The following is a 53830-nucleotide window of genomic DNA, read 5'->3' on the forward strand; positions in this document are numbered from 1 at the left end:
AAAAAGAAACACTTTGTGGAAGCACCAGAAGCCGCCCTGTGATTGCATCACTGCTGTGATGGGCCCATTGACCATGGCTGTGCTGAGAGGGAAAGGGTTGGTCAATTTAATGGTGATTTAAAACTGGATGGAGCATCTGTGGGCTTCCTGAGCTCTCCCCTGCCCTTCCCCAGCCCTACATGGTGACAGAGCAAGAGTGGTGTCACTGTGGGGTGGGCATGTGCTGTCATGAGGATGAGGGGGGCTGATGGGGTGAGAGGGCCAATTGTGTCTAAACACACAGAGTCAGGTTTAGAAAGGAGATATTGTTTATTCTGCACAGAGTGGAAGGTGGATGTTTCCACAAATCCAGCATCCCGACTGTCAAAATCTTTTGATGTTTATATACTTCAGCAAACAAAGGGCTAATGTCCATGGGCTACAAGTTACATAGTTCTCTTATTAATTACAGAATTAATTAGAGACTCAATTAGTTTGGAAAAGACCTCTGAGATCACCGAGTCCAACCTATGACCCAACACCACATTGTCAACAGACCATGGCACTGAGTGCCACATCCAGTCTCTTCTTAAACGCCTCCAGGGATGGTGACCCCACCACCTCTCTGGGCAGCCCATTCCAATGCCAAATCACTCTTTCCTTATAGTTATATTTTATATTCTGTTGGTTAGTGACTCTATCACTTCTCATGCTAATTGATCCCATGCTCAGTCACTCTCTTCCTTTGGGTTGGGCAGTTTCTGGGTTCAGCGGTCACACCCTGCCCCTACTGTAATCACCCTGTATCCAGTGGCAGCTGATTCAGTCCAGGTCCTGAGCTGCCTTTGTTACTTCCTTCTTCATCTTGGGAGTTCTGTCCTTGTGGACCATAAATACTGCATTCCCTGTGCCCACTCTTAGTGGAAATCCTTCCCCCAAGCCCAGGGCTCAGATCACTGAGACACATCCAGTCCTAAACCTTAACAAGGGCAAGAAGGGCCTCTCTTGCTTCTTGGGCTTGAAAGTTATATAGATCAACCACAGAACATCCTTTCTCAGCAAAACTTTGACACATTCCACGTTTTGCAGCAATCAGGCAGGATCCTGACCCAGCAACCCCCTCTCATTCCCCCTAACTCTCTGGACAAACTGTTAATCGTTTCTGACTCTCTGACGCATCCACGTCACCACGGCTTGGGGGGTGTGTGACATCACGAGAGCCGGCAAGGAGCTGACGGAGCGGGAGTGCCGTCACCGCGAGGTGAGGGGGTGTGAACGCCACGATGACCGGCGGGGTGCTCACGGACAGCAGAGCTGTCCCCGCACGGAGCTGCCGTGTGACGGCCAGCGACGGCGGGGCCGGGAGCGCGCGCAGGGGTGACTGCCCCGTCAATCACACTGCCGGCCCCGCCCCCTCCCCAGCCTCCATCCCCCGTGCTGTCAGTCACACCGCCGGTCACGCCCCCTCGCGTCGGCTCCGCCCCAGTGGCTGTGGCGGGAAGTGGCGCCGCTGCGCACGCGCAGGGTGGGCACAGCTGGTCACGGTGACATCACGCCTTTCGTACCCGCGCATGCGCAGCGCTCACGGAGCAGGGCCGGAGCCGCCGGCCGGGCCGGGGCGGCCCTGAGGAGACACGGCCCTGAGGAGACACGGCCCTGAGCCGTCACGGCCCTGAGCCGACACGGCCCTGAGCCGCCGGTGAGGAGGGACACGGCGCAGTGCCATCTGAAGCTGCTTCAGTGGGTTAACTGCCCCCGGAGGTTTGAGCGTATCGGTGGTGTTTTTGCTTACTGCTCTTCCGCTTATTTATATATAAGGTATATGGAGTATATATAGGATATGTAGAGTATAATATATAGAGAGAGTGTTATGTAGGCTATGTAGTGAATAATATGGAGGCTGTTATATACGGTGTATAGAGTATGATATATATACAGACAGTATTATGTAGGATATATATAGGGTAGATAGAATATAATATATATATATATAGAGAGAGAGAGTATCATATAGGTTATATAGAGTATATATAGGGTAGATTTATACAGTATATAGAGTATAATAGAAAGAGATGATTATATAGGGTATATAAAGCGTAATGGACAATCTTACCCCTACACTTCCAGGCATTAAAAGGTTGCCAGACATTCTGTATTTCCATGGAGCAGGGTCTGGGTCCAGCAGAGCACCCCACTCAGTGCCAGGGCTGTCTCACGAGCATCTGCTCATTAACAGTGTAAATCACAGGAGATGGGAATGCTGAAGGAATGTGCCAGGCCTGGTGCAATCCCATTCTCATGGCTCATTTTCTAAGGCTGAGTAATAAGTGCTCACAATAACTATGAGATAATAACTGGCAGGTGGTGGGGGTGGTGCCCTGGGCAGTGTGTGGGGGCTGTGTCTGCGCAGCTGAGCCCGTGGATTCCTCACTGGTGGATTGGCTACTGCTGGTGGCACTGAAGGACTACTGACAGTCCATAACTGCTTTCTGAACCTGCTGCATTGTGTCCAGATCTGGGCTCCTCAGGATAAGAAAGACAAGGACCTGCCAGAGAGGGTTCAACAGAGGCCACGGAGGTGATGAGGGATCTGGAGCATCTCCCTGGTGAGCAGAGACTGTGTGAGCTGGGCCTGGTTAGTCTGGAGAGGAGACAACTGAGAGGGGGTCCTATCAATCCACACAAATATCTCCAAGGGATGTCAGGATGGTCCCAGACTCTGTTTAGTGGTGCCCAGCGACAGGACAAGGAGCAATTGCCATAAAATAAACACAAGAAGTTCTCCGTCAACATGAGGCAGAACTTCTTTCCGTGGAGGTGACAGAGCCTGGAACAGCTGCCTGGGGAAGTGTGGAGTCTCCCTGTCTGGAGACATCCCAGACCCACCTGGACATATTCCTGTGTCACCTGCTCTGGATAACCCTGCCTGGGCGGGGGTTGGACTGGGTGATCTCCAGAGGTCCCTTCCAAACCTGGCTGTTCTGGAATCTGTGATTCTCTCTGTGGTGTGAGTGATGCTGTTTTGAGTTCGGGGGGCAAATTTCTTTGGGTGTATGAATGAAAGAGAATCCCCAGGAGCTGAAGGTGATGTTGGGATAGAGCTGTCACAGTGGTGCTGAAGGAGTTCTGTCCTTCTAAGAAGTCTGTGTTGAACTAACAGAATGTTGCTCTTCGAGCACGACAGTTTTTTGTAGTGTGCCACGTATTTTTTTCCTTATATGTCTGAAAACTTCTGCAACTTTTGTCTTCACCCCCTGATAAAGCTGAGGCAACAGCAGCTGGAGCTTTTGGGATGGATAGTAAATTGTCTTGCTCAGCAAGAATAATTTTAGTTTTTATTTGTGTTTTCTACACAACGTTTGTTCAGTTGTGCTGAACTTCTCCATCAGGTTGGTTGTTGGTGAGCTCCATGGGCAGTTGTAAGCTTAGATGTTTTGTCTGTAGGGCCTCAAGCCTGTGGGTGGGTTGAGGTGTTGGGGTGTGGGAAGGGGCTGAGAAGAGGCTGAGAAGAATAAAGCTGGTGATTAAGTCTTTAAATACCCTGAAGGTGGGAGAAGAGGCACCCTGTGCTCCATGAGCTCCTCCCTCCTGGAGCACTGTGAACTTGGTGGTTGCATTTATATCAGAGGCTTTGTTCTAGTTGTGGTAGTTGCTGGAAAAATCCACTTCAATCCTGAGGATAACAGTATTAATACAGCTTTCTGCTCAGGCTAAGTGTCATGATTAAACACAGTGATGGAGCTGAAGTAATGTGACTTAGCAGTGAGTGGAAAGACTTCCCTGGTGACCAGAATTGAGGTGGCTCCTGTGGTGAGCTCTCTGCAGACCTGTGTGCCCCTGTGTGTGAGTTTCTCTGTCTCTAAATCTGTGTTGTTTTAGAAGTTCCATGCATAAGCAGGCCTGGCCTCTGCAGGGGAGATCAGCTTTGGCAAACTGGAGATCTGGTAATGCCCATGTGTGCTGACACTACAGAGAGTGGTTCTCAGGAATTCCTAATTTCCAAAAGGCAGCTTATCTTCAGACCTTGAACTGGTTAGTTGGTAATAATTAACTTACTTGTTCTGGTTTACAAGTTATCAGCATTGAAAACAGCTAACTACCTCCATTTAGAGAGTTTATCTGTAAAAACAAACCCCTGACATCCATCCTGTTACCTGGCCACTCGGTATCCCAGCAGCTTTGTGCTATCTTCTCCTTTAAATGAGAGTGTGTTGAGAAATCCCCAGTGGAATGTTGGTTCTGAGCTCTGGAGATCGTTACAGTTTTAATGTGGCAGAGTTATTGCCTCTGTTCCGTGGGGTAGTTCTGTGTGCAGTTTGAAGTGCTGTGTTAGGAGTGTTCCAGACCATGTGTCAGAGACCTGAGAGGAATCAGTTCAGACACACACGAAACATTTACGTGCATAAGTGACAAGTCCAGGGTGCTTTTTTTTTTTAGTACATTTTATGCTTTTATTATTATTTTCCCTTTTTGTGATGGACTGATGTTTAGGCTTCAAGTCTCCTTGCACATAAATATTTAATTTATCTTAATCTCAAAGCATGTAGTCTTTAACAGAAAGTTATTTAAATATTGATTAAAAGTTACTTCTACTTTGAAAAAAAAAGTCTATAAAACGGAGCTGGTGAGAGCCTGAACTTGTATGTTTCCCTACACTGTTGCCTTAGATAATGTTATAAGCTTATCTGAGGCTTAATGCCTCAGATAAAGTTATAAGCATTAAGTTTTAATAGCTTATTTCTAAAAAATGCTAATCTGTGAACCAGTTTGGAGATTGTCTAGTGAGTGGATTCAGAGCTGTAGAAAACATGTTTGGAAGACAATAGTTCTGTCTACTTAAAACCATATATAGTGGTGGTGCTCCTGATTTCTGATAATTAGAAGTATAATTCTGTTGTTAGGAGTATGATTCTTAAAAGAATACTTTATGGTGATCTAGTCTGCCCTTTTTTGAAAGGTTTTGATTTTATTGTACAATTTGGGTTTTTTTTATTGTAGATCTGTTGTAGAAAAGCTGAAAACCTATCAAAAACTTCAAGAAAGAGTAGTGAAATTACAGGAATAATATGCTAGTTATTCAAAGTCAGGTTAATTACTCAAAATGCTATATTAAGTCAAATGGAACTATTCTATTTCAAAACCAGATTTAATAAAATGTAACTACATTATTGGGTCAGTAGACTGAGATGTGATAATTTCCTGAGCTGGGTGTAGAAGTGATTTACTCTGTATTAAGTAGATGAAAATATTTGCATATGATTTCAGTTCTACAGTTCTTTGAGTTCTTTCCTTTTTCAGAGGTCGGTGGGCCAATGCTGGACAACACAAATGCATCCTAATCTACCTATTTAGCATTGTAATCTGATAATGCACTTGTGCTTAATTCAGAATTTGTGCCACTCAAGAGTGCAAAACAATGAATTTAAGTCTTTTAAAGTGTAAGATAAAGATAGATGCAATAATTACTTACCTCTCCTCTGTATTTTTTTTGAATTATGAAAGGGTTTTTTTATAAATTCTGGTGTCATTAAGGTATCTGTTATCTGTACTTCGATGTCTCTCAGTGGACCATCAAAAGCTGTTAATCTTGTAAGTCTCTTAATTGAAATTACTTCCAGGTCAAGTTGTAAGGCATCCAGTTACCAGGAGGTTGCGAAATGGGGTGATTGTTCAGGCAAGGGCTGCATTCAGATGAGTGAGGAGAAGTGGCATTAAGTATATATCTCTTCTGCTTGATGCCCTCTAGACAGCTGTGAGAGACCTGGGTTATGGTGTAGTGTGAAGACCTTTGCTGTGACAAATGAATGCAAGTGGATATCAAAAGAATAGCATATTCAGATTGTTCACTTCTGGTTTATGCACAGGCACAAAATGCTGCCCTGCTGCATACTATTTATTTCACCTTCCTTATGCCTTGCAAATCTGTTTGAACTGCACATTGCCTTAAAGTATTCTTGTCACATGCACATTAATGTGGTGAATAATTCCATATTGATGTAAGTGAACGCACCTGATCTGAAGGATTCACTGAAGGGAAACCTTACACCTCAACAAAGGAAGTTAAGGTATAGAGTGTGAATCTGTAGCTGCAGTGTGGCATAAGTGATGTGAGTGAATTTGAGTATTTGTTTGGTCTCTAAGCTTTTAGAAGCAGCATTACTAGATGGTCAAAATAAATTGAATTGGGGTGGGAAGTGAAGTCAGCCAGTGCAGAGATTGAATGCACTGATAAAAGTAGAAGGAAAACTAGAGAGACCTCCACAGGTGTAGTTTACAGACATTAGACTGAATGGATCTGAGTCCCTTCAGTTTGCTCAAAGGAAGTGTAAATATTGATTTTATTTATACAGAGTTGAACCATGTGAGCGTTTAGCCATGAAAATAGATGTGGACTTAGGAAGCAATTCAGAGTGACCAAAAAGGCATAAAATTGAGTGGCTGGAAAGGTTCATTAAGCAAATGAACCAGGGTGTTTTGCAGTGTGGAATGTGATTGATTAACAAGTAGCTTTCTGATGAACTGGTAAGTCTAAAAAAAGTGTTTTATGTTCTTGGGGTCTCAGAATTTCATTTGTTTTTGTTTTTTGAGTAGAATAGAAATGATAAGCTGAATTACCATGCTGGATTTTTAATTTTTATTATTATTTATTTAGTTCAGTCATCTTGAAGGGTAATAATGGTCTATTTTGTTTTTTGCCTGGGAACTGTGGTATAAAATGTATATGGAGACAAACTAGAAGATCCTAATACGCCTTCTGGTTTTAAACTTGCTGACGTTGTAATGCCATAGTACATGCTTTCAGATGCACTTGTTTTTTATAAGGGAGCCTCAATTTTGTGATTTAAAGTGGATTTTTGGGTGTATTGTTCATAGTGTGCTGGGTACACTATCTGTAGAGCATATTCAAAGTACACAGGGGCTGCCACCCTGTTTGTACTTAGGTTTTGTTTACCTGGAGGAAAGAAGATGATATTAATAAAAAAAAAGTACCTTCCAGAAGTTGTCTTCTGATACTAACACTTGGGCTTTGTAGACATCAAATTACTGTGAATGAGATGCTGTTGTTGTTCTTTGTAGGTTTAAGAAGGGTAAAGCTTCACTCGAACTGAGACTAGAATGGACAGTTACTTCAAAGCTGCAGTGTGTGACTTGGACAAGTTGCTCGATGAATTCGAGCAGAACACAGGTTGGTTCCTGCACTGGCTTGTTCTCCAAGTGGTCAAATGGCTGTTACCATGGAATTTGAAAATAGCATATACTAAGTATGGACGGATGAATAGATGGGATCTAGAGGGAATACAATGTGGAAGGAGAAGAGTCTTACAAACTTTGCTTTGATCTTTCTTAACACAGATGAATATGACTGCTTCAGAACACCTCAAAACCCATGTGACTCAAAGCACTGTTCCCTCCTCTCAGTCCTGGGGTGCTTACAACATGCATTCCCAGCACCAGAGCTGCCAGAGGATGCTGACAGCTGCCCTTCCCCAGAGAAGACCCCTCTCGTTAGCCACGCTGGGACAAGGGGCGTGCTGCTCAGTGAGTCACCACCGCAGGAGCAGAGTGTTGCTGGACCTGATCTTCTGTCCACTGTGGACAGTGGTTCCTTAAATGAAATGGAGGCTTCCAGCCTGGGAAGGTGTGGCATACCTGTGTGTGATCTTGTTAATGACACGGCTGATTTAATCCATGCTCACCAAGGTTCTCACAAGTCGCAGCCAGCTGACTTCCAGTGCAGCCAAGGGTCAATTGGCTTTGGCCTGTCTTGCATACCTGTTCCTATTTGTGTGTCATCATCTGGTTGCAGGGATGCTTCCAGCACAGAGCAGAGTGATGGGGACTCAATGCTTCAAGATTCAGGGTGTCTTACAACAGAGGAAATGAATCATTTAGCTTTAAAATCAGACAGTTACACTACAGGAGAGATCTTGGATTCATGTGATGATCAACACAGGACAGAACCTGTAAAGTGCAGTGAAGTACTTGATCAGCCTGAACAAGCTGCTCACCTTGATATTGAATGTGTCCCTGTAATAACACAGAATTCAAATGCAAATGGTCCCAAAGATGAGAAAGCTTGTGAAAAACTGCTTTGTGAATCACAAGATGATAGTGCATGTTCTGCAGTAAGCAAAGAGATGCATGGAAGAAATGTCATAGGAAAGGGAGACCCAAAAGATGGGAGTAATGCTGTATCCATACTTTCAGATCTGCTCAAGAGGCATCAGGTGCACAAAACCCATGCAACATTACCTGGAATTTGTGTTGCACCAGGCTCCTCATGTCAAACAGGAGCTGAAGTACAACTGGAAGAGAAAATCACAGAAGAGAATGTATGTAGTGAAGAACTTAACAGCAGTGAGACACTAAGGAGTGTTTCCAGTTTGCGTATTTCAGCTGAGGATGTCCAGACCTCTCTGTCATGTCTCCCTGTGTCCATGTGCAGCTCATTAGTTGTAAGAGAAGAAAAGGTTAATCCTCTACCTCAGAATGCAGTGGCAGAGGTTATTAGTGGTACTGTAGCTGTTCATTCTGGAGCATCTAAAACTGATCCCTCTGGCAGGGAATCCTGTGAAAATACTGACTGGCATGAGCAGGAAGAATATTTAGCTGAAATCAGCAAAAGCATTGTGGAAAACAGTGAGGATGGAGTGCAGTGCAATGCTCAGAGTGTAATTGATGGTGGTGACTCTCAGGAAATTGAAGCTTTTGCTTCTGCTTTTCTAGACCTTGAGGTTGAGCCATATGATGTAGGTGTGGACAGCTTCTATGATGAAAGTATGAGCCCAGTTGTGGCTGACCTTACTGTGGAGGAGAGTGCTATTAAAAGTGATATTCTAGTCAGCGACAGTGAGCTTGATGATTTCTTGTATGGACAAAGTCTGCAGTCCAAGGTGTTTAAGTCTTCAGACAATGATAGTAACTTAATAGAAAATAATGCAGATGAAGGGAATGTAACAGATGTGAACAACCTGGATTTCACAGAGGTCACTGAAGAACTTATGCAAGCAAAGCTGGAGGAGACAATGAGCATTAATAGTAATGTTAAAGTATCTCTTTCTGCCAGCTATTTGGAAGCTGCAGCAGAAGATAATGTATCTCATGGTCAGGACGTAACTGAGAGTGGTAGTGAAGCTTTGGCTTCTGATGTTCCTACTGAAGGTGCAAGACCAAAGCAGTTGCTTGGCCTTTCCCAAGCTGCTGCTGGTCAGAAACAACTGAACAAAACAAATGTACTTGAGAGAGAAAACCAGGAACATGGTTCTGTTACCCCAGAAGTTCCCCTCTCAGGCAGCAGTGTAAGTGTTAGTAAGAACTCTGACCCTGGGGAAGGCATCTCTGAAACTGGAGGAAACCAAACATCTGAAAACACAGAGTCACTTAAAACACCTGCAGCTCTGCTGTGGAAACAGCCACTGTGGGTCCCTGATTCAGAGGCCCCCAATTGCATGAACTGCCAAGTGAAGTTCACGTTCACAAAGAGACGACACCACTGCCGAGCTTGTGGGAAGGTGAGTTATGGGAGAGGGGTCCTGTGCTGCTGAAAGGAAATGGATTCTGATTTAGGGATAACCAAAGCACAGGAGGGAAAGAAGATTGACACAGTTTTTCTATGCTCAAAGTATTTATTTAACAAAAGATAATTTTCATTTTCCCGTCATAGAAACTTAAAGACTGTTGAACAAGACTGGTATCTTGTCATATTTTTTGTGAAAATTCTAATTAAAGGGAAGGACAAAGAATATTCTTTATCTTTCAATGCTGGCTTGTCTAGTGTTTTGCATAGGGAGATGAGATGATGGACTACTTCATAGTAGTCATAGTGAATCAGCTTTTTGCTCAGCTTTTAAGTAAAGTTTCTAAGTTTTAAAAAATTGAGGTGATGCTGAGAATTCAGGTAAGTGATTATACTATCTGTAAAGCACTGTCCGTGAACTTGAAAGGATTGCAGTCTTTCAGGAACTGTAACAGTAGTACAAGTGTAAAGGATTTATAGCCTAAATCTGTCCTCCTGCATGTTTAGATGTATAATTTTCCAGGAAAGTCGTCTCAGGGGAAGATATGTGACTCACCAAGAAAGCAAGTAGTTGTAGAACTTTTTTCAACCTATGGTCTTCTGCAGTGAGTAAATGATGCCACACCTTATCCTTAATTCAGAATTCCTTTGTGAGCTGTTGTGGCTTACACTTGTAGTGATGCATAAATGGAAATACTGCCAATACTAATGAACTTATCGTTCAGTGTTGCTCTGTAAGATTTAGGGATGAGGAGATAGAGCAAAGACTAGTATCAGTATTAACTTTTTGCATCCCTGGTGCTAAGAAGCATCTGGAGAGGCTTGGTAGGTTTTTTCCCACCTCTCTCCTAGCACTGTGTGTTCAAAGCTTGGTACTCATTTATTTCAATTGCAGTAGGTGTGAAGTAAAATGTAGGTCTGAATCTTGAGTGCCAAGATAAGGAAGAACTCATTATGCCAACCTAGAACTCATTGAACTTACTGCCAGAATATGCTGTTGATGTTCTGTGATGGTTTAAAATGCAGTTCTTTGGAGTGGGTTTTGTTTTGTCATGAGACTGACCGATTTTAGGTTCCTGTTTTACATTTTACTGTGAAGTTCCTTGCACCTTGTTTGGAGATGGGGATGGAAGACCCTTCACTGCACACCCTGTTTACAGCTGTAGGTGCGTTAGCTGAGGGGCTTTTGGCAGAACAACAATGTAGTTAGAGGGAGCATCGCAATCTGTGTTCATTAGGAGAGCAAGTGAAGGCAGTATAGGTTATCTATACCTTGCAGATACTGCAGTGCTATGCAGTTGTAACTCTGGCATAGCTTTTCTGAATGTGCAATAGTTTAACTTTTAGGCAGACTTTTTGTCTTTTTAATAGTAACTGTTTGTCTTAGAAAAAAACAAACATTCCTTGTGAAGCTGTTGTGTGGTATTGTGTTATCAGCCACTTGGGATATAAGGAAAAAACTGGTAGGAATTCACAGTTGTCCTGTGTGGCCTATTCTAGAAGACAGTTTTATACATTCCTATTATCCTGCATCCTTTTTTACCAATGAACGTGGCAACACTCACGGATTCTGGCCTCTGTGCTGGAGGGAAGTGAGAGGTTAGTGGGCCACACTTTCTCTCTCAACAGCAGCACTTGTGAGGCCAAACAGTTTTGCAGTTCCTTTACTGAGGTGTTTGTCTCTTGTTGTGGTATCCTTCCTAGCTCAACCAGGATCAATTCCTTCACTCAGCAGCCCCATCTTTACCTCCTTTCCCCTGTCCCTAGTTTGTCTTCACCTTTTAGATGCATTAGGATTAATCTTCCTGCAATCCTCTGTGGGTCCCAGTGTCACCAAGGGTATGAGGAGAATCCCCATTGCAGAGGATTGTGCTGCCTTAGCATTTGAAGCCCTAAAATGGATTGTGACTGATTAGCGATTAATCAGTTACTCTATTAGTATCTGTACTGAGCATGTGTGTTTTCAGTTGAGGTAAATTACCTGGGGCACTAATGCAGAAGCACTTGAAATAGTTTCTTTTTTCAGCTCAGATTGCATCTATCAATTATTACTGATTTTATAGTGACCTTTCCTACTTAAACGAGTTCACTTGTAATAACTTGATTTTTTTTCTCTGTCACCACTGCTTTTGGTTTGTTTGTTTGTTTTCCAATTGATCCACTTTGTTTTCCCGGAAGTAATCAGGAGTAGAGAAGACTTTGAATGTTCTTTCCACGTACTGAACTCTGGTCAGTGGTAGAAGGGTTCTGTCAGATCAAGGTTTCAGAGGACTTTTTGTAAGGTTGATACTCTAGAGTCTGCTTATGGCTAAAAATGGTGTGACCTTCAGAAAACTTGCAGATCACCCTTGAAAGAACATAAGCTCTAGTTATTTATGTCAACTCTTGCAAAGACCCAGCTTTAGTAAAGACGTAATTTTTTGAAGGGGATTGTGCAGGTGTTGTCCAAGCTAATGAGACACACTTTTTTCCCCATCTCTGCTTAAAAATAGACAAGACAAGACGTATAAGTTTTTGGAGTAGAAGAGCACATTCTGTTCTTTCAAAGCAGCTTTCTTTTCAAATACCCTGCTGAAGGGAGCTTGTGACATGAAGGGAAGGATGCTTATTCTTCCTGAGAGAGTAGGAGAGCCTACTTAGCTGACATGGCACCTGAGCCAGGCTGGGTGAGTAGCTCAGAAAGCTCTGGCTTACGTTGTTATCCGTGAGGTGGAAGACGCAGCTTGTAATTTTATAGCAAACTGGTAACACGTGTTATGGAGAGATTTGGTGCAGCTGCAGAGATGATTCTAAAGCAGTAAAGCAAATCTGACCCCAGTTCTGGGGCTCAGTCCTTGTTGCTGTTGTTTAATGTAAAATAGTTACGGAACTAGGAGTGAATTTAGGAATTGCAACCTGAAATTCTTTTCATCACTCCAGATAAGAATTTTTATATAATGCCACTTGGGTCCTCCATGTTGTTGCTTTTTGTTGTGAACATATTGCGGGTTTTGTTCTTGTTGTGTTTGTTTTTTTTTTTTTCCCTTGGCTTGAATATAAGTTTGCAGATGGTTTAGAATGAAACAAGTGTATTTCTCAGAAGAGTTTTCTAATTCCTGTGTAATTGTAGACCACACAATATGTCTATAATATTTAATCCAGTCCTTTTCTGATTCAGGTTTTTTGTGGTAGCTGTTGCAAACGAAAATGCAAACTACAGTACATGGAGAAGGAGGCAAGAGTCTGTACTGGCTGTTACAATGACATTAATAAAGGTAAAAAGTTTTCTTTGAGTAATTACAGTAACTAGTAAAGTATCCTTTTAACCTTTGCCCTTTTGGGGGAGCTTGATTACTTTAATTGGTGTATGCTTTCCTGTTGCTGAGATGGAGGGATGAAGAGAATAATTGTACCTCCTTGTTGGATTTCAGTTCTTATTTTAAACTTCAAGTAGCAAATTGGTGATTTTTATTAAAGAAAAAAAGTAGTTTTTAACTCTGTAGGACTAAATATGAAGCTATACTGTTGGGTCATCTGTGACAGGGATTCTAGCAAAAGTGATCCTCCCCCCACAGTAGCCTTCTGTGTGTTTAAAGGCCATGTCCCTGCTTGTTCTCACATGTTATTTGCCCATTTTATGTAGCTTCCTGTCCTAATGTTTTTACAAGTCACGTAACAGCACTGCAGTAATTGAACCATCAGGTAACCTTTCCTTAGCTGGAAGCTAAGCATGGATTCTTATGGAAACATCAGGAGAAAACACTGATGTTCTGTTGTTTCATATTTAAATAGCAACATGTCAGATTTTTAATATGCCACCTGAATGGAATTTGACCTGATAAATGTGATCAGTGTGTTTGCACCAAGATATGGTCACTGCAGCAGTACCAGGAGGTACAGGGAGTTTCTGTCATGAGAACTAATCTGGCAAATATGCAGGCAGAAAACAAATGTAAATTTTCTTCCCTGCAATATTCTGAGTGTGCAGATCACAAATTGTGCACTGCTTTTGCCAAAAACCCCCACCCAAAGTACCACACTGCAAATAAAATCTAATCAATTGAGAGATCTGAAAAACTAACCACATTTTTTTAGCACAGGCATTTGAAAGGATGATGAGTCCAACTGGTCTTGTTCCCAGTTCCAGTGTCTCCTCTGAACATTCTGCTGTTCCACCAGTAGAAGAAGCCCAGATGCCTGGTAGTGCCAGCTCCCCTTCACTTTCTGCATTGTTGCCTATCTCAGCCCTTAAACAACCTGGTATTGAAGGTACAGATGCTATAAACAGTATAGATCAAACACTTCCAGGGTCTCTTTGGAAAGAGTCACTTATTGCATGTTGGATTTGTACTTGGTATATTTTTTATACATTTTTGGTGGTGTTTTTTGTGGGAAATGTAAACTCTGTGAATGGGACACTGGACAGTTACTTTCACTTCCTAGTTTTGGTGCCAGGTCCAAGTTGGTCCTAAATCTCTGTTTATGAAATGTGGATGTTGCTTTTTTCATTGCCTTCTCTTTTTTATTATAAATCTTTTGTGTAACTTTTATAATTTTTACGTATCTTGGGAGATTTCTGGCTTGTGTTGTGACAGCCAGTCTTACAGTAAAGTAAAAACAAGAAGTAGCTGTTTAGAGACAAGTTGAAAGGGAACAGTAGAGGTTCATTGTCTGTGTAAATAAAAATTATTAGTGACTCAGTAGTGTCTTCGTTCCACTTTTATTAAACATCTGACCTTCTTCAATGGAAATAAATTTTTAAACAAAGTGTATTTCATCTTTTAGCTGTAATATGCACTTCATTCTTACCTTAGTACAGTGGGATGATTGAGGAAGTAGCCTTCCTTAGATATGGATTAATAGATTTAATTGTAACACGGTAGCTCCCAAGTAGGAGATTTTTCTGCATGTATTTGCCTGACTGGAGGCTGGCTGGTGTCAAACTCTACTTCTACTTAATTCCACTAAACAGATTCTCCATGTATTTGGTGGGAGAAGGGACTTACTTTTTATCCCTTTCAGGCATTGGAACAGTGCAATAACATGCAGTTTTTGTTTTCTTACCCTCTCCCAGGGCTGTGCCCCAGAGAGCAGAGGAGGGTCTGGTTTGCAGATGGTATTTTGCCCAATGGTGAAGTGGCAGACACGACAAAACTGTCCTCTGGAGCCAAGAGGTTGTCGCAGGACTTAAGTCCAGTGAACCCTGACTTGCCAGAGACTCATACGGTATGAGTGTGGAAGTGTGTGAATGTGCATAAATTACCTATTAAATACCTCTGCCTGCTATTGATGGGGCCTCTTACATCCATAACAGTTCTGCTTTTGGAATCTGGGATAGTATTTGAGTATTTTTTTGGAGGTGGCTGTGAAGTCCTTGGATTGAAAAACTCTGTAGTAATTTTCATTTCTAGGAAAACTGAAGGAAGGCTTTCAAAGGAAAACCTTGTTTGGTTTGGGATATCTGTGAAGTTCAAAAATGGTATGGCAGAAAGTTTTCCAAAACTGGTCTTTTTTGTACACAACCTTTGATTAATTACTTCTACGACAGTTCTTAAACCTGTCACTAACAACAGGCTTCTAGCAGAAGTTTGTGTTTGGTTTTGTTTTTTATTTTTTCCCCAGTGGTTTGCTGTAGTTTTCCAGTTGGATTAGACTAGCCAGAATTTGTGTAATGCCCTGGAATACTCCATTATAGGGTGCAGCAAAATCTGTGTATTGTTTCTAACGTGAACTAATACTAAACTGAGAGGGGGATTGGCTTTTTTTATCATGGATCACATTCATGGTGTTGAACTAGCTGCACTTTACAAAAAAAGTCCAAAGAAGAGGTCTAAGTTTACTGTGGAAAGATTTGGAGAGGTTCCGCAGCTGAAGCCTTTTTAAGATAAGCATAGCTCCAACACGCTGTCTCAAGTGATAATATAAATTCTGTAATTCTCGCAGGACTCAAGAGTTTTTAAAATACATTGGTAAAAACCCAGACCAGATCATTATTATTTTTATATGGAGGATCTGGACACTTACCAGGTACATAGCATGTAAATCAGCTTTTATTCATGAAGAACAAATAATAGTAGATGTGAATTCATTTGAACAAGTAAGGACTCCAAGAAGTTGCAGTAATTAGATTAGTGCAATTAGATTAGACAGGTATAACCTGTCTCACATTTTGGGGAAAGAGTAGGATATTTTCACTTGCAAAATATGAGCAATGTCTAAAACTAAAAGCATCATGGACAAAGTGAGTGAGATACAATTGGTTGATGGTTGGTGTAAGCAGCCTCAGAAGCTCAAACAAAACCACCACAGTGCAGCTGTGAAGCAAAGGTATCACAAAATCCTGACCATGAAGGCAAAAAATGCAAGTGATATGAAACACCAGCAAGCAAATGCTTGGGGAAGAAGTCTATTATTGGCCTGTGTAGTCATGTTTCTGTCTGCATGTTTGTGGGGTGGTACTTTGGGGGTTGGTATCCTTTTATTTTTTATTCTCTGGTAGTGTATTCAATAAACTGAGGATTTGCTGGAAGTTGATGGGACATCAGGAGAGCTCCTACAGGCAAGCATAGAATTGTCAGATGTTTTCCTTGTTGCAATATAAAGTTCTTCCCTATGGAGATAGAATGCAGGTCTAATGTACTTGATAGTACACCTCTCAGGGTTTCTTTTGCTTGTTTTATTTTTTAATGACAGCTGATATCCTGATGTGCCCATGTTCACAGCTTGTGTCTCAGTTTGAAGAGACTGGAATGTTTGCTAAAGAGGATGAGTTATGAGACAGACCAAACTCTTCTCTCTCAGCAATTGTAAATTCAAAAATTAAGGGGCTTTAATCAAGGAAGTGTGGAAAAAACAGAAGAAATAACAACTCTTTATTAAAAGATGTATGTATATTGGCAAGAACAGTAACAGAACATAAAACCAGCTACCCAACAGTCCTGTACCCAGCAGTCCCCTTCAAACAAAAGAAAGCCTGAACACTTCTCTGTCCTTCAGCGCATCCTCACCGTGGCCTGCAGGGGGCGCTGTTGGGTCACTGGAGGAGCAGAGCCTGCAGTGCTCGGTGTTGGCCTGCAGGGGGCGCTGTCGGGCTCTGCGGTCACCATGAGGGAAGGGGTCTGGGGGGGTCTCGGATCGTGGGAGAAGCTGAGGAGAAAATGGGGACCCTTCCCTCAATGGAAGAAAAGGGGGAAAGGAAAGCAGTCCACCCCCAGCGGAACTCACTGTTGTTCCCAGATGACGGTGTCTCAAGGCTCCTCTTCTCTCTCCCTCAGTGGGCACAGAGCTCTCCGATGAAAACACAGTAGGCTCCGGCTGGAGTCACGAGGCAGTGTGCAAAGCCAGCCGAGACCAGTGATCCGACTTCACCAGGGCGAGAAGCCAGAAAAACAGACCTCTAGGCCTTTTCTCCAAATGCACCCACGCAGACCCCCATCTCCGTCCCAGAGAGAGAGCTCAGCAGTCTGACCTGTCCTGTGTGAGGGCAGCCAGCAACCCCCCGTGAGCCGGGCCAGCCCAAACTCCTTCCCCCTCCCTCACTCCAGCCTTCGATGGGCCATTAGCTAGGAATGCGGCCGTGCTGGCTACACTTTTTGTAAAGCTAATCGACTCCCTTCCCCCTTCCCTATTCTAACTCCATTCTTCCCACAGCAGAGCAGGGGAAGAAAAATTCCACTCCTGGGATTTATAGCCTATAACAGCTTGTCACACCCATCTCACTGGGAAGCAGCATAGATTTGACTCCAAGCTCGAAATTAATCAGATGTAAAATCAGCTATTGGTATAGAGGGTAGAAGTATGTTTGCAGTACTAAACTGCTGATCCAAGGGATGCTCAGTAGCTGTGAGTGGCAACACCAATAGCAGACAGATTCCTGAAGGGGCACCTAGTGTGTTGATTGTGTCAAATCTGACTGTCTATGCTAGAACAACTGTTTGTGTTGCCAAACAAGTAAATTAATGATGCAGCTTCACCTATGTAATGCCTAAACATTAAAAAAAAAGAAGATCCAGGAGAGATTTGGTGGCTTTCTTCTTGTTAGGAGGAAATGCATTCTCAGCATTTGTGATAGCTTTCTTTCTCTTTTTGCATCTAGAATGCAGATAATGAAAGTTTAGCTGGTTGTGGGACAGTGTAGAATTTTTGTTATTTCTTCTTCATAGGCTGCAAACCCAGAGGAAGATGACATGTTAACTGATGTAAATCAAAAATGGAAGGAAAAAATTGATATTATGACAAGAACAGAGGAATCACATCCTTCTGTTCCTTCAGACAACGCACAGCAGCGTGTCTCGGGCCAGAGTGAGTTGGTACCTAGTTATGAATCTGTAACTCTAGGAACTGAAGAGTGTTCTCCTGCTGCAGAGGCCAAGACCAGTTGCAGTGCAGTGGATCAGGCTGCACATGATGTGTCTGTTAGTCCTTCAAGTTACAGAGCACTGTGTGGGGTCGAAAAGTGTGTGCGAAGAGACATCAGCCTTGTTCCTGATGGGGATAACCTGCCACCACTTCTGCTGGCTGTGGGTGAAAAAGGAAAAGGTAAAATCTGAGAAAACTGTTAATATTTAGTCATGGAATCATAGAATAGTTTGGGTTGGAAGGGACATTAAAGCCCATCTGTTTCAACCCTCTGCCATGGGCAGGGACACCTTCCACTATCCTGGGTTCCTCCAGGCCCCATCCAACCTGGCCTTGGACACTTCCAGAAATGGGGCAGCTACAGCTTCTGTTGGCAACCTGTGCCAGGGCCTCACCACCCTCCCTCCTCACAGGGAAGAGTTTAAATCACCTAGTGCAAGTTTTCTAAATATGAACTCACGAGCATATAATTTGTATTCTAATACAATTCTACTGTCATTTATTTGTTGCGTACTGGATTCTTGGATAATTGAACACGCATTATTAACAGGATCAATGTGTTATGAGAAGGATGCTTTGTCATTTGAATACATTATAGTGGTGTCTATGCTCACCAGTGGTACCTGACGGTATCAGTGCATGGATGAGGAGCCAGAACACACACTTAGTTAGTGGTTTCCAAAGCAATGGTAGCCCCAGTTTGCACTTTTGTTAGAAGCTGCTACTTCAGTGTTATATGTTCCTCGAATCTTAGAGCTGTTCATGGTTGATCTGCAGCTATTCTAAATTTGGGAATAACTACCACCCTCTTAAGGGAGGAGGGTGGGACAATGTGTAATATGCTATGAACTAATGGTTGGTTTGGGTCCCTGGCTGATGTGTTGAACTAAATTGTTAATTTATTTAGATCCCGTGGTGGAGGAACATCCATCTCACCAAAAGATCACCTCGCTGCTTGGGGAAGGAGGTCCTACTCCATTAACTTTTATCCTAAATGCAAACTTGCTTGTCAATGTCAAGCTAATAACATGTAAGTATTGCACATTTTCTTTTCCATTAAATCCAGCTTTGTTTTTCAAACAGCATTACTGTGGTGTCTTATCTTCTTAAAGGTTCCTCAGAAAGGTGCTGGTGCTTCTCAACCAATGGACTGCATGGTTTGGGTCAGGCAGAAATTGTCATTCTGTTACAGCGTTTGCCAGAAGAAGATGTTTTCCCCAGTGAAATGTTCAAATTATTTCTTGAGATCTATAAGGATGCAATGAAAGGTGTGTAATTTTTAATGTCCAACTTTTTATTTTATAGCATATTCTTGCAGATCTTTCAAGTTAAATGTTGATATGTAATTTTTCTTGAAGTATTTGTAAGTGTCTAATGATTCTGATGAAAGACCTTGCAGTGTTAGGCTTGGGTTCTAAATAACAGAAATAAAAGAATTTAAGTTTATTTGTTTCCTATACTTCTGTACATATCCTGTTTGCAGGCTCTCTTCTTGTTGTTTAGTTACATTGTGTTGGAGATCCTGCCTATAAGCCCTTGGGTCTGTGGTTTAGAGCATCTGGCATGCTCTTTGTAGAATTGCAGTATTCATTTATGTAAATATTTTAGGTCTGTTGATGGAAGTTCACCAACTGTCGTGTGCCAGAACATTGAACACTTCAGGATTTCTGTAATTTGTTTGAAGTAAAACTAGTTTTGTATTCAAATTCATTTAGTTACAAAATACAGAGCACTTATTCTGTGGATTTAGATGTCTGACAGACTTCAGGAAGGGTCTGAAATCCACCACAGACCTGCAAGTCTGTCAGAGGTCACTGGTTAGAACAGTTCTCTTGGCACTAATGTTTGGCTGACCCAGATGTGCAAGCTCTCTGTCCTTCTTTCTACAGGAAGGTTTGTAAGAAACATGGAAAACATTACTTTTACTGAAAACTTTCTCAGCAACAAAGAGCATGGAGGATTCCTGTTTGTTTCACCAACTTTTCAGAAACTTGATGATCAGATTCTACCGGATAACCCTTTTCTTTGTGGCATTCTCATCCATAAGCTGGAAATACCCTGGGCTAAAGTGTTTCCAATCCGTTTAATGTTGAGACTGGGAGCAGAATACGGAGGTAAGTTTTAACACTTTCAGTAGCTATATAAATGTCAAGTTCCTTTTGGAAAATACAAGGGATTTTTAGACAAGTAAAATATTTAAAATCATCTTTGCAGTATTTTATGGTACACCTGGGTAAGACTGATATGGGAAGCCACCTACTGAGACACTTGGGAATGTTCACTGTCCTGCTGGACTGACTCCCTTAATTTAATTAGTTTTTTTCTTAGCTGATGAGAATGCTAAGAAGCCAAAACTGATGTTAAAAAAACTCTGATATAAAAATATCTGACTTTTTTTGTTGTAGGAAGAACGTTTGAAGGGACATTCAAAAGCCCAGTTTACAACTCTGACAGAATGTTTTTTTTAATTAAATTACTGAAATTAAATATATTGGCAAAATATTACTGCTTCATAAACTGAGTACAGCTTTGATTACCTACAAGGGTATTTATTAATACATCGGAAACATCTAGGCCTGTGAAAAGGCAGGACCCCACCATTCTACTAGCCACAAGTCCATCAGTATGTACCACTGGCTTGTTCAAGGATTTCTGGAGTCCACAATGGATCACTTCTGGCCAGGCCCATGTCTCTGTGGTGATGAGGATGGTAGCTGCTTTGTTCTTCTTTCTCCTACCAAACTACTCGTTGTGGTTTGGTTTTTTGGTCAGTTTTGTAGGATTTAACCATGGATGAGGAAATCACCAGGTGGCTGAAGGACAGCCCATGACAGAGAATGAGAGAGGGGCTCTCCTGGCTTTGGCTGGTCAGATAATGAGATTAAGAAACACAGGTTATAGCTGAAAATATACTATATAAATACTTGGATTAGGAAGTTTTATAGTTGTTGATAGGTAAACATGCCCTTTTTCCTTCCTTGTTCCCAGCCTATCCAACTCCTGTGGTGAGTTACAGGCACCGGAAGCCACTTTTTGGAGAGATCGGGCACACAATTATGAATCTGCTTGTTGTGAGTCAATGTTTTATTATCTTCCTCTTGTAATTTAAATTATGTAAAATATTTTCAAAATTCTGAACCTTGAAAGCAGTGGATTTTGGTAAATTTAAAAAGCAAATGTTTTTGTTCTTCATACTTGACTTGAAACTTTCTTACCCAGAGAGTGAGTGAGTTAGGAAAGCTGTTTGTTTCACCTGGTATTGTTATACATCAGTTCTGGTAGTGAGGAATGGCTTTAAATGATTGAGAGAAATGTTGACATTTGCATTGAAGCTGGTAGTAATCATTGTTGAGGTACATTTTTCTCTTCCAAGCATCAGTGTGGTGCAGGAATTCTGGTCTTAAGTCTGGCAATATTAAATGTAAAGAAAGACTTGACAGGCAGATGCTGTGGACTAACTGTAGGAGGACTTACTTACCACAATTAACCAGCCTGACTGTCTTTTGTGAAGGAGTTTTTGGTAAAATCATAAGACTAAGTCAAGCCTGGAATTCATGGCATTCCCTGTGGAAGTTTTTCCTCTGTTTGATTTAAACTTCCAGTAAGCCTGTGTTCCTGGCTGGGAATGTTCTGGTCTGTGTTCCTCTTCTAATACTTACAATAGAGGTCACAGCACTTTTCATCCCAGCATTAAGGGTAAGGCCATGGAAAGAGCTGCACATCTTATTTAGGCAATCCCTGCATCTTCTCCTGAGAGTCCCCTGGCCATCAGAGCTGAGATGGAACTGAAGCCTTTTCTCTGACATTGGTGTCCAGGTCACTGCTTAAGGAACCAGTCAGAGGACATGCACCATCTGAAAACCAGCATGTTCCTTGTTAGTGTAGGAATCTTACACTGTAATTCCATGAGCCAGCTCCCAGCATGATTGGTGACATGACAGTACCAATGTCTAACTGCATTCTCAGACTCTGAGGAATCTTAATGTTGTGCTGCTGATGATGGGGGGTTCTGTGGAATTCTACTGGCCTTCCCCTTCACAGCTGTGTCAGCTTGAAGCAGGCAATGGGAATATGTTCTCCTTGGCACAAGTTTTTATCACTAAATGACTGCAAAATAATCTCTTGGTGGTGCCTTGGCACCTGTGATGCAGATCCTCAGTTGAAGATCGTACAAAACCTCTCACCATACAAGTGACTGAGGCCATGGTAACTAATGGAGGCAAAGGGCACCTGTGATGTACATCCTTACTGTTGCTCAAACTATGCCTGTTCCATGGCAACCTGGAGTGCACTGAGATGTGTTTGTAAATGCCCTACTTGTGCTGAATGAGGAAGGTACTGATTGCCTGGCTCAGCTGGTGAAAAGAGCCTTTTTATACCTTTTTTTCAGCTGAGCTAGTGAAGGCAAATGAGACCACTTCATACCTAATGTTGTTGTTCGGGGAAAAAAACAGAATTTTGCAGAAGTGGATGAGATGATGGGCGATGTCAGAGAAAGGTGTTAGAAATGGTGCAGTGTATTCAATTTATAGGTCAGCCAGTTAGAGCTGTAGGGGACAGGGTGTGAGCCTGGAAACAAACTCCTCTAGATGATGGCTTCCATGCTTCACTTTTCTGTCAGAGAGGGAGGGTGTTGAAGGTTTTCCTTCCCTAAAAGAGTAAAATCGTAATGTGTATGAAGTAGCCATAATCTAAATAACCCACTGGTAGATAGACTGACCTTGTCATCCTATGAGTTTGTTAATACATTCACTAAGGTACCTGTCACATACATCCCAGTAGGAAAAAAGGGATTACTAAGTTTTTAGCCACTCTTGATGTCATTGCTTTTTAGAAGTCCTAGAGATGTATGTAAAGAACTTTTATCTAGGTGATTTTTTGGTAAAAGATAAGAAAACAATAATTAATTGTCTCCTAATGTAAATACTTTGTCTGTTATAGGACCTTAGAAATTATCAGTATACTTTGCATACCATAGACAACCTTTTTGTTCATGTGGAAATGGGTAGAAGCTGTATTAAAATACCCCTAAAGAAGTATAATGAGGTGAGTAAACCCATCTCGATTAGCTTTCTAATCCAAGCTGCTTTAATCATTATTTTTCATATAATACCAGTCACACCTTTACCATCAGTTCTTCTTTACAAAAACCTCGCTGAACTTTATACTGACCTAAATATGTAAGGGAGAGAGCATAAAATTACCTGAGCACACATCCTTCCTTCCTGGATATGCTGGAAGGTGAATAATGATGAATTGAGATTTAGGATAACTGGTAAGTGCTTAAAAATCAGCAGTTTCTTCCAAATCTTTTAGTATTTTCAGGGATTCTCTCATACAGATTTCCTGGTCATGGTGTGTTGCTTAAGACTTTAAAAAAAAAAACCCAAACCAAAATAAAAAACCTACTTGAATAGTGAGTGCAATTTGTCAGTGTAATGACAAATTTTGTATTGACAGATAATGAAGGTCATAAATTCTTCTAATGAACATGTAATTAGCATTGGAGCAAGTTTTAATACCGAAGCAGATTCTCACCTGGTGTGTGTGCAGAACAAGCATGGCCTCTATCACACACAGGCAGTCAGTGCCACGGGACATCCCAGGAAAGGTAAGTGGTCTAGTAGAGAAAAATCACATTTCTAGAGCAGAAATGTAAGTTCACTGTTAGGCTGCAAGGAGAATGCAACTCTGGTGGCACACTGAAATGTGTTTAAAAAGGAGTGTTAGTGGAATGTTAGTAGTGACTGACTTGAGTGACACGAAGTGGTGCTCACTTTGTTCCTACTTTTTCTAGTTACAGGTGCAAGTTTTGTGGTGTTTAATGGAGCCTTAAAAACATCTTCAGGATTTTTAGCTAAATCCAGTATAGTTGAAGGTAAGAATTTTGTCCTGTGTATTTTCCTCTTAAGAGAACTTACACAAAAAATAAAAGCAGCAGTCTTGCGTAAGGTTTTATGCCTCAGTAAGCTAAACTCTTCAAGGTTTCTTAACTTTATAGAAAACCTGTTGCAAACAAAATGCTGGGTAAAAAAATACATGTTAGTTTTAACTCTCTTTAGTCAGTTCAAGTCTTTCCTGTTTTCATTGCCATATTGCTCAAATACATATATTGGCACATAAATGAAAAAAAATTCTAAGATTAGTCCAAGAATGATGTTTTAGCTTTAGTTCTGTTGACAAAAAGGTTTTCTTCCTCTTTCATGTAACATTTAACACTGTAGTTGGGGGATGGAGTCCTTTTGTGCTTTTATTAATTAGCTGTCGGGGAGGGTTGATCCCACTAGAATTTAAGCCATGATTCTACTAAAAAGCTGTGCTGCTCTTCCTGTAGTTAATTTGGGATTTTAACTGGATTTGTTCTAGATGGACTAATGGTACAAATAACACGAGAAACAATGGAAAGCCTACGTCAGGCATTGAGAGACAAGAAAGACTTCAGAATTACCTGTGGAAAAATGGATACAGAGGATGTAAAAGAATACGTGGATATTTGCTGGGTAGAAAATGAAGAGAAAACAAACAAAGGGTAAATGTACTGCCAAAGCAGAACATCTTAGAGAATTCATCTTTCCAATGTTCAGATTTTTGCCTTTGGTTTCCTGAAATTAATGTAAAGTATTTTTATTGAAAAACAGTGGTCCATACCTTAAATGGTTTATAGCTTCTTAAACCTGCAAGATTGGCTTTATATTAAGTGCTTTTAGTTTATTCCTTTTTGTAGCAGCTGTATTTTCATGATGCAAGCCCTGTATTGTATTTTGTTGTAAGGATGGATAAACAGTATTTCATAAAAATGACTCAATCTAAACCATAAAATGTTGTTTTAATTATTAATTATACTATTGTCTTCCGTAGAATTTTAAGCCCAGTAGATGGAAAATCAATTGGAGGAACTCAGAGTGAAAAAACACCACAAGGCAGAGACTTCGAAAGAGAGGGAAAAGTTATGAAGTGCACTGAAGTTAGTGAATTACATTGTTCTTGAGCCTTTTTTGGTACTTTTTGAATAGTTAAGGGGTAAAGTGGATCATACGAAGTGATACTATAAAAAAATGTGGCTGCTTTGATGTGTAGCCACGCTGATAGGCAGAATGTTCTCTGTGGCTCTTGGGTGAGTTTACATACTTTTCATTTTTCTCCCCTGAAAAAGACTAGAAGTCTGTTAGCATTGACAGCTCTGTAAATGCATAGCCCAGGCATTCCCATGGGCACTGAGGTGTTGTGATTGAATAGCTGAAACACTTGGGTAGTTTCCCAGCCAATAAGGCACTAGAGCTTGCTCTGTGCTGTGTTATGTGCACACTGAATTACTCTTTTTCCTTACTTTGGGATGTAACCAGGCGGCTCACTGTTCTTACCCTTTCTCTGGTTTCAGGTTTGCTATTTTGTGAAGGACAATGAACTCTCCAGTGCTGTTCCTCACCAGTTTGCTAAAGAGATTGCCACTGCCTGCAGCACTGCTCTCTGCCCTCACCTCAAAACCTTGAAAAGTAATGGAATGAATAAGATAGGCCTGAGAGTTTCCATTGACTCAGATATGGTAATCTTTCAACTTTCATTGCAGACTCCCCATTTCCACTGAAGTATCTTCCCTTGCACAGACCGTGGATCTCTCCCTGTATGTTTTAAATGTTTTGCCATACCCCAGGTGAAGAAGCTGCTTTAGTGACTAGTTTCTCACTTCATGCCAGTTGAGATATTCTTTTAGTGAGATACTACACTTGTAGTGTTGTCTTGTTAATATAAAAAGTGTTAATTAATATCAATATTAATGTGTTTCTCTCCTAGGTTGAATACTTAGCTGGATCTGGAGGTCATCTTCTTCCACAGAACTATCTGAATGACTTGGACAGTGCGCTGATTCCTGTGATTCATGGTGGAATGTCAGATCCTACCACACTACCAGTGAAAATGGAATTAATATTTTTCATTACAGAACACTTGTTTTGATAAGGCTGATGGCAGGCAATATACTGATTTGCTAGATCTGAACACCAAAGTTATAATGCCACAAACACTAACAATGTTAAAGTTTCTAAACCTGTTGCATTTAATAGCTTTTCAAACTGTTTTTTTAACCCTCTCAGATCCTCTCTGGTTACTCTACCACAAAGGAATTGTAGTTTGTAATGTTCCTAAAGTCCTGAAAGTTTACACTTAATACAGGTGCAGAAGAGGGCAGGTTTTGTTAATCTTTACACAGCTGTAGCATTTACTATACCTAGTGTAACTCCAAGCCATACTGCCTTGCCTCAACCTCAGATAAGTGTGTTACTACGAGTTGCTATGGTTAAATGTAATCTCTGCAGCAAGTGCTTCCCACCTGCAAAGGAGCTGAACACTGAAGCAAAGCTGGCCCAGAACTGTTCCCCTGCCCTCTGAGGTGCAGACACGAGACCCTCTGTAGCTGACTGTGAGCCCCACGTGTCAGGGCAGGGCGAACTCTGCAGGTGTGTTGAAGACTTTGTGGGTGAGCTCCTTAACATGGGGATTGATGCTGGTGCTTCAGAAACATATGCTCTGCATTAATGTTTTATAGAATAACTGATATCTTTCTTGTATTTTTAACGTTTTAGCTAACTTAAATTGATGCTATTTTTATAAAAAGTGCTTTCTTTTTTTTCCTTTACTGTGGTTTAGAAGTCCTGATACAATTTGACCTTTCAAGGATTATAAAAAAAAGATTAGCCTTGATATAATCTACATGTAGCAGTAAGTCAGACAAGAATTCTGCAGTATTTTTTCTGCTCCTGTCTGCTGCTTTTGCCACCTTTACTTTCAGGGAGAATAGATGTATTAAGTGTGAATTTTCATGAACAGATTGATTCTAGTGGAAGGTGTCCCTGCCCATGGCAGGGGTGTTGGAAGTCCTTAAGGTTCCTTCCAACCCCAACCATTTGGGGATTTTTAGTATACTTGAGGTTCTTGCATAGTATGTATTTTTGATACTGGGTCACTTAGATCTATTTATGTATTTGTGATGCATGTGATTTGTACTGAGGTTCGTGGAACCACAATGCAGGTTTGGTAACTGCCACAGGACTGTTTATCAGGAGCAGAACCAAAACTAAATATATACAACATCTATATTGTTTTCAGTAGAAATGCTGGTACAATTTTATAATGAAAGTATTAAAATTTTGATGCCATCTTGATGCTAATAGGGGATATTTTATGTTTTTGTATCAAAAACGATCTGTAAATTAACCTTTAACCTAATCTGCTCTTCTGTTACCTGTGCTTTAACACACTGGTGCTAGAAGGGTTCAGGCTTCAAGATCTTACCCTGGAGGAAATTGAGCTGCATTTCAGCTTCTTTGTGCTGACTTCTTCAGAGATACTGCCCTTCTGGAGAAGGGCTGGACTCACACCATGCACAGCAGGAACAAAACATGCCTTTGTTGAAAACAAGCTGCCCCTGGGCCCTCGAGGCCAAGCAGCATTTCCAGGCTGTGGTGGGGCTGGGGTGGCTGTGAGCAGCACCCTGCACCCCACGGGTGTCTGCAGAGGTACCCAAACCAACAGCTGTCTCTTGGCACTTACCCTCTACTAACCCCTTTTCAGTAATGATCAATAAAGTTAACTACAGTGCTTGCACTCTCTGTCTCTTATTTATAATAAAGCAGGAAAAAAGACATGATTTGGGTGGATGTGTCCTGTCTTTGCAGCTTTCTGGAAACTCCTGATATTGTCCACAAAATCTGATTTGTCATCCGGTGTGCAACAAGCCAATACACACCTGAGAGACACTGAATATTTATTTCAGAACTTCACAGGCCACGGGTTTGCAGTGTGTTCCACAAATCCAGCACACCAACTGGACTTTCTGTGCCATCATTTATACACAGAAATCCAGAATTAGTAACTTCCCAAACACAGCCCCTCTATCAGGATTAATCGGTCATTTCCATACAGGTTACATAACGCCAGCCAACTTCTACATGTGCTCAGGGGAAGGGTCTGCACCTGGGCTGGGTCTTTTTTGGCCTGTAAGTGTGGGTTTTAGTATTATAATGAACACAGTTCAGCCACAGGATACACAGACCTTGAGCATTTTGCCAATTAGCAACGTGTACATAGGCACACATTAACATCTTCATTTCACACAGCATCAAATTAAGTTGGAAAAGGCCTCCCAGACCATCGAGTCCACCCTGTGTCTGATCTCCACCTTGTCACCCAGCCCAGAACCCTGAGGGCCACGTTCAGTCGTTCCTTGGACACCTCCAGGGATGGGAACTCCACCACCTCCCTGGACATCCCGTTCCAATGCCTGACCACCCTTTCCAGAGGGAAGTTCCTGCTGATGTACAGCCTTCCCTGGCACACCTTGCGACTGTGTTCTCTTGCCCTGAGGACACCCTTTACTGCGCCCTTACGGCTGGTGAGTTCCAGGATGTCCTCCTGTAAGGGATGCAGCTGCTGCCTGTCCCACTAACCAGGTCTCTTTCCTTGCTGATCAGGAAAGTACGTGGACACCAAACAGCAAAGAACATCCTGATTTAGAGTAACGTTGAAATATTCCCCGTTTTGCAGGCACACTGCCCCGGACGTGCTGTCCCTTCCCTTCCCAAACATTCCGTTCCCGAGCCTTCCCTTCCTAAACCTGCCCTGCCCCGCCCCCCGGTCCCGCCCCGCTGTGGCGGCGGTGCCGGAACGGCGCAACCCCCGCGGGCGGGACGGGATAGGCCGGGCCATGGCCAGCGGGACCGCGGGTGAGCGACGGTGGCGGCGTGGGCGGGCTCGGCCCTCGGGAAGCGGGGACAGGGGAGAGGGGCTCCATCAGCCGCCGGTGAGGAGCGGAGACAGGGGAGCTCCACCGCCCTGGGCCCCGCGGTGGAGGAGCCCAGGCGGGGCTGGGGCGGTTCCAGGCGGTGCTGAGGGTCCCGCCGTGTCGTCCCGTGCGGGCGGTGCTGAGGGACCCCCATGTCCCCGCAGGCTCTTGGAGCGAGTGGCCCGTGGACCATTTTCTCCGCTCCGGGTGCATCACGGCGCGGGACGGGGCCGCCGTGCGCTGGTTCCACGCCGCCAACAGCAGGGCCCGGGCGGCCGCGGCTGCGCGGAGTGAGTGCGGGACTGGCCCTGCCGGCCCTTCCGCTTTCCCCGTTCCCCTTCCTTCTTTCTCCTTTCCCTTTCCTGCCCTGCTCAGTCATTACTGTTGGAAAAGCCCTCCCAGGACCGTCGCGTCCAGCCTTCGTCCGTGCACCACCGGACCCAATAAACCGTGTCCCCAAATGCCACATCTTCACACCTTCTGTACACCTCCAGGGATGGGGACTCCACCACCTCCCTGGACAGCCCCTTCCAAGGCCTAAACTAAACCTTCCCTGGTACAGCTTTGAGGCCATTTCCCCTCGTCCTGTCCCTTGTTCCCTGGGAGCAGAACCCAATCCCCACTGGCTCCACCCTTTTGTCAGGGAGTTGTAGGATGAGAAAATCCGTGATGCCCCAGTCTGGGCAGCAGGGAATTTTATGTGAATTTATATGAATATTTGGGAAATATTTATGTAATTCCATATGCAATGTGCCTTCTTTTGAATATCATTACTAGCTTTTTTATTAGTATTCTAGTCTAAGGAACTGTATTTATTGGACTCTCTGCAAAGCTGGTAGCATTGTCCAGACTTGTTATATAAAGCTGTTTTCTAGAGCTTGCAGCATTCCTAAGACTCCCATTCGCCTGTCTTGTGTTTCAGCTCTCGTTTTCCTGGCTGGCTGACTTGTTTTTAAAATTTTGACAGAGATGGGCGGGTCAGGTTTGAGAATGAGACAAGGGGAGTGCTCAGTCTCTGCCAGTGTTAAATCCTGTGCTCATCTTTACTCTGAAAGTGTCTGTCTGGAACCCTGTTTTGAGAGGAAGAGATTTGAAATTTAACAAGAGTGGATTCACATGCTGGATGTCCATTTTTCTGTTTCTCTGATGAAAAAAACCCTGTGTGATTACTCAGCCAAATGTATCTACAAAAATCAATTTTGACATGCCTGTAAATCTTTAAAGAGTTCGTGAGTTGAGTAACCAGAGAAATGTATCTTTCATGTCACAGACAGCAGTTCCCACTGGGGATGGCCTGTGTGGAGTAAGTGAACACAGGCTGGTGTGGGAAGACTTGCTGAGTAATTGTTGCTATGAAGCAGACACTGAAACTGTTGGTTTTACACCTTAGAGCTTCAGTTTTTATCCCCCCCAGGCAATGTGCACATGGTAGAAGCTGATGTTCTCCTCCGTGGTGGGGAGGGAGGGAAGGGAGACCCGATCCTGGCTCACCCCCCTGACACAGACAGTGACATCACACTGCAGGAGTGGCTGACGCAGATGGTCAACACCAATAAAGGCATCAAGCTGGATTTTAAGAGGTATCTCCACAAAAAGATTTTTATGTTGTTTGCAATCTTACTGGTTAACAATTTTACAGGTGATGGTTGACCAGACTTTTTCCTATTGTGCCATTTTGTGTGATGCATTCCTTCCGAAGCAAGAAATGAGGAAACATCATCCTTATTAATAAATGCATCACAAGAATAAAAGCTTTGAAAGTGTTTTGAACTGCAAATAATATTTTTTTAGTTACTTTGGGCAGACTTTTTCTGTTGGGAAAAGGGAAATGGTAGTATCCCTCTGGAAGGCTCCTATCTTTGGCCTGATTTATTAACTAGATTTTCAGAGGTTCATTCAGAATTTAACCATTAGCTGTTTCATTGTCTTGAATGGAAAATACACCTGAAAACCCCATGAGATAACCTTGGAAGTAAGCTGTGATTTCCAGACATTCACTTCTGCAGCTCCTGACTTCAGCTTTGTCTGAATTTCCATGTGCAAAGTCTGTTTTGGCAGCAAATTACAAAGAGCTTCATCAATGCTTCACTACGCTATAAAAGTGCAAAAAACCCCAATAGATAGTTGTAAAATGTGATTTATACCTGTTGTTCTGTGTAACACAGTCACTGTTTTTGTGTAAAAGTTCTTGAAAATGCAAAATATGTGGGCAGGCTAAATCTGTTTATTGTTACAGAATCTGTGTATGTCCGTCTGGGCAGAGAAGAGAATAAAGCAAAGTAGGCATTTGGGTTTATTTCTTGTGGGTTTGGGGATTTTTTTTCTAATTTAATTATTTTTAAATTAATTTTAAAACCACCTACTTTTTGTTTTTCCATGAGGAATTTATAGCCAATTGCAGTGATTTGAAAAAAGCTTTTAAAAGTATGTTGCATTATAAAAGTCTAGTTGTATAAAAGCATTTAAAAATACATTACACAGTGCAGATGGAGTCAAATGAGTGATAACAGAATTTGATGTTTGCTTTGGGGTTTTTTTTTCTGTGTTGTTGTTTATTTCAAGAGATGCTGCTTTGGGCTTTTTTCTCTCTACAATACCTTATACTTTGTAGTACAAAGGAAGGCTCTTCACTGTCCTTGACGGATGTGAACTGTCCTGGCCTCAGACAGTGCAAGAAATGCTGAAGCCCACACGTTAACTCAGGCCATCACTAATTTTTCTCCTGTAAGACTTGAGCTTATCTCAGCTGGAAGCACTGGGTCGAATTCCTGATGCTATACAAAAGTTAAAATATACAAAATGACTTTTCAGAGAAAACAATGCAAGCAGCTCAGGGGACAGTTTTCGGCTTTAGAGCTGACCTAATATGAGAGCTCTGATTATAATGATTTTAAATTCCTGAACGTTTTATAAAGTGTTAATTCATGTGCTGTAAGAGAAAAAAGGTTTTCTTGGCATTCGTTCTTTTTCCCCATTGTTCCACATCTCCTTCTCTTCCAGAGTACTGGTGCTTTGAAAGTTTTGATGGGATAGAGGTAGAAAAAGCTACCTGTGCTTTTTCTTTTGATTTGAAAGAACAGTCAGAATACATGACTCTAGATTTTGTTAAATGTTTACAAGGTGTGCTGCACTGTTTGCTCAAATAATGACAACTCATATTTAATAATTTAATCATTAAATGTAGGGTGAACGTCTGACAGGCAGATTTTCTGTGCTGCCACACTTTTGAACTGTAGGGAAAATCATGACCAGGCATAAAGTGCTGAAATGGGTGTCCTTTTACTCTTTTAGTTGCCTGAAAATGTTCAGTTTGGGGTTTTTTATTCTCCTAGTATGGGTGGATTGGCTTGCAAAGGTGTGAAGGTAACTTTCAGTCTGGATCTGAAATAGTGATAAAATCTTTGCAATGCTGAGTGTGGTTAAGGTTGGAAGAGATTACTTTCACCTCTTGGATATAAACCACAGGAATATATATAAATAAATATATTTACAGTATCTATGGATTTCAGGTCTCATTAAACAGAAGTGTTGGAGCCTGCAGTAGCTTCCTTTTTTAAAACCCTTCTCAAGCACCCTTCCAGACGAAGAGGTGACAAGCCTGGGGGGCTGTGAGGTGACACCAGGAGGTTCTGGGAGCAGGGGTGTGGCAGAATGGTGTCCTGAGAGGTGTAGGACAAGTCCCCTGCTGAGAGAGGGTCGTCAGCGTTCGCTTAGTGTCCGAGCAGGACAGTTAAGTAACGCACCCGTTCTGTACGTGCTGTGCCTTCCCTGGTTCCCCTGGTGGTCCTCCACAGCCCGGACGCCGTGGGACCATCCCTGGAGCTGCTGGGGCAGGTGGAGCAGCAGCTGAGGAGACCTGTGTGGATCAACGGAGACATCCTGGTGGGGCCTGGTGGGAGCCGCCCGGCGCTGAATGCTCAGAGCATCCTCGGCACCATCACCTCGACCTTCCCCGACATCACCCTGTCCCTGGGCTGGACCACAGGCTGGCACGGCCACCACCACGGGCAAGGTACATAGCTCTAGCCAGGCCTTCACCCTGCACGGCTGCTTTTCTTCCCATTTGTCTCTTAATTGACTCAACACAAGCTCTGCAACATCCTCTGTTTGAAACTCGTAGTGAATGACATGAGAATGATTTTCTTTGCTGGTGTGTGAGATGCAGTGTGATCCTGCAATTACCTCAGTGTTGGTCTGGCAACTGGACTGCGTAAAAATCTGATCTTTTTGTTGTTAAAATAAACTCTTTTATTCTTCAATTCATTCTCATGCACTGAGGAGCTTCGGGAGACAAACTCCTCAGCTCCTGTTTCAGGTAGGTCTCTCCCTGAATCCTTGAAGGATTGGTTTGGTAATTGGAATTCTGGCATGTTTCCTGAGGAAAAACAGACTATCCAGAAATTTAAAACCCTGTCTGTGCTTCTTTTGATCACTGAAATCAAATTGTTAGTTAACCTTGTCTTCATTTCTATTGAATAATTGAATTTTTGCAGTGAATTTTCCAGTTTTCATTATTTTTGGGTCCTTTTCACAGTATTCCTCTTTCTTGTAATTCTCATTATGATTAGCAGGCTCCCCACCAGCATTGTCTGTGACCACCAGGGTAAAATTATACACTGTTCCAATTGCTGATTACTCTTTAGCAAGATTTAGTATTTTGCTGTATGATGCACAGTGATTTTATTAAACTGTTCAGTGCTTTCTCTCAAATATTTTCAGCGCAGGAAAAAGTTGGTGGAAATATGTATTGGAAATACTGAGTAACATTTTAAAATTAATTTAATGTTCTCTCCATTCTAGGTTTCAGTTTATAGTAATATTAATTAAGGGTATGCTGGAAGACTTGGGAAAAACAGCTCATTTGACTGATTTCAACTAAAAGTTGCTGTTTGTCCAACAAGACTATTTTTTTAATATTTGGTGCTTTTTTATTCTTTCCAGTCACACATTGCATATGAGTAATTGAGAAAAATTTTTAACTGTTGTTTGTAAGATTTTCATAACCTGTGGAAACAAAAGAACAGTTAAATCGTATTTTAGGTAGCTGCAGTGCTTGTAAAAATCTCAGCAGAGGCACTTGGAGTGTTTTAGATTGCTTGATGTTTGCACTTTTTTAAGCGCAGAATGTTTTGTGTGCTTTGTTTGTGTATAACTCAGTCCTATGGGATTCATTCAAATTTTTTCCCTAATTTTTCCTTCCTGTTTTTGTTTCTAGAGGGTCCCTGTCAATGTCAGACGAGTCCATACTGGAGTCAGTGGCAGCAAATTTAAAAACATCACATTCTGTAGCTGTATATGAACTGCAGAGGAAGGTTTTAATAATCGGTTTATTTTCCCATGTTAATATTACCTTTCTCCTCTGGGATTATTTTTTCTTAGAACCATTTGGAAATTTCCTTTCAGAATTCCACAATTTTCGCCAGTCCCCGACTTTGCTCATTTTGTGTCACAGCTGAATCACTCTGTCAAGCTCTGGGTTGGGTGGGGGTTGTTTGTGAAGGTTTTTTTCAATCCAGTGTTTTCCCCTGCAGGGTACGACTGGGGGATGGTGGAGGAGATGTCCCAGCTGTGCCAGGCCCTGTCCCAGCCCGTGACATTCCCTGTCAGGGCCGTGCTAGTGCCGCGCTCCCTCCCTGCTCTCCGCTGGCTGATCCAGCAGTCAGACAGGTTGGTCTGGGAGCCTCCATTCCCACCTGTCCTGTTATAAACACAGCTGTTAAATTAAATACAACACACTTATTCCAGTGACATTGGAAATATTTTCCCTTTCAGTTCTTTAATTCCTTAAGCTCTCACATTGTTTGTTTCATTCGACAGAATTGGTCACTATTAATTTCTGTAAAATAATAAGTTTCCAAAAGCTTCTTTTTCATTACCTACAGTAAGAATTAATGTCACAATATTACTGCATTAAGAATATGTCTTATGAACTGTGCCAGTCTCAAATATATCCACATTGGATACAAGCAGTATTCCTGCTGAAATATTAGGATTTTCTCTTTCACCTCAGAATAAAAGTCATGATTTTTTAGTGGCATGATTAGAAGACAGAAATTCCTGAGCCAGTTTTACTGACATATAATTACATTCTGATTTACCCATATTTTAAATTAATACGGTTTTATTATACAAAAGGGAACATTAAGTATATGTCATGAGGAGATTGTGGAGAGTAATGCTTTTAACTGTGGTTGATACTGTGGAGATTTTCAGGTTTTTTGAAAAGTTACATGCAATTAATGACAATTCAGTTAATCAGGTGGCATCACTGCACATCACTGAGGCGACAGAACAGAGCATGACAATCACCCACGTCTGGGATTGCATCCTATTTCCTGTTCTGCAGCTCAGCCTGTGACTATTGATTACTTTGTCAAAGCTTAAATGCTCAGCCTGGTAATTTCTTTGCTGTATATCTGCCCAAGATTTTTTATTTAACTACTTGCTTGTTTTTCAGAACACTCCCACAGATAAATTGCAGATAAATTGTTCTAGGGGTTGCAATTTTTGGTATTTAATTACATTACTAAAATTGAGATATCATCGTGAATATTTTTTAGGAGCTTATTAGTGCAATGTCTTTCTGATTTATGTGCTTTTTTCTCTTTTGCTGTTTTCCCTTTTTTTTGCATGTAGGTACAGCCTCACTGTTTGGACAGGAAAGGACGACATATATTCTGTAGAGGATTTGCTTTCCATCCGAGAAAATTTTGATAAAAGCAGGGTTTATTATGACATTTTCGAGCCGCAAAATTCTGAATTCAAAAAAGCCATTGGAATAGAACAGTAAATGCAAAGCAGGCAATGCCTGACGTTACAATGCTCTATATTGTAATTTCTTTCAAATGTGAGGATTTCTTGTTCAGAGAAATGCATTTTCCTTGCCAGAGAAGCCATATTGAGCACACTTCTGGTTACTGGAGGAGATTTTATACAACACTGGGGAAAGGCTTCTCAAACAGAAATCCAGTACCTTCTTCAGTGTTCCCTCCTCCCCATGTGGGATCCTGGGGGTTCCACATCCCAAAAAGGGAGAAGGGCTGTTTGTCCTGAGTTAGCCCTGGTGGAGTTCTGTGTCCTGTGGTCACTGTGCCCCATCAGAGCTGAGTGGGAGTGGGGAGGGGGCTGCAGGAGGGGCTGGGACAGCCCCGGAGGTGATCCTGACCTGGCCCGGAGCACAGGGAGGGGTCCTGGCAAGGAGCACGTTGGGCACAGTCAGAGAGCTGAGCTGTGACAGAGCAGTGCTGGTGCCTCTCTCAAGGGATTGGAATCTCAGAACTTGTGTGTGAGATGTTCCCCTGCCATGTCTCTGGCAGCCAGAGAGCAAAGGAGCTGCAGGGAGATCAGTGATTGCAGCAAAACCAGCTAATTTCTGTGATCACAGGTATTTTCTGCGTTGTCCTGATTTTTGTGCATCCCTTTAACTGACAGGACTTCACAAATTTTCACAAGTGGAAGTTCCCTCTGAGAAAAGCCAAAACCCTGCTGACTACTGCAGGAAGAGCCTGACCTGCTTCATTTAAACCATTTGTTTTGCCCATTTTGCTTCTACAGCCCTCAGAATTCACTCAGACTGAGGTACCAGCTGTGCATTGTTGCCTCTGCCAGACATTACAAACAATACAAACAAAACCACAGTGTCAGAGGAGTTTTTGATTTCTGGGTAAAAGCTGATGCCCTGAGCAGGGATTGCCATGTCTTCTTGTCCTCCTGTTCCCATTCTTCTCACATACTTCCTGTGGGAATTGGGTTGATATGGATGTTGAACACAACTCTTTATAGGCTGTTAGTGCTGAAGTTAATTACAGCAGTTTTTGGTTCTTACATAGCCCTGGTACAGCTGTGATAGAAAAATTAGTTACATTTCCTAATCCTAAATTTTGAAACATGGTGGTTTCACACAGTCACTAAAATCCAAGACTCCCTGCTGTTACCTATGGCTCCTTTGACAGCTCCATCTAATAATTGTTCTGTGTTATTGAGGGGTAGAGCCTTCCTCATTTTTGTTACTTACTAAGGTATACGTGAGTAAAATTAGCAAAAATTTTTCCATGTGAGGAAGAAGCTATCTGGTTGTACTTGGGATAGTTAAACAAAGTACTTAATTTAATTTATTCCACCAGGCAAAGTGAGTGGCCATAACCACCAAAGGGTCAGGTTTGCAACTGTGATTCCTTTAATGAGGTTGGGGAAAGTACTTATTTTTCAGCCACAGTTTGTTGCAGGCAGTTGCATTCATTGACTTAAGGGATTTCATCTCTCAGTGTTTAGGCCTTTTTGGGTCTACACAAACAGACTTTTCTGTTATTTAGAAACCTTTTTCCCATTGACCAGTTCCCACCTGAAGTACTGGGATTTGTTAAAACTCAGTAAACTATTGAATAAAAAACATCAGCAATTGCTAGAAGTATTTTTAAAGAAGATATATGTTTCAGTAATATCTGTGGATGTGAATAAACAGGGATATTCAGATAAAATTAAAAGAAGACATGATCTGGATTACCAGGAAAATTGATGTAGGCAATTAATTTAAGACATGTAAAACTAGATTAAACAAATGCTAGGAATTAGTTCTATGAAGCATTCTTGTGAAGACAGAAGAGTTTGGCTATGTGGTGAATTGTATAGATTTTCCTACATATCTAAATTTCTGTATGTATTTTTTACCCATAGATCTCTGCTAGTTCCATGTGAACTCGTTTATATTGGTCTGGTCTGAGTTGCACATAAATAAATTCATTTGAATTTCTTACTCTGTGTTTATTCAAATGCTCTCCTAAAATAAAACGATTTACTTGTGAGGCTGCAGTGAGACAGTAGTGGTGAGATGAAGCCAGGTTTTATTCTGGTGGGAGAGCCGGTCTGTGTTGTTTTAGCTGTAGCTGTCTTTTTATTTTTTTTCTTTTACTTTCTGTCAGGGATGTGTTCCTTGTATTATACAAACACTGGTAATTTACGGCAAGTGCACTTTTAGCTTTCTGTTTCTCTGTGAATTTGAAGGACCTTAGTAAACAGATAAAATAACACGGTATGGAAGAGAGATGTCACTGTGTCCTGCATGGTGACCCAGCTGTGTCCTGTCATGACACAGAAGCAATGGGAGCAAAGCACAAGCTTTTTGCTCGTTGTTTAAATGTACTGTGGAATGAAAGAAAATGCCCCCAAAGGCACATTTTTCAAATGTGTTGTTCCATCTGATGTTCTCCACATCTCCCTCTTCAGCATTCATTCAAAAAACCAAAAACCCCCCAACAAAACCCGTCCTTTTTTTCAATTCAAACCATCAAATTAAAGCTGAAATTACACTAGGAGTCTTTAGAACTCATTTAATAACTTGGTGATTAAATAGTCCCATCCTTTAAGGGAAAAAAAAAAAGTTAGAGTGTTGAGGAATTAAAAATGTGTGGTATTTGTTTCTGTGTCTGGATTTCAGGAATTTGGGGAATAAACTGGCCTGTGTACAATTAGAAAAAAAAATCTTTGGTGTTCAGTGTAAAATCTTTGCCTGATTTTTAAATGGCCTTTCTAAAGTTACCACATGGATTTAAAATCCATTTTCTCATCAGTTGTGTGCCTGGGTGGAGCTGTCACTGACATGCATGGGGACACTGATCACGTCAGTGCCACTGTCATTGTGTGTAATTTCCACATTGAAGGTCTTTATGACTGTGATGTGACATTGACTGAGAGTAAGAGCAGTGATTTTCGCTGCTTTTTCACCGGCAGGTGAGAGATGGGAAACCATAGCTTTCAACACCAGCAAGGGGAAACTCAGCCTGTGGTATTTTCTGTGCCCAGAGACAAAAAAGGAACCTAAAAGGTCTGTTGTTTTTTATCTCGGGTGCCTTGGGAAGTGAGGGGTTCTAACATTAGAAACTCCGGTTGTGCTGACCGTTCTTCACTGAAAAGAACATCAGGGGTGGCTGGAAAATGTCATGGATTAAGGGCTTCAAAGATAGCACAAGAGCATCTCCACGACTGGAACCACAGGAAGCTTCCGGCAGGTGGAGAGAGCCTCTCTCAAACCATACTTTGCACAAATTGAGCTATATTGGATTAAATCTAAGTAACTGTTCCCATTTTCTTGCATAGAGACAACCTGAGAAATACTTCTAAGTGAGAACCTTTGGCAGTGACTCATCATCTACTGAGTGGTGAATAAAAGCATGTGCTTATTTCCATGTTCCCTTGGTGGGGGAAAAAAAAAACTTTTATTTATTCATCATAACAACATCAAGAGAACAAAGCTTCTTTTCTTTGAAGGTCACTTGTAACAGTAATGCAAAAACAAACAGTAATATTAACCCTTCACATTATTTCTGCGCCACAATTAATCACAAAATACTGGTAACACTACAGAAAAACTTCCCTTTTCAAGACACTTGCCATTTTCCTCCATTGTCCAAGTATTTTGTGGAAAAATTACTCTTTCAGTTAAGGGAGAAATAGTCTCATATACATAATTAATTTTAAAATCAAAACAGCATCAATTGGGTTTTATACCCTCAGCACAAATACCAGTTAGAACACCTGGTGATGGTAGATTTCTTCTAAAAAAGGACTTGTATGTTTTTAAAGATCCATTTTCCATTGCAAGTATTTAATTTCATTATGAGATGAAGAAATGACAAATTGCCATTTCCATTTTTAATGCCGTGAAAACATTTGAAAAATATATTGTGTGTAGGGACCAATTTGTACCCAGTTAATACTGACATACTCTGTTCCATGTAATTTCTCTGTCATAGAAAGATTTCCACATAATCCCTGCTTCTATCTGATGTACACAGGGGCTGATCCGACAACATCTGAAGGAAAAGGCAGAACTTGAATGGCAACAAATACTCCGAAAAAGATATTTACACAGAGTGTGTTTATCATCCCCTTTGAATTGTTTATGTTTATCATCCCCTTTAAATTGTTTTTATCATCCCCTTTAAATTGTTTCATGTTTATCATCCCCTTTAAATTATCATATACTAAGTGCAAAGCTAAATAACATCACAGTTATTTGTTAGGCAATGTCAGATTTGGTGAACTTTGACTGAAGCTGCAAGCAGACATAGTACTGACTGAGCATTTTCAGAAAAAAAGTATTTCAGTATACTGAAATTCACATTACACAGACACAATTTCAGTACAACTACTTTCTGTAAACTATGACAACATAGAACACATTCACTTTTTCTCAATATTTAGAAGATGAGATCTAAAATGCTAAATGCCGTCCAGTATCTATGGTATGCACACAAAGACAGAACCATGTTTGGAATTGTAGAACACTAAAGGAAAGCAAAGAAAGATGGATTTTTAGATAGATATGATAAAAAATATGCAGTAGCTTACAGTCTGCAGAGGAGTGTTTTCTACCCTTAAGACATTCAGTCCTCTGCTTCAAATTAGGCAAAATGTGAATTTCCATCTTCCAGGTGAGTTTTGTCATTAAAACCACAGAACAGTTTGGGTTGGAAGGGGCCTTAAAGCCCATCTTGTTCCAACCCCCTTGCCATAGGTAGGGACACCTTCCAGTAGACCAGGTTGCTCTGAACCCTGTCCAACCTGGCCCTGGACAGTTCCAGGGATGGATATTCTGGGCAACTTGTGCCAAGGCCTCCCCACGCCTGGAATGTCTTTTTTTAGGTCTGTCTGAGCAGGAGGACAGAGCTTTTCCCTGCTCCCAAACCTGTGTGTGAAGTGCCCTTGCTGAAGAACACTTGATGTGCCCCACCATCTGTACCCTGGTTGAAAAGGGCTGTGACTGGGGCCAAAGAGCTCCTGCATGACCTGGAGATCTCTTTTGGGGGGAGTCCAGAACTGCAGACAGTGATAGACTCTTGTTTAGATATAGGCTCTGCCTCCCCCACCCTTCTTTTCTGAGGAGCAGATTCCAGCAGGCCAGAACCTTGAGCAGCCCCAGGTGGCTGAGACACCTCGTTGACAGTGTGAGCAATTAGTTTCTTTGTGTCACACTCAGGGCTCATTGTGCTCCCTGTAGGCTCCTGACAGGGCTGGCTGGCTTTGTGTGCTGGCCTGCAGCACCCCAGAGCTGTGCACCACCTGCCCCAGGGCCAGCTAGGCATCTGAAACGTGCTCCCAGTCTTTAGCTGGAATTCCCTGGGCAGCACAGCTCTGCAATATTAACTATTTACATGGAGTGAAGTCATAGAAGCAGGAGACATTGACTGTGTACACCTGCCCCTGCACACTGATGTGTCTGAGTTTTTTGGGTATTGTACAACCTGGACAGTCAGGCTGGTGTCCAGCATCACAGTCAACTGTTTCAGGTTCCCAAACTCCATGTGTATGACCTCTGTTGGAGCAAAAAGAGTACATGTTTGGCAAAATCTAGGAGTCATATTTACAACGTACAATTACAACTGCAGTGCTTAAGAGGCATTGTGGGTTCAGTCTGTCACAGGTAAGTTGAAAATCTTAGAAAACCAGGAAAATAAATATTCCTCAGTTTGCAGAAAGCAGCCTCATTCATTAATTATGTCTTCATGTAGTCTTTAAGCTGTTCGACTCATCCCAAGGCACAGAGCTTTATATCACAAACCCGCTCTACTTTGTGATATGCACCATTACAATCAGGGAGTGCAGTGAATATTTACATATCAAAGAGTTTGTAGCCCCTTATCCCCCATGAAAGATTCAGTAATTGCTTAACCTGCTCAGACTGTAATCTGCTCATACGGCCTCCTGCGCAGCAGATTGGTGTTTTTGGTCATCCTAGGAAAAGCAGGTGCTGCTGGCCCTAACTGTGTTTGCCCACAAGAAATCATCCCAGAAACTGTGTTTATGACAGTGATCTCTTGAACTGGGGGGCAAGGGTTCACACTCAGGGGTGGCAGAAAATCTGGCCTTGTCTGATCCAATGCTAAGGCTCCTGACCCTTGTCCTTCTGGGAAAGCCTGATTTCTGCCTTTCACAGTAACAGAAGGCATTTTCTCCAGAACTTCTCTAGAACTTGGTAACAAGGAGTGAGATGGAGAAATAATCTCTTTCTTTCCTATTGCTGACTTACTGGCTTCTGCAGCAGCAGCAGGACTTAGACCAGCAATTAACTGAGAATCAGAACTGTTGTGATCTGTTTTTGCATTTTTGTTCCTGAAAAAACCGCTGAGGTTTGAAATTAAGCTGATTTGTCCCAGACTGACACTCTGACCCATGGGAATCACACTGGGGTTATGTTTCTCTTCAACAAAAGGAGTCTGATAGTTTATCTTGTCAGGTGGTGGTTTCCTGGACCCAGTTTCATCAGAGGTTTTGAATACATGAGCAGCATCTTTCCTGTCAATACTTTGGGGACTGGTGTTGACTCTCTTTGATAAGCCAAGGCCACCGACTTTAGAAGAGAGCTTTTCTATGGGAGTGATACTCTGAAGTTCCTGTGAAGAAGCAATTTTCCTCTGGTGAAACACTGCTGGGCAGCACTTTACCCGAGGCTCACACTCCAGCTGCTGCACATGGGTCAGCTTGAACCGGGCCTGTATCGGGCTGGGTTTCATCATCAGTGACCGTGTTTGAGATAAGCTGTCCTCCTCCCGTGGAGGATACAGCTCTCTGAAGCTGAATGGTCCCTCTGGAATCTCACTGGGTTCTATTTCTGATGGGGAGGTGCAAGCAGTTGGGTACTGACACTCCCCAAGCTCTGGGGGAGGCATGTTCAGGTACTGCCTAGTTTCCTGCCTCCCCGATGCAGATTTGTCCATGGTGATGATGATCACCTCTTTCCCTCGTGCCTTACAAGCGTTGAGCAGAACCTCTAGGGTCTCTCTGTCTGCAGAGTTTATTGCGTACACGAGAGCAGAGCAGTTGGAGTGGTCAGGCAGGCTTGGGTCAGCCCCACTCATGAGCAGCAGAGACACCACCTCTGGGCCCGCTCTGCCCAAGCATGCATGCATCAGGGCCGTCTTCCCAGATTTGTCCTGGATGTTCGGATCAGCCTTGTTGTCCAGCAGGTACTTAACCATCTTGGCCTTGCTGGCACTCTGCAGGTCCACGTGTTCAGTCATACAAGCAACCATGAGGGGGGTCTCCCCTCTGCTGTTGCTCTCATTGACATAGGCACCCCCATCGATCAACAGCCTGGTGAGGCGGAGGCGTCTCTGGTACACAGCTTTGATCAGGGAATACCCCTCTGGCGGCACCTCCACCACCTCCATCATCCTGCTCATCTCACCTACACCCTCCTAGGGGCTATAAAAGATCTGCCTTCCATAGAAAGCAAAGAGGTCCCCCAGAGAAGAGAAAACAGAAAAAAAAAAAAAAAAAGAGAAGTTTTAGCTGTACAAATTGCTCCTGCAAACACCGTCATATTTTGAGAAAAGAGTATGAAGGGAAGAAGAAAAAAAAAAGTGTTCTCACCCTCCAGACTTCAAGAAATACATTAAAAACTTTAAAAAACACTTGAATATAAATACAACGTTTGTAGAAGGTTAGAGTATGGCTGTCACCTTTTTATTTCTGACAGTCTTTTGTACAATCCTCTGCCTGAGCAGACAGTATCAGCTCTACAACAAAAGAAATGTTTGACAGAAGGAAAGTAAATCAGGAGATTTCACACAAAAAAATTAAGAACTTAATGTGGCATAAATAACAAAAGGCCTTGTATGAATGTATACCTGCATACACGCAACTAACACTTCTTACATGTGCTTGCTTACCTATGTGTAGGGAAAACCTTCAGAGAAAAAAAAATCAGTATTTAACAACTGGCAGAGTAATTCCAATACAAGGGTAGACATGGATATGAAAATTACATTTGTTTATTTACAGTGTATTTCTAGAGAAGTAAATATGTTTAACTGCAAAGGAAATGAACAGAGACTCATTTTTATTCATCACTGAAAGCACTAGAAAAGTTTGGTGATTAACTGAAGATTAGTAAGTTCATTCTGTTTTACTTTGAATTCAAAAATCAAAATATGATCTCAATGTAGTTTGTTCCAAAACTCCAACAAGCAAAACTAAAAGCATCAGATTTCCTCCCTGGAAATCTGAGGAGAAAATCTGACTTTGACTGGTGGTTGGGCTTTTCCCCCTATGTCTTGATAAAACATTTTTTAAAGGTAATTGCACTGAAATTACTTTAAGGATTCACTCCATTATACTGAAATTACAGGATGCAGTACTGTCTATCTCAGCTTTCATTGAAGTGCAAATCATTGTTATGATTTTTATGTGTACTTTTGGCAAGTAACGTATACAAGATTTTTATAGTCTTTTCTAAAAGTATCCAGTCAATTTGTGCACTTAGGTTTCCAGAAACAAACTGCAGAGAAATATCTTGCACAGCACACGTGTTGGAATTCTGATTGTGTTCTGCCTTGGTTTTGACTTACCTGGAAGTCCTTAGTGTTTTTACATTTCTTTCCTATTTATCTAAAGCTCTTCTGACACTTAACTGCTCACATTACTTACGCAATGGCAAATAGCTCTTCTTACATAGGAAGAGCCTTTTCATCTGTGGAGATACCTTTTATGGCTAAAAGAACATTGAATGTTAAACAGGCATGGAAAGAGAATAATGCTACCTGAGGTCATGCAGCAGGTCAGTAATGAAGGTGAGGCTGTTTTTCTGACATCTCATCTAATGCCTCCTGTTGCTTAAATTTGCTGTTTCCATGGACTTTACCAGGACTGTTGATGTGAGTGAGGACTGCGTAAGGCTGGCCTAAGACAACAGCTGAAGTTTGAGAGTTAGGAGTAGATGGTGTTGCCAGGTACGAACCTGCCTGGAGAAAGCCTGAAATGTTTCTGTGCAGAGAAAAGTGCAAAAAGATACATGAAATGGGGGAAAAAAATCCACAAATACTTCAGAATCAGACACGATACGAACAATAGGAGGTGTTACAGATTCACAACAGGAACAATACAGTGCAGAGCATGTTCCTGAGTGCTGGATGACAACCACAACTTCATCTGGAGAATCTGTTAATCACGGGAGAGCACCTGGGGCTGTGTCATCCTAAATTTGTCACTGTGGGAACAAAGTGCAACTAGACTTTCACAGGACCCACACTGACTCTGGGAATACATGTGCCACACCTGGACTGGACCAAAAACCTCACAGCTCAAGTGAAAGACCACAGTCTAAGCAGACCTCCTAAAAGAGTAATTTCTGTGATAATACATCACAGAGGGGTGCTCAGCAGATTGCAATTATAAAACATTCCTAAATGTAATTAACTGCAATGTCAGAACGACTCCATGTGTTCCTAAAAGTAAACAGTCACTTCTCACCTGTGAAGATACACTTTAAAGGCAGTTTAAAGTTTTAAAGCAGTTTAAGGAATGAGGAACTATGCAACCCAGTGTGTGATATTGAATCATGGATTGGTCTTTCAGATAACCCAAAAATTCCTGTTGTCCTTGTAGAAATAATATTCCTGCAATGCTCTTTCTGTCTAGGAAGAGCTGAATTTTATTTTCAAAAAGTAATATTGTCCTGGAAAGTGCTCTGAGACAAAGTAGCTCAGGGTACCTCATAGCATGAAAACATGTTTTTGAATTTAACAGTCAAAATAATCACAACACTGAGAGAGGAAGGAGCCCATCCGTGTTAGAATGTATAGACAAATATAAAAATAACCAACAGTTTCATGAATGCGTGATATGAATGAAGGAGTTCTTGCAAAGTGCTCCTCACCTTTTCAATGTGAAAGCCCGATTTTCTGCCGTCTGTTCATCACCCTCAGAATTAATCAAGCTCTCACAGTTGTGTTTAGAGAGTCTAGAATCATTCCAGTAAAATTGCCATTGATTCTCATCTCTGAAAAAAGACTTGCTTACAGGCTTAAAGAGCATAAGCATCTAAATATTTCTGTGACTCTTCGCATCCACCTTAACCCTGGCAAATTCTCTCAGTCAGGGTGGCAAAAACTCTTTTTGTAGCTGAAATTTAGCAAATACGAATAACTTTGATTTAAAAAAAAATTACCGTCCCAACGCTGCCAAAGCTACTCCACCAACACCCTCCCCCGAAGTTGCCACCGCAACTTGTAACCCGAGGGCTCCAAACAATTCCCTGAGGGACAGCCGGTGAAAAGCAAGGAAACTACTTACGGAAAAGTGGCAGCACACGCTCTAACACCGCAAACACGATAAAGCTATTAAAATGGCTACAAAACAGCTATCCAACGCCGTACCCGCCATCCCGCCGCGCCGCCGGGGCAGCGCCGTTACCTCCGGTCGGGATGGAGCGGCCGCTCCTCGCGCAGCGCCGGGAGCGAGGGACAGCGGGACCTTCGGGAACACCGGGACATCGAGCGCCTCCCCCGGCACCGCCCTCGGTCCCGGGCGGGCACAGCCGGGTGGGGGCCAGCGCCAGGCCCCCGCCCCCCCCCGCGGTCAGTACCACAGCCCCTACACGTCCCCAGTACCCCATCGGACCCCCAGTGCCCCACTCACACCCAGTCCCACAGCCCCCCCACATCCCAGTGCCCTTCTCGGACTCCCAATGCCCCCCTCACACCCCCGGGGACATCCCTCAGACCCCCAATACCCCCCTCACACTCAGTTCCACATCCCCCCAAGACCCTGGTGCCCCCCCCCAGACACCTAACACCCCCCTCACATCCAGTCTCACATGCTGTTATGCCCACACCTGCTCCCCCTCACACCCATCACCTCAAACCTACATCCCCTCACATTCAGTCCCACATCCCCCCCAGTATCCCACCTCAGACCCACAATACCCCCTCACACCCAGTGCCACACCCCCTTATGCCCACACCTGCTCACCCTCACACCCATCACCTTAAACCCACTTCCATACCCCCTCACACTCCCAATATCACCCCATACCCCCAGTACCCCCTCATGCCCAGTCCCACACCCCCTTAAGCCCACACTTGCTCCTCCTTGCACCCCTCACCCCAAACCCACACCTCCCTCACACCTCACTCCCACACATAACCCTGCTCTTACCCACCCCCTCACACCTCCTGACCCCCCCACATACCCTCAAACCTGCACATCCACCTTCACTCACACCCCTCACACGCTCCCTCAGCTTCACAGCCCCCACACACCCCCTCACTGCCTGATCCCCAACCATTACACACCTTGCACCCCTCCACTCCCTCCCTTTCCCCCTGTGCTCCCTGACAGCACCTCTGGTCATTTCCCTCCTGGACAGGAGTGTGGCCACGCCCCTCATGAGAGGGACAACACTGAGGTGTGTTTGCTCTGCTCAATCATCTCCTTCAGGTGCAGTGAATGCTAGAAACAACCCACCCAAGACCTTCTCCACTACCACACTGCTTCCCATCACCCAGGGCGTGGGTTTACTGGCCTAAATAGGAATGAGAGGAAGCTGAGCCTGAGGAAGTGCTTCCCTCAGGTATGCTTGACGTCTCAATAATTCTGGTCTAATTTCACTGGCTAAAATCCTGTGAAATTTCAAAGCACAGTCGAAGAACCTTCTTGATTTCCATGCAAGTTTAGGACACCTTCACAGAAACACAGACTGGTTGAGGTTGGAAGGGATCTTTGAAGGATGTCTTGTCCAACCCCCTTAACAACCAGGAATACCTGGAAGCCACTTACCCACGATGACTTCTGACATTTCTTTACTGTCTCCAAGGATGGAGTCTCCACAACCTCTCTGGGGCAACCTGTGCCAGCACTTGGTCACTCTCACTGAAAAAATGTTCCCTGGTATTCAGAGGGAAACCCTTGTTCCAATTTGTGCCTGTTGGCTCTTGCTCTGTCACTGCTGGAAAGGGTCTGGCTTTGTCTTTGCACCCTTCTTTCAGGTTGGTAAGACACCCCCCCCCAAGCCTTTCTCCAAGCTGACCAGGAGCAGCTTGTCTCAGTCTCTTCAGTTCTGACAAAGGTCCTGTGGGGTTCTTCTGGGAGACAGTGGCTCTAATGAAATCCAGGTGGACATTACTCACACTCTCCCATCACAGGCCAGTCAGTTCATCACAGGAGATCATGGGGCTTCTCCAGTGTGACTCCCCTTGGAGCAGCCATCCTGACATCTCCATCACCCTGCTGTGACAGGACTTTCTGATGGTATCCCAGGGACTCCAAGGGTGTTTTGTTAGAATGCAGTGCTGTTACCTGCGAACGCTGTTTACTGCAGGGGCTGCAGTGCTGCTGTTCTGCGAGGGCCTGCTCTCCCTTTGAAAAGGCACTTGCTGCCTCCACAACGTCATCTCGGTGTACAGTAAAAGTCAGCAGGTGGATGCAGCAAACCAAGTGCAGAGGTGGGAGCAAACTGACAGTAAAACCAGCCACCAGCTGCAAAGGGCTGTTTTAGGAGAGAGAAGTTTCCAGGAGGAATGTGAAGGAGATTTGTGCCGTGCTATTTTTTAAAAGTCAGAATCAATGAGAGACCATCATGACTAAGAGCTGGACAAATGGTATGAATAAGCCACTAAGACAAACAACATTCCAAGAGCAGGTTCCTCAGTTACTCTTTAACCTTCTGTTTCAAAAATTAAGTTGGGAGAATGCCCACAGATGTTTTGGTTTTTTTTTCCTGTGGTAAGATTCTAATTATCTTTGTTTTCTTTTCCTCTCTGTACCTCATCCACATTCTTAATACTCAGTCTTTGCCATGCAGCCTTGGAAAGGCATGTGCATTGAACACCCACTCTGCAGGAGGTTACTGCTCTTCTCAGACCTGTTGTTGGGTGAATTATATGAATTACAGAGGCAGTGTACACTTGAATGTCAGCACTCCTGCAGCTGAAACATCTTCACTTCTGCAGTTCCTGCAGCTCTCAATGTGCTCTTCCTTATTCCTCCGTCCATCCTTGCCTGCATCGTGCTGTTGTGTTTATGATAGCCAACATGAATCATTGACCAAAAAAATAAAAAGTGTATTAAAGCAGCCCTTGGAAGACCACTTTTATGAAGATAATTAGATTTTTTTCTTATAAATGTCACCATGGCTACTTTTGGCTGGATATAAAAACAACTGTTGGTAACAAGTTTATGTTAACAGTGGAGGAGGGTGAAAAACCAGAGCAGGGAACACATCACTGCAGTACAAGTTTTATTATAAAACATAGAAGATGTTTGCATATGCACATGGCATATTTATCACACTCCTTGATATCCTTCTCCTACATTTCACTGAGACTTGGGCTAGATGGATATGTGCCAGGGGAAAGTTTTGTGTTCATAGAATTCTAACATTCATTTTAATTGACCAAAATGTTTGTCACAAATGAGTGTTTTAAGTCACTCAAAGAATCACCGGCAAAGATATCGGCAAAATCAGGTTTAATATAAAAGTGAAAGCGTGACAAAATTTGTTTGCAAAGTTCACTCTACTGCTTACTAGATAATTAAAGCACACAGAGAAAAACTGGACCAAAATCTAAAATCAATCAATCTAAGATCAACCAGAAATTATCTACGTGGAAGCTGGGGTTGGGAAAAAGGTTAAGTATGGGAAAGGGTAAGGATCAAAAGGAATAAGGGAGACCCTCCCATTGAGTTACAGAGTTCAGAATGGACTCCCCTGCCAAACTTAGCCCCGGATTTGACCAAGGGTTTAGGTCTAAAGGTTTTAACAGTACTTAAACTTAACAGCAATGAATCTATGGCCTAATTTAAACAATTTAACTGAAGATTCTATAGAATTTACTAAAAGCACAACAGTAACTAACTTATAGGCCTGACTTACTAATCTAACATACGGAAGAATCTGAGAGCAGCATTCCCAGCACATTTGCTGTAGCACATTCTCACCTGCACGCAGACATGAAGTCTGTACAGGTATGTACAGGTGAACGAACAGGTTTATTTCTGCCAAAAATCCCCCTCGAGCTCAGCGAAGGACTCATATTGGTGCCTTTGGATCTTCTCCAGGACTGAGCCTTGAGGAGTTGGGGATCAGCCCAGGCTCCAGCCTTGGTCTTCCCAGTGCAGCAAATTGGAGCATTCCTGGCCCCGAGGGGTCCTGTTCTGAGGGGCATGCTGACCTGGGCACAGCCCAGAGCTCCAGGAGAGCTCCCAGAGTCTCACTTAGGACACTGTTAGTGGAGTTGCAAGAGAGTGGGTTTTAGAGTAACTTTCCACCCTTGACTGCAATTCCGGTTGGTGACTTTCTTTGAAAGTTCAGTAAGAAAATTGCTGCTCCATTTGGGTCAGGCAAGAAAAATAAATTTCCAAGGCAGTTCATTAAAAAACAGCAGCTCATTAGCCAGCACCCTTCCTGGGGGCAGGCGATGTCTCTGATGAGGTTAAGAGCAGCTCAGCCCAGGTGCTGTACATCAGGGCCAAGGCCTAACAAGCACTTCTGAGATCACAGCGTGGCTGAGGTGGGTGGGGGTGTGTGCACTGATTCTTGATAAACTGTGCCCAAACACGGACAGGCAAGCCAGTGAAATAGTGAAATAAAAGAGCATGCTTAGTTTCGCCGGCTCAGCAACTTGCTAGGAGCCCAGGGCTGGACTGCAGAGCTGGAGCCCAGGATCCTTGTTTTGGGAGCTGAAGCCCCAGGCTGTGCACACCTGAGAGCCTGGACTGCCTCTGCTTGGCACTGCCAGGGTGTCTAAGTGCTACCGACCACAGCAGGGGATGTTTCCTGTGCCTTTGGGGATCCTGGGAATCAACTCCTAGCTGCTCCACTTTGTTTGTAGGAAAAAAAAATAAAAAAAGAACAAAAATAGTTTGATTTGATCTGAAAAAAACCCTCCTGGTTTTAGATTTTGCTTCCCAAGGGAAAAGGTAAACACTTTGTCCTGTCTGTTTGGCATTGACCAGCCTAAGCCTACAACAGCAAGAACTCATTCAAATGAAGGAGGAGCCATGATTGTTTATATGTGTAATTACTTACCTATTAATGCATTGGTGTGTAAATTGTTGAACATAGTATAATGTAATATAAGTCATTCTAATAATTCAATTGCTTTATTATGTATTGGTGCATAGAATTCTTTCCAAAACTGGAAATAAATAGAAAAATATAAAAGCATCGTTAATTTTGTTTAGTTGTGGTGACTGAAAAAAACCCAACTAAACCCTGAAATTATTATTATCTACTCATTTGGTACCTTAAATACATTCTAAACCATTATGTACAGAGGTAGATGCTTTTGCTCCAACTGTTTGCAGAGAGAAATGCAGTAATGCTGTAAACAAGAGCGTTCTTAAAAATACTTCTATTAAATGTAACAGGCACAGCTGCTTGCTTGTTAAAAATCTTGAAGGGGATTAGGGTAGAGATGGAGAACCACTAATGGAGAGGTCTAAGAGAGAAGAGCTATCTCTTGTTTCAAAAATAATAAGCAAAACCAAACAGAAGGAATTAGGGCTCTATGAAGTGTCTCACAAAACCCTATGCGTGCAGTGTAAAATGTAGAAAAGTACTTTATTGTTTTGTTTACTTGAGTAATTTCGAGGCATGGCAGGTACTGTACTTTGCTAACAGAGTCTGTGGGGTCAATCACACCAGGTGAGACTACCGAGACAGTTTTCTGTCTGGAAAAATATGCTCTCTGAAGTGTTTGGTGGTTTATTGCTGATTGCTTTGATTAAAAAAATGGAGTCTGTGTGCGAATTGCACTTGTGATACTTGCTGGAATGACTGGTGACAGAACAGGGGTTCTTCAAACAATTTTATAGAATAAACGTCTGGTTCTGTGGGCACAAGCATTGGCAACGCTGCAGAACACAAGTGCTTTGTTGATGCTGTGAATCAGAGGCTCATTGGATAACCCTCTTTTGCCAGTTCCTACAGTCTGTGAACATTCATTGAACTTATTCTTTCTCCTAAATATGTTCATAAAGTGTTGTTTAGATTACAGCAGAAAGTTGTCTGTACTCTTTGTGACTGTAGGAGTTTCTAAAGTAATATGAGTTACATACTAGAAAAAAGTATTGTAAATTATGCAGTAAAAATGGTGAAACTGCTGTGCAACAAAAGAAAAGGAATCTACATGATTCCATCAGAAAGATAATCATAATCTGATGAAAGACACTGAGTCAACACTCTGAAGAAATCAATTTTGACTGATTGAAATAGCAATATGCACAAAAGTACTCAGTGAGTAAAGAACTCCAGAAGAACAGATTGACTTTTTATATGATAAACGACTGAACACACATGAGAAAAAATTTATGTAAAATTAATTAGGAAAAAAAATTATTTCTAAACTTAGGTAACTAAATTGATGAGGTTTTCCAGCTAGGACTCCTGATGGGAACAGACCTAAATTTTAACCTTTCTGAGCAGAGCCTAACAAGAGGAGGTAGAGCGATTAAAAGTTCCTTCTTGTACTTGTGAAAATGAACCTTTCTTTCAAGATGATTTCACAAGAAATCATTTTCAGGAGCTTTTTTTTGACATGTTTGATGAGTTACTGATATAGCATTGAAAAGCCTAAAAGCTTCTAAAGTGCTCCTCAGTACAACTGAACAAGCTCCAGTGCAATTCAGTGGCCCAATCTATTGTTTGGGATCTCCAGCAAAGGGCTGGTAATCCATGAACTGGTACAGCTGTCCAAAACCAACGTAAGTGTGCCCAGCAGGGTTTTGTGTGGAAAACTGTGAGTCTGGAGGAAGGATGAACATTAAAATGCTCTGTGTTTTGTGCAACTGCCCATCTCAATTAAATCAATGACATAACTTATAGCCAGTGGTTTGTATATAATGGTTTGCTTATTGAAAAAGACTGCGTAGGAACCAGCACTGGTTCAAGGAAGGAAAAGACATTGATGTAGGGTTCCATGGGTAGTGGCCTACCATCCATTTCCTGCCCTCTCAAGTTCTGTATCTTTTTTGTTTTCACAGCAGCCATCACTTAACAAAATATTTGTTTTTATACCTAAAGCTTTCCTTAATTAGGCAAACATCTGGTCCCATTTCAAGAAAAACACTTCACCACCACTTCATTGGAAACAAGCACATACTTAAGAGACCTCTATTTGAAATATCTACTTTTCTTGATCAGCACAATTCTCTGAATTTCTGTAAATTTCCAATCCAATGTGACAGCTGAAGAGATGAGGGATAGAATGGAGAGGACCACAGTTTGAGGACTGAAGGTGATATGCAAAAGCTGTAGCCAAGACCATTAAATGATAAAGAGAGCAAGACAAGACTTACAAGAAAAGATAACCTACTTTAACCCACCCAATTTAATTGCAGATGAATAGGTAAGTTTTGCAATGCAGGCTCTTGTCCAAATCACTTGAAAAAAGTCCTGAAAATGTAACTAGAACAGTACTCTGCCTGAGAGCTTGTCTATTTTTTTTCCAACCATGTCAATTAATCTAACAAAAGCCTTCTTGTATGGATTTTGCTTTGATGTTATGTGAAAGGAGATAGAATGATCTGCAGAGAACAGAGGATAGAATAACCCAGGATCACCCCAGAGCCAGCAGGAAACATGTCCTCACAACTGAAGACACAGGACAGAGCAGGTTTACCCACACGCAGTCCTAGAAGGGCATGGTGTCCACAGAGGGAAGCAGGAGAGCACCAGCCTCAGGGCATTGGATGATCTGGAATGGGGGCTCTGGCTCTGGGATGTAGTGCAGGCACTTCAGGATAGCAATTCTAGCTGAAGATTTCTGTACGGCTGACAAAGGCAGTCACACAAACACCCAAATCCTGAAAGTCCTTCACTAACAAATTTCTTTTGTCACTGGGTCCTACTGGTGCTAAACCCCGCAGCGCTCTGAAAGTGTATCCTTTGTAATTATAGCTACAGGGCAAACTAACACCATAAGCCATGTAATCCTTCTAGGAAACATCAATTTCCTCTTCTCAGCTCTTTTCCTGTTTCCACTCTTCTGTTTCAGGACCTGCCTTTTCAGATTTTCTGGTCAGCCTACCATGACTTTGTTGGCCTCTTTCCTGTAGCCCACCGGGGCAAGCAGTGACAGCTAATCCACACCTGAATAAGGAGGGAACCATCACCTAATTCTGTACTTAACCAAGCCTTTTCACCTAATCTGTCACCTCATTTTCTGCCCTGATTAACACACAACCCACCCCTCACCTTCTCCCCTTTCCAAATCAGCTGCTGCCTCTCTATGCTCCTGTCTCCTTCTCTTAGCCTAACTTTTAAATTACTCAGGATTAGTTTGGGTTTAGGTTTAAGTCTTCAGGAAATTAGCCATAGTCTGATGAAGACAACATGACTGTCTGCTCCCCATTAAGATCTCATGTCAAGTGCTCTTGGTGCTCTCCTCAGATAACCTGAATACGATAATCATTGTAATTTTCCCCTTCCTGTTTTTCCCCTAGTC

At 42.4% G+C, this 53830-nt stretch overlaps 3 protein-coding genes across 12 annotated transcripts; 2 read left to right on the forward strand and 1 right to left on the reverse strand.

Annotated features, from left to right (window-relative positions):
- Positions 1-1539: 1539 nt before the first annotated feature.
- Positions 1540-27433, forward strand: ZFYVE16 (zinc finger FYVE-type containing 16). 7 transcript variants are annotated; one of them, XM_051810822.1, is made up of 19 exons: positions 1541-1797; positions 2493-2585; positions 7057-7165; positions 7333-9491; positions 12654-12750; positions 13571-13744; positions 14550-14701; positions 17638-18013; positions 18741-18863; positions 18946-19101; positions 19723-19947; positions 20822-20904; positions 22775-22879; positions 23294-23444; positions 23631-23711; positions 24200-24362; positions 24692-24797; positions 25212-25376; positions 25625-27433. In XM_051810822.1, the coding sequence occupies exons 3-19, from the start codon at positions 7096-7098 to the stop codon at positions 25784-25786; spliced, it is 4548 nt and encodes a 1515-aa protein (XP_051666782.1). In that variant the 5' UTR covers positions 1541-1797; positions 2493-2585; positions 7057-7095; the 3' UTR covers positions 25787-27433. The 7 variants fall into 7 exon arrangements, with proteins under 7 accessions (XP_051666788.1, XP_051666782.1, XP_051666785.1 ...); XM_051810825.1 differs by lacking the exon at positions 2493-2585 and adding an exon at positions 6330-6501; XM_051810826.1 differs by having other exon boundaries at positions 1542-1678.
- A 1009-nt stretch (positions 27434-28442) lies between these two features.
- On the forward strand, positions 28443-37362 carry FAM151B (family with sequence similarity 151 member B). Of its 2 annotated transcripts, XM_051810863.1 has the most exons (6): positions 28443-28551; positions 28775-28900; positions 30025-30190; positions 32405-32622; positions 34142-34277; positions 35247-37362. In XM_051810863.1, exons 1-6 carry the CDS (start codon positions 28533-28535, stop codon positions 35398-35400), a joined length of 819 nt encoding a protein of 272 aa, XP_051666823.1. In that variant the 5' UTR covers positions 28443-28532; the 3' UTR covers positions 35401-37362. The 2 variants fall into 2 exon arrangements, with proteins under 2 accessions (XP_051666823.1, XP_051666824.1); XM_051810864.1 differs by lacking the exon at positions 28775-28900 and having other exon boundaries at positions 28482-28551.
- A 1097-nt stretch (positions 37363-38459) lies between these two features.
- On the reverse strand, positions 38460-48027 carry ANKRD34B (ankyrin repeat domain 34B). 3 transcript variants are annotated; one of them, XM_051810845.1, is made up of 4 exons: positions 46679-46696; positions 45798-45857; positions 45678-45698; positions 38460-45384 (listed from the first exon to the last, which is right to left on the reverse strand). In XM_051810845.1, the coding sequence occupies exon 4, from the start codon at positions 42785-42787 to the stop codon at positions 41282-41284; it is 1506 nt and encodes a 501-aa protein (XP_051666805.1). In that variant the 5' UTR covers positions 42788-45384; positions 45678-45698; positions 45798-45857; positions 46679-46696; the 3' UTR covers positions 38460-41281. The 3 variants fall into 3 exon arrangements, with proteins under 3 accessions (XP_051666805.1, XP_051666806.1, XP_051666804.1); XM_051810846.1 differs by lacking the exons at positions 45678-45698; positions 45798-45857; positions 46679-46696 and adding an exon at positions 47163-48027 and having other exon boundaries at positions 38460-44369; XM_051810844.1 differs by lacking the exon at positions 46679-46696 and adding an exon at positions 47163-48027 and having other exon boundaries at positions 38460-45857.
- Positions 48028-53830: the final 5803 nt, after the last annotated feature.

Source organism: Manacus candei, unplaced genomic scaffold (assembly GCF_025592945.1).
Source record: "Manacus candei isolate 608988 ecotype Guabito, Panama unplaced genomic scaffold, ASM2559294v1 h1tg000079l, whole genome shotgun sequence".
Classification (NCBI taxonomy): Eukaryota; Metazoa; Chordata; class Aves; order Passeriformes; family Pipridae; genus Manacus; species Manacus candei.

Coding starts and splice junctions, on each gene's coding strand:
- ZFYVE16 (XM_051810822.1), top strand. CDS start 7,096: ATGGACAGTTACTTCAAAGCTGCAGTGTGTGACTTGGACAAGTTGCTC. Junction 12,751..13,570: donor TTACAATGACATTAATAAAG/GTAAAAAGTTTT, acceptor ACATTTTTTTAG/CACAGGCATTTGAAAGGATG. Junction 22,880..23,293: donor CCCTAAAGAAGTATAATGAG/GTGAGTAAACCC, acceptor TTGTATTGACAG/ATAATGAAGGTCATAAATTC.
- FAM151B (XM_051810863.1), top strand. Junction 28,901..30,024: donor GGCGGCCGCGGCTGCGCGGA/GTGAGTGCGGGA, acceptor TATCCCCCCCAG/GCAATGTGCACATGGTAGAA. Junction 32,623..34,141: donor CGGCCACCACCACGGGCAAG/GTACATAGCTCT, acceptor TTTCCCCTGCAG/GGTACGACTGGGGGATGGTG.
- ANKRD34B (XM_051810846.1), bottom strand. CDS start 42,787: ATGAGCAGGATGATGGAGGTGGTGGAGGTGCCGCCAGAGGGGTATTCC.